Genomic DNA, 71,537 nt, shown 5'->3' with positions numbered 1-71,537 from the left:
TCTCTTCAAAGGACACTTCCTGGAAGTCACGCGCAAACACTCTGGCTCACAGACTGTGGGCAGAATCTGTCACAGGCCCCGCTGGCAGCAAGGAACCTGAGGAATGCAGCCTGGACCCCGGCAGCCACGTGTCCAGATAAAACTGGGTCCTTGTGTTAAGGAAGGACAGGGAGGAGGAGGCAGGGTGTCCTGGGGGCTGATGGGAACAGCGCACTAACCCCAGCAGCGTCTGCCCTCTGACCTGCTGGCCCCGTCAGACCCTGAGGCCCGCCGCCCAGGGGTGGAGCTGGGACGCAGGGACAAAGGCCCTTCTATCAGGAGTGCGTCTGGCAGCGAGCGCTTCCCACGGGCCTGCACTCGGTCTCCGAACCTCTAGAGACGCAGGCGGAACAGAAGCGAGTTAACCATCTTGCTTTTCGGTCAGGTCTCCGGCTGTGGGACATCCACTCCGTGTTTAAAAAGCCGGCGTGGGAAACAGCCGGCCGTGCGATCCCAGGTGTGGCGGCCTTTGAAGGTGGCATTTCCGCCTGGACACGGCCTGGAGGCAGGTGACCAGAGGCCACAGGAGGCCCGCCGTGCCCGGGAGAGGGTGCCGCTGGGAGCCCTTGCCTCCCTTCCCCGGGTTCCCCTGGGCTCTGCTTACCCTCATCAGGACAAAGCAATTCCAGTGACAGGCGCGCATGAGGCTCAGGGGACGGCTTCGCCCTGGGCTGACTTCAGGTTTGGGAGAATCCCTGGGGCCCGACGGCGCCTGTGCAGCTGGAACCCGAACACAGCGGCTCCGGCTCCGGGTCAGGGGAGGCCGTGCAGGGGGCGCCTGGCTGCCAGGCTCTGAGAGCTGACCTTGGGGCTGCTCTCTGTGCCACTGAAACCTCCAGTTAGATGTTCGGGGGGGGGGGGGGGGGGGGGGGAGAGGAGGGCGTTCTCATTCCTCCCTTGCCCAGGAGCCCCGGGCACGCCTGCCGGAAGGACACAGGTGGCCGGGGCAGCCCCATCCTGGGTGTGGGGGTGCGGGATGTGGACGCGTGTGAGAGCCCAGCGAGGCTGAGAACAGGGACTGTGTTCTGGTCCCAGCTCTGGTCACCCCATCAGTCTCCCCATCTGTGCTATGGAAGTTGGGGTGGGGGTAGGCAGTGCAGACTCAGGCTGGCCCAGCCCTGGATTCCGAGTCCCCGGTTTTAGGGACGGATCCACGGGGCAGGTTTGCTCGGCGGCTACTCCCTCCCTTTAATCAGAGGAGCCACCTCTTTGCCCCTCGCCTGGTCCATTTCCTGCTGACCTCTCCCCCACTCGGGCACACTTCCCTCCCGCAGCCAGTTCGGGCTTGGAGCTCCCATGCTCCCCCTGGGCCTCGGGGAGGCGGGAGGCAGGGCCTCGCTGGAGAGTGCTGGGTCGAGGGTCTGGCTGGAGGGGGGGGGGGAGGCAGGGGGGAAAGGGGGGCAGATCACAGGAGACCTGGGGGCAGGGAGGCAGGGCCAGAGCGTGACAATTACAAAAAGCGCCTGCTGGGGTGGCCAGCCCTGTGGGCTCAGTGAGGGGACCGGGCCCATTCTTGAGGTGAGTGTGAGGAGGCACGGCTTGGGGGGGCACCTGCAGCCCCTGTGATGCGGGCTGGCCCGGGCCCAGCACCATAATCTCCAATGAAGGCTTTAGAAAGAGGGAGGTGCGGGCAAAACCCCACCCCAGAGAAATAAGCCGAAGGGCGTGAGCTGGGAGGTGGGGGTGGGGCTCGCTGAAAACAGCACTGGGGAGTAAGGGCCAGCTGATAGCGTCCTGTTCTAGAAGTTCCTAAGCCTCTTTAATATATATATTATTGATTTCAGAGAGGAAGGGAGAGGAAGAGAGAGAGAGAAACATCAATGATGAGAGAGAGTCACTGATCGGCTGCCTCCTGCACACCCCATACAGGGGATCGAGCCTGCAACCCGGGCCTGTGCCCCGACCGGAACCGAACCCTGACCTCCTGGTTCCTAGGCCGACGCTCCCCCTGAGCCGCGCGGCCGGGCTCTAAGCCTCTTTGATCTCCAGTTGGGGTAGAGACGGCCACATCCTCCCAGGTTTGTGAGTAATGTGCCGGCTGGTGAGGGCGGGGCCCAGCTCTGCCCACCCGCCCCTGCCTGTGCGGCCCTCTGCCTCCCTGTCCCCCGCTCCTCCTCTCCCCACCCTCTGTCTCTCCCCCTCAGCCCTTCCCGCTCCCTGTCTCCTCTGTCTCTCAGGCCCTCTCCCCACCATCTATGCTGGTAACAGTAGGTGCTTGCTCTTTCCCTTCTTCCCTGCCCATCCTTCCAGCCGGAATCCTGGGCCACGCCAGGCGCTGCCCTCCTCCGCACATAGTGGCTGCATTGTGCGGCCTCAGCCTGCTCCCTCCTCCCTCCTGCGCAGCCAGGAGCCACCCTCTCAGGTCCCTGCCTCCCACTGCTCTCCCTTTAATTTACTGATGTTCCTGCCAGAATAACTGTCTGTAATCACACCGGCTGGCTGTCTCCCTCAGACCTGGGCCCTCGCCCCTCCCCCTCTCCCCCCCTCCCCCCGCCGTTCCTCTTCCATCATCTTCCCCAGAAGCGTTTCGTTTGTCACAGACACAAACGCGGTGAGACAGCAAGCCGGCGGGGCACACAGGCAGCTCAGAATGGCTCCATGGATATTGGGGGCCTGCTCCTCGGTAAAGGCGGCCCCACAGGAACGAGGGCAGGAACGGCGTGTTATAAAGGGGGTAACGACTGGCTCCTAGGCACACACAGCGGAGCGGGCTCCTCCCGCCGAGCACGCGGGAAAGGCCCTTACCAGCCCCACAGAGGGAAGTGCAGTAAAGGGTCCATTTCCCAGGGGTTGGGAAATGCTTCCTAAACAAGACCCCAAGCACAAGACGTAAGGGGGGAGAATAAGCCCCGGCCCACCACACACCCCCGGCCGTCCCTCCGTCGCTCAGAAACCCGCCAGGCCCTGAGCGCCACGCATTCCCAGTGTTTCTGCACCCACGGCCCATGTCCACCCCTGGACCAGCCTCCAAACCTCTGGGGTGCCCTGACTAAAGCATCTTGCTTTTCATGGGTGTGTGTGTGGGGGGGGTGCAGCCCCACCTGACAGCTCATGCTAACCAGGTGAGCAACACTGGGGCGGGTTTATCATTTTTTTTAAAAAACTTTTTAATCCTCACCCAAGAGTATTTTCCCACTGATTTTTAGAGAGTGGAAGAGAGAGGGAAAGACCGAGAGAAGCATCGATGTGAGAGAAACACATCAATTGTTTGCCTTCTGCATGCGCCCTGACCAGGCAGAGGTCCGGGGAGGAGGCTGCGACCGTGGTACATAACCTTGACTAGAATCGAACCCCGGACCCTTGGGTCTGCAGGCTGACGCTCTATCCACTGAGCCAAATCGGCCAGGGCCAGGTTTATCTTTTGATAGAAAAAGTTTACGAGGCTAAAATGAATTAGATAATGGAACAGAAGATGGAAATACGCCAGGATATACTCCTTAGCCACCAAACAGTATTAGCAATGCCTAGAAAACAGCAGTGAAATGTGATCAATCATGAGAACAAATCACTCAGGGACGCGGCTAAGCAGTTGGGTAACACTGGGGCCACGGTTACCAACTGGGGACATTGTGACCACATTGGGGCGTGGCTACCACACTGGGGACATTGTTACCGACCTGGGGAAGATCTTGTCTCAATAGCGACGGGCACAAAGGACTCCTTTTATTCACGAGTCACTGCAGGACGGACGCGAGGAGGCACTTCCCGACTGGAAACGGCCTCTTGGGAACAATGTGTCATTGAAAAGCTCGGTGAGCTACTGGGGCTGCGTGTTAGTGGAATTCTCTGAAAAAGGAGAAAGAACCGGGATCAGGTTACCAAGATCTTGGCCCAGAGAACTCACTGCTTTCATCGCCGAGGAAGGTGAAGACCAGCCGAGTGCAATGGCCGGAAGTCGCTGGCTTCATAAAAACAAGACCTCGTCTTGGCCATGAGCTGGGAGCGAAGGGAACCTGCTGAGCCACAGGGACCCACAGGGATCGGGTGGCGGACTTAGGGAGCCGGGAGCAGAAGGCAAACAAAACAAGCGTTCCCCATTGTGAGGTTTTCTCTACACCCAGCAGGTACTCCACACACACACACACACACACACACACACACACACACACACACACACTGTCCCTTTAGAAAATAATTCTAACAACATGATTGCTTTTTCTGGTGCCATTGAGCACAAGATATATGTATCTTTATTTTTTAATTTTATTTTTTAATTGATTTCAGAGAGGCAGGGAGAGGGAGAGATAGAAACATCAATGATGAGAGAACTATTGATCAGCTGCCTCCTGCACGCCCCACACTGGGGATCGAGCCTCCAACCCAGGCACGTGCCCTAACTGGCAATCGAACCGTGACCTCCTGGTTCATGCGGTGACAACCATGGAGCCACACTGGTTGAGTGAGTTTTTATCTTTAATCGTTAATGGTTTCTTTTCTAAGAATCTATTTCAAATGTTTCCTCTTAAACGACAGCATTAGGCCAGTAGGCGCTGAGAACTAGAGACAACACGGAGAGGCACAGAAGAGAATGGAAAGCTCCTTCCCCCCAGTCTGCCCAGCAGGCCCCGGGGAAGCTCGGCCGGAAGGAATGGTGCTGTCAGAGCCACTGCTTTTCCACCCACAGGAAGTCGGCCGCGTGGCCCTGACACTGCCCCCTCTCCTGTCGCTGTGTCTCTCCCAGGGGAGGGTGGTGCTGGCAGGCCCAGCCCGCAGTGCTGCAGGCCAGGTGCAGCCACAGCTCTGCCGGGAGGGCTCGCCGCCCGCGGGAGGACCCCAGCCCTTCCTTCCGGAGGCCTTTCCCCTCCTGGGCTCTGACCCGCCCGTGGCCTCCCATCTGGAGGGACCGGCTCTGAGAAGTGGCACAAGCCAGGCCCGTCTCAGCATAACCGGGTCACCAGTGAGCTGGGCATCCCCAGGAGGGAGGGGGAGCCCGCAGCGGCCGCTGGCAGAGGCTGAAGGGCAGTGTCTCTGGAGAGACCGAGGCACCGCCTGAGCAGCGGGATCTGAAAGGGTCGGAGGGAGTCAAACCCAAGACGACGGTGTGCTGGACGCGAAGGGGACTGGAGGCGACACCATGCCTCCCCCTCGAGGAGAATCAAGCCGGGGGTGCCTCTGCCACTTGGCCACACGAGTCACTCTGCTGGCATTCTCGCTCAGCACCGACCTGTCCCGGGAGGTGGCTGCTGGGAGCTGGCCGTGGTGCGGAGCTTCTAGCCGCGGGCAGGAGGCAGGACCTGGGAGGATGTCCAATCTGCTCCGTGAGGAACACACTCCCAGAGGTGGCACGTGTCACTCTGTCACATCCCCTTGTGCAGGACAGAGGCCTGGTCACACGGGCTCCAGGAGGCTGGGAGGTGTCCCCCTGGGAGAGGGCGCGCCTGGCCACCGGGTTCCACAGGGAGGCGGGGAGTCCTGGGGCATCAGCAGCCTGAGGCGCAGGCCCTCCGGTGTGCGGAGGGGGTTGGTGTCAGGGAGTCGTCAGGCCCCGCAATACCGGCCTGCGTGTCCCCGTTAGTTACAGAGACCCCCAGTTGTGGCTGCAAGGCCTTCAGGACACTTGTTCCCGTACCTTCCACCCCGGGTGGGGGTAGCTCTCCTGGGGGCCCCCTCCTGGTGGAACAGACCCTTCGGCAGGCACTCGCCACTGTCCAGGCAGCTGTCGCCTCTCTGACTGGCGTTCCTTCAGTGAACTGTGAACCTGCTCCACCTTCACGCAGGGACAAGTAAAGGCAGCAACGCAGACCGCGGGACACAGACGAGTGAGACTCTCCATGTGCAGCGCGAGCTGAGCTGAGCTGAGCTGAGGGCAGGGGGTGTGCCCGGGGGAGAGAGGGGCAGGGCGCCCCAGGGAAGAGAGCAGGTGAGGGCAGGCGGCTAGGGGGCTGGTTCTTAACACCTCTAGCAATAGAGCCCTCTCCCCAGCCGGTCACCCGAGGGAAAGCTCGGCTCTCTAGGCCCCCACATTGCTGCGGGCAGTGGGGATCCCCATGCCCCTGAAATGACACTACCCTTCTCCTGTGAGGCCCTGTGGGCGGGGCACCCCAATATCCCTGCCAGGAGGAGGGCGGCCAGGGGCAGGGCAGGCCAGGTCCCCCAGGCCTGTCATACCCTGGGGTTAGGCGGCCTGTGGCGCCCGCTGGCTTTTTCCATATTTACTCCCGAGAGCTCTTCAAACAATGAGGAAGCCTCCCAGCCAGCTGTGCAGGATACTCGTCTGCAGCCTTTCCAGGGAGGGGCCGCTCACCGTGGGCAGGAAGCTGCCTGCACCCCAGGAAGCAATAATGCGGCCTCGGCCTCACTGACCTCGCACCGCCTCACCCTCAGGATGAGGCCGCAGGAGAGAGGCCTTGCACGCATCCTCCCTGACATCGGATGCCGCTACGCGGGAGTCTGGGGGCTGCCCCCCCAACACACATTCCTCACCAGCAAAGCAGAGCCCAGAGGGCTGCCCACAACCCTGTGAGACCCCACAGCGCTGACGGCCCTTGAACTGTGCACACAGCCCGCTCAGGCCCACCTTTGGGGGCTCAGGCGCCCTATCAGAAGGGCCCCTCTTTCCCAGCCTATCAGGCCTCAATCCATCAAGACCCTTCCCTCCGCTCTCCCGAGGGCCTGGGGAGAACCACACCCCGCTGAGCCTGAGGGCCTCCCAGCTGAGGCCGCAGGTCTCTCACTGGAGTGGCAGCTGTGCTGACTGGCCAGGGCCGTCCCAACAAAGCCCCGCAAACTGGGCCGGCTGGCCTGGCCGGGGCCCCAGCTCTCAGTCTGGACCGCTGGGCTGTGGGAGGCACAGCACCCTGAGACCCTATCCCGTGTTCCTGAACCCAGATTCCCATGTGGTGCACAGCCCAGCAGGGAAAACAGCAGGGAAGTCGCTCAGATGGTATCAGATGTGGCCGGGAGCCGAGCTCCGCCACAGCTGAGCCGGGTGGCACGCAGGGGCTCTCCCAGGGCCGTTCTGCAAGGTGACGCCCCAGCAACCAGCAAGGGCAGTTAGCAGGTCCTGGCAGCTCAGAGCTGGCTCAGCCCCGTCCTGCCCACACGGCCTCAGACGACAAGGAAAGTGCAACCCCCTGTGGTTAGAGCCCGTCAGCCGATGTGCCCAGCCGCCAAAGGCCCCGGGGCTCTCCTCCCTGTCCTCCCGTGGGGAGGGCCTCCTGCTGCCCGGCCTGGAGCAGGGCCCCGGGGTGCACGGCCGAGCAAGGCCGGTCCAGGCCTGGAGAACTAGTTTGCTCGCATGTGGGGAGACAGGAGCACATAGACCTGTGGCGTGGCCCTCGGTGAACATGGAGGGCGAGCTGGGCTTCGTGGGCCCCTGTCCTCAGCGTCCACCTGAGGCCACACCCAGTGACACCTGCGGTTCAGGAGAACCTGGGGGCCAGCCACACCCAGTCCACGTCTCTTCCTAGACAGGACTCTGCCCTGCGCGTCCAGTGGAGCATGGTGCTAGCACAGCAGACACGGGCACGGTGTGGCCTTGTGGGCAAAGCTGCAAGGACGCCAGCTTGGTAGGGCACGTGATGGCAAGGCTGCGGGCAAAGCTGCAGCAGCGAGAACCGGAAATGCCAGGGGCCTAAGGAACAGCCTTGTTTCTCTCACACAAGGGCCTGAAGGAGGAATCTGAGCGTGGGAGGCCCATGTTCCTTCCACCCAGGGCTCTCCTTGTGGGCATGGGCAGAGCGGGGTGCCCACCGCACTGAGCAATGTGATGTACTTACACACTGAACGGCGCACTTAGAGTGGTTAAAATAGAGTAACTGGCCCAGCCGGTGTGGCTCAGTGGTTGAGTATTGACCTATGAGGCAGGAGATCATGGTTCAATTCCCGGTCAGGGGCTCATGCCCGGTTGCAGGCTTGATCCCCATTAGGGGACATGCAGGAGGCAGGTGATCCATGATTCTCTCTCATCATTGATGTTTCTGTCTCTCCTTCTCCCTTCCTCTCTGAAATCAATAAAAAAATATATTTTAAAAAATTAAAATAAAACAGAGAACCCCCGCCCCCCATGAAGGGTCACTTATCTATCGAATGGCCGTCTCCATTCAGCAGCGGCCGGGTTAGCAGAGCAAAGCCCGCTCAGGGGGGCAGTGTCGGCTCCGGGCAGGCGGTGCTGGGATGGAGCGAGGCTGGCCTGGGCCCCCACGCTGCCACCCCAGCTTCATGTGCGTAATCCCGCGAGACAGGGACGGAGGGAAATCCGACTGAGTCACCGCAGGATGCGAGGATCCGGGCAGGGCCTGCGCACGTGGAAACCGCGAAGGAAACGCTCTTCATGTTTTTGGACTCTCAGTAGCCAGACACTCAGCTGGGACTTGTTTCCTGTTCCAGGACTTTTCCACAGTGGTACTTGCAGGGACCTTCACAAACACGGCGAGCCGAAGGGACCGGAGAAGGCTTCTCGGGCCTGGGCACCTCCCTGGGCTCCCAGCCTCAAATGTCTTCGTAGGAACACTGGCTGGCGGAGGGCGGCCGGGGGCAGGGAGGGAATGGGGACAGGGAGGACGGTGAGGCTCCCAGAAGCTGCTTTCTCAGCGTGCCCTCCAACAGTTACAAACGAGTAAAGAGCCCGGCCAACATGGCTCAGTGGTTGAGCATCAACCTATGAACTAGGAGGTCACAGTTTGATTCCTGGTCAGGGCACATGCCCGGGTTCGGGCTCCATCCCCAGTGTGGGGTGTGCAGGAGGCAGCAGATCAATGATTCTCTCTCATCATTGACATTTCTCTCTCTCCCTCTCTGAAATCAATAAAATCAATCCATCAATCAATTAGGGGTAAAGAGGAATGTGGCAGCTCCAGGTTTTCAGGGTTACCTGAGCCCATGACACCTGGGGCTCTCAGGTGGGAGGTCTGGAGGGTGTGGTCCCCCAGACCAGGATGCTGCTATGGTTACCCATAGATGAAACTCATATTTGATCAAGTTCACGAAGGTGTAGGCCACTCCCACTCCGATGCCTTTTTTAAGGCACTCTCGGCCCCACAAGAATCAGGCCGGTCCCCACCTTGTGCATGTCACCTCTCCCCTGTACCAGAGGCCAGGCCACCGGGCAGACACAGGGGGCACTCTGTCCCACCCTCCCCCTCTATCTGCGTTGGCTGGGACGGGCTTGGTGGCCGACACACCGTGCTCCTGGGACCTGCGGGGCTGGGAGCGGTTCCTTTGAGGGTCAAAGGTCCAGAGGATGATGGCCCTGTGAGCCCAACAGCTAAGAGAAAGTTACATGAGCTGAGCCCCGTGGCTGGTGTGGCCCCGAGGACTCCCCAGGCGAAGGGTGAGCTGGCAGTTTCAGCGCCGAGTTTCTTCATCTAATTGTGTGGGGGGGCCTGCCGTGCAGCTCTCCTCGAAGAAAGGACCGGTGTTTTTCCCGAGGCGGCGTGGGAGCAGGCAGGCTGAGGACGCGGCCTCGGGCTCTGCGCCGGCCTGGAGCCGCGGCGTTCTGGCTGGAACCACACCCTGGGCTCCTGGGCTCCAGCCGCTGCCTGCACATCCCGGGACTTGGCCTCCGTCAGCACGCGTTCAGTTCCTTGTCGGAAACGTCTCTCTCTCTACTGGTCTGCCCTCTGGACAACCCGGACTAATGTAACCAGCGTCCACACAAAAGCGCCCCCTGTCCACAGGGCATACGTTCCAAGGCCCCCAGTGGGTGCCTGAAACCGCGGATGGTACCGAACACTATAGATGCTTTTCCTGCCCAGATAAGCCTCACTCGGGGGAGGTGCGTCAGGGCTCCTCTCTGGCCTGTCCCAGTTGCCGCATCACGGCCCTGGCGCTCTGGGGCCGTCGCCAAGTAACACGAGCCCTGGGAGGGACATGGTGACAGCCGTGGGGATGCTGGTCAAAGGGGTGACTCACGTCCTGGGCGGGACGGAGGGGAAGCACATTTCATCTCGACACTCAGAACGCGCACAATGTAAAACTGATACAGGGTTTATTTCTGGAATTTTCCATTTCATATTTTTGGGCCCCGGTGGACCACAGGTAACTGAACCCGCGGTGAGTGAAAGTGTGGGTGGGGAACAACAGGACTGCGACTATATCTCCATTTTATGCAGAGAAACCACCGCCTGGGCCTGTGGAGTGCCAGGCCCGGTGGGTCCGTTCATTCACAGTCTCGTGTCAAGTGCCGCTCGGCACTGCAAGAACTGGCGCCGCAAGAACCGGCGCCGCAGTCCTGGCGCAGAGGCACGCTGCCCGGAAGTTAATGTCGCCGTAACCACCGGCTGACGGTGTAAGACTATTAGTAAAGGTTCTTAATTACAATAGAAAGAAGCAAAAAACATTTACTGATCATTGATATTTACAGCCACGCCCTTTTTACATGTTTTTTCAAATAAACCTGTTGTCATGGTAACCCTATTAAAACAAGATGCAACCTGATTTAAAGAACCTGAGAACTAATTACAATACCGCGTTACACTTAGCTACACCTTTCTTCTGAGGAGTGTAATGCACCTCACTCATTAGGCTCTATAACCATCCTCTGAAGTCTTTAGGGAACAGAGACTATTAAACCTATTTCGCAGATGGAGACACCGAGGCACGGACGGGTTAAATGGCCTGGCCACTTGCAGCAGCTCAGCCGCCAGCAAGTCTGGGCCAGGCCAGGCCTGCTCCCTTTCCTGCCTCGGTCTCCACTCAGGAGACCCGCTCTGGTTCTGAAAGCCCTCACCCGACAGCCTGTTCCCCACAGTGTGGTCTGGGGCTCCAGGTTCTGCTGCCGTCTGTCTGCAGACAAGGCTGCCAGGCCAGGACGCTGCCGGGATTCGCGAGGGAAGAGAGGCAGCGCCGAAAGGTCCAGAGGGTGGGACCTGTCACTCCCCATGGACTCAGCCTGCAGAGCCCACACCCACGGGCCTTGGCGCCTGCACTCACCCTGATGCTCCCGGAGTGGTGGGGCCGTGGCGGGAACCAGCTGGCACCAACCTGCTCCTGCCTCCACCATAAGAGTCTGACCCTGCCTGTCAGCCACGTGGCCAGCAGGCTGTTCCTTGAACGTCCAGGCAAAACCCCGCCCCAGGCCTCTGCTCTGGCTCAGTGGTCCTCGAAGCGGGGCCCAGGTCAGCAGTGGCGGCTGTGATGACAGAAAGTTCAGGCCCCACCTCCGACCACTGAGTCAGACGGTTTTACAAGCCCTCTGGGGGCTTCTCCAACATCTCTGCCCAGAATGTTCCTCTCCCAGGCATCCCAGCGGACTTCCCTTCCTGCTTCCAAGCCTTTTCTCAATGCCACTGTCCCAGGTCCCCACCTGACACAGCCTGGGGGCCCAGGAGACACGGGGTGTCCTAGGGCGAGTAAGCAACCTACAGCAAACACAGGAAATGAGAGGCTACGGAGCTTGTACATGTTAGAACAGACTTCACAGAAGCCCGAGGCATTTCCACCCTCCCCGCAGGGCCACAGGGGATCCTGCCGCCGTGGCTCCGGCTTCTCCTAAATGTCAGATTCCCAGCAGGCCCTGCGCCTGCCCTTGCAGGAGTCCCTGAACAGAAGCTCTAGACCAGGGGTTCTCAACCTTCCTAGTGCTGCGACCCTTTAATACAGTTCCTCATGTGGTGGTGACCCCCAACCATAAAATTATTTCCGTTGCTACTTCATCACTGTAATGTTGCTACTGTTATGAACCGTCATGTAAATATCTGATATGCAGGATGGATTTTCATTGTTACAAATTGAACATCATTAAAGCATAGTGATTAATCACAAAAACAGTATGTAATTATATGTGTTTTCCGATGGTCTTAGGCGACCCCTGTGAAAGGGTCGTTCGACCCCCAAAGAGGTTGCGACCCACAGGTTGAGAACCGCTGCTCTAGACAAACTTCCACATTAAAGGACAGGGGAGTGGAGAGGGGCATGTGCAGAGGTGGGGGGCTGATGGGAGACGCTGTGTCACGTTCCCGTGAGCCTCAGTCTGTGCCAGGTGCTCCCCTCAAGTGCAACCTCCTTTAGCCCTCGCCAAAGCGCAGTGTTGGGCACACTTCCTGGGAGGAAGTGAGACTCAAGGTAAATAAATTGGCGAAGTACACAGACCGGGTCGGCCCGGGGCCTCCCCGCTGGCCAGGCTGCTTGCTGCCAGCGCCCCGGATGGACGGCCCCCCGGGACCTGGCGGTGCTGAGACCCAGACCTGGGAGGGCCTGGCTCCGGAGCAGATGCAGTCCCCCTGCGGCCTGCGCTCTCTGTGGGCCCAGCACCAGGGCCCACGGGCTCCCACGCCTCCGGGGGCGCCCCAGGAAGGGAAGGGGCCTGGGAGCAGGCCCAGGAGTGGAAGAGCCGAGCCCAGGGAAGCCCCGGCCAGAGTCCTCTCACTGCGAGCCTGAGCCTCGGCCTGAAGGCAGCCGGGGGAGGTGAAGGGAGCCGGGGGCTGAAGCCCGTCCTTTGGGAGAGGAGGTGCATGAGGGGCGGGGAGGGGACAAGAAGCTGAAGGAGGAAAGCAGCCAGCACCAGGCACGGGGTGGGCGGAGGCCGCGGGCACCCCGACACAAGCTGGGACAAGGGTCTTTCTGGTGACCGTCTCTGCGTGTGCACACACAATACACACACACATCCGCAGGCACTGACATACACTTTGTGGAAAAAAATCTATGCCTCAGACCACAGACGTGGACGTGGGAGCCATCTGCACAGAAGAGCAGAGACCGGACCGGAAAGAGAGACGGGAGGTCTGAGCGGGACCAGACGGAGGCGGCAAGAAGGAGGCAGAGACACCGGCGGGGCTGAATGGGGGCCTGGCCTGTCATGCTAACGGACAGCCGGCAGCTTCCCAGTCAGAGGCTATCATCTGCTCCCCAGGTGCCGCTCCAGTGGCACAGAATCACACTACCACCCGACAAACTAAGGAAACCAAAGTCAATTTTCAAATGAGCGCAAGGAAAGGTCTTTTTAAAGAAGCTGTTCAAATACGTGTATTTATTTTTATTTTTATAAATGTTTTCTCCAGCCAGTTTCTCTCTATGCAGGTGAGAAACATAAAAAAGTCTGAATGTAATCTTGAGCTGAGTATAAAAGAACACCCAGTAGCTTTCATTTCTAACATGTTTTAGGTTATTACCATTACTTTATAGTCTCTTGGTATAAAAATATTTTTTTAAAAATCCCAAACTGATATATAGACCAGCAGCACACCAACCAGCATACTTACACACACACATGCACACACACACACACTACACACGAGCTCACTCACACACACACACACACACACACGTACACATGCACACGCACACACACACACAGGAGCGCGCGCGCACACACACACACACACACACACACACGACCAAGGCTGCACAGGAGCTGAGCCACGCGTGCTCCGGGTGGTCCACTGTGAGAGGAAGCTTGGGGACATGCTCAGCCTTCATTGTCAGCACACGACCCCCAGGTCATGGCTCACGTGTCACAAGGTGAAAAACCAACCACCTGGCCCACTTGATGAAAACAGAGAAAAGGACGATCTTCAGGGGGAGGAGCACACCGTTTGCGCCCTGGGGACGCCGCTCTGACCCGGGAAGCGTTGGGACAAGTTGCTCGTCTTGACCCTGGAGGCGCCAGTGGACACCGCGTGCTCCCGATGACCAGCGGAGGACGGAGCTCCCGAGTCCGTGCAGTCCGTCCTCTCAGGGAAAGGGCCGCCCTCGCTTGCGCCTGGACTTGAGATGGCCGGCCGGGCGACGCAGCGCTTTCCTCTCCTGTCGGTGCATTTTCTCAGCCTCCTGCTGCTTCTTCTGCTGCTCAGACTAAAGGAGAAAATTAAATGAGAGGGAAGAGAAAGAAAATGCCCACACCCCCTTGGTCACCACTGGAATGTCCACAACACGGCCACCACTCACATCCCAGCCCAGCCCAGCCCAGCCGCCCCGGCCACATGGTCTGGCACCAGACTCCGCCCTGACAAACGCGGCCCTGGCTGCAGCAGCAGGACAAGGCCCACTGTCCCTGTCACACAGGAAACGCCCCACCCTGGCGGGACAGGCGCCCTGATAGCCCCGAACTACAAAGCATAAGCCTGGCTCTGCAGCCCCGCACAGCGCAGCCAGACGCCCGAAAGGGACGGTCCCTTGGGGAAGAGCCACCTCCAGGAGACAGCACCGCTGGGAGCCCACCGACTGCTCTTCTGTTTACAAGCGGGAACCACCGGCCATTCACACCGTCTTCAAAGCAGAACAAAAAGACTCCTGTGCATACAGCGCATTTAACCCACCCACCACGAAGCACGCCTGCACCAGCACTGGCTCCAAAGGATCTCTGGCTGTTTTCCAAACCGAAACTGCCCTCGAAAGCCAGCGACCTGCTCCCAGGGAACAGCGAAACCTCTGGCAGACAGCCCGCCCCACTGGCCGCTGGAGGCGCCGTCCAACGCTCATCACTCATCCTCCGCTCCAAGCGGCTGCGCTGCTCGCCCCGAGTCCCCACTGCCGTGAGCGCTGAGCGGTTCACAGCCCTGCCCAGGGCGTCACAGGCGCTTTCTGAGCTGGCAGGACTGCAGTGACCGAGAAACACTGCCAGGGACACGAGTTTCTCGAGTTGGGAACACACCTAGGGCGCCAGTTGCCTCTGACCTGTGTTTGCTCTAAAAGGGGCAGCTTGACCTGAACCGCTCTCCCCCCTGGGGGTGCAGGGAGGGGCGCTGGAGTAAGGGGGTCGGTAGGTACAATCAACCTACGCTCACCGCTGCAGGACTGAGCAGGACGTGGGACCGCGGGACGTATATGGGAGTTGTTGGGAGTAAACCCTAGGAGTTCTTGTCATGAGGAAAAAGTTTGCATTTTTTTTTTTTTTTTTTGCTTTTGATTATATGTATGTGAGCTGAGGAATGCCAACTAAAAAACGTTCTTATCATATGCAAGCCTGATGCCTCCAGAGAACCACGAAGAATCAGAGGTAAGTGGGTGGAGGATTTGAACAGACATTTCTTCAAAGAAAATACACAAATGGCCAGTAAGTACATACAGATGCTCTACGCTGACAGCCATTAAAACGACAACAGACACGACTTCCACCCGCCAGGACGACGGCTATGGGAGAGACGACAGCACACGTGCAGGGGAGGGTGAGGAGACCTGGGCCCTCTGTACAAGGCTGCTGGGCGTGGAAACGGGCTGCCACCCTGGAGAACAGCCTGGCGGCTCCCCGGGAAGTTAGGAGATGAGTCCCAATTCCTCTCCTAGGTACACCCGCCAAGGGAAATGAAAACAGGTCCACACAAAGCCTTCTGCCCAGGTCCCACGGCAGCATTATTCCTAACAGCCAGGGCAGGGGAACAGCCTGAATGTCCGTCAACAGACGGGTGAACAAGCCAACGTGTTCTCCGCACGATGAAGTGTTACTCGGCCCTGAAAGGAAAGGAGTTCCGATCCAGCTGCCGCCTGGCTCCCCCCCGAAGGCTGGGGAGTGAGCGCAGCCGGCCAAGAGGAAGCGCCGTGTGACTCCATTTATAGGGAACGTCCGAACAGACAAGTCCACAGGCAGGAATAGACCGGGCTGCCAGGGCCGGGAAAACGGGGGGAAACGAGCTTCCTCTGGGGGGATGAGGATGTGCTAGAATCAGGTAATGGTGGTGATTGCACAGCGTCAACTCGGAACTGCGTACTTTAAAAGGGTGAATGTGAAGGAATCTGAACTACATCTCACTTTTCAAAACCAGAGGTAGAATCCTTGACACTCTTTCCCACTTGATAACAAAATCTATTAAAGGAAATCTACTGAATGAGGAGAAAAAAACGTTGGAAAAATGAAACCATTCCCTCACCACCCTTCCCCATGGCCTCGGGTGCCAGGACTCCTGCTCTACACGGCTACTCTCGGTCTCAGTGGCCAGAAACCAGCAGTGCCAACCTTGGGTCCCTAGGACCCTGGGAAATCGCCCGGCTCTGCCAAAGGCGCGCAGGTGCCCTCAGCCCTCGAGGCCCTGGCCCGGGGAGGACGCCCACAGGCGTGCCCCACAGGAGAGGCGCGGGCACGCTGCACGCCAGGTGTCAGTGCGTCAGGAAGGAGCATTAGAAAAGGACTCACCCTCTTTAACGTGAATGTCAGCTGCTTGCTGCCAACTGTGGTGTCGGATACATTCAACGTCCCATTTTTTGCTTCAAGTTTCAGCCGATCTTCTAGGGTTTTGCTGTGAGAGATTTAAGAGAGTGCATAATAATTAGCACTGTTTAATTTACCATTTGAAACAAATTTTAATTAGGAATGATCACCGAGGGTAAACCTTTTACACATGTGGCAACGACGGAACATGGCACTCATTAGACAGCCAGTGGGAAGAGTGGAGGCCATCCCACATGCTCACCCAACACACGGTAACGGCTGTTAGAGACACCTACTCCTTATCTTACTGAGTCCCGTTTCTGAAGCCTGTAGTGGAGTGTAATGGCCCTTCTGCCTGGGCTAGGATATGAGTATTTAGAGGACTGCACACGCTGACCCTCCGGGTCCCCCGCAGAGCAGCCGAGGAGAGCTCTGCCTGCCCACCCCGCCCCTGCCCCCGAGTTTAGCCGGGGCCACTCACCACCCACAATAGCAACAGCCTGAACCACGAACTGTCCGTTTTCACAGAGAGAAAAGCAAATTTTTTTTTATTGTATCTTCCAGTATTATTATATTATTTTGTTGGCAAGTGAATTCAACCAGTCTCCCTGTGGCTTCTTCAGTGCTCCTTGGACATATTCAGGTCAGCTACACTTCAGGTTTTCCAAGCTGACCGCTCTGTGCTTGCCGGGAGCAGGTGCCGCAGTCTCCAGTGAAGCTGCAGCCACCCCGTATCCCTCAAGCTGCTTCCAAATGTCCTTCAAATGCTTTGCTCCTTCAGGTTCCTTGTTGAGGGCATCCACCACAGAACTTTTCTCTTTTTCTAGTTGCTCTGCTAGTTGGTCAATTTTAATCAGTTCTTTACTGCTCACTGTGGCTCGTTAAAGTGTCTGACTGCTTACCACCTCCTCACTCTCCAGGAGTTTCCTAACATACTCTTCCAAGCCGTGATTTATCTGTTGGAGATCTTCAATCTGTCATTCCAGTGTAGAGATGAGTTTATCCTGATTTCTCACTTCTTGTTCTAGCTGGAGAGTCTTCTGGTGTTTCAGTTTCAGAAACTGGAGTCCCCAGACCAAGCTCATGCTCTCTGTCGGTAACCTGGAGCTCAAGTCCATCCTCGCAGCTCTCCGCCGGCCGTCCTCCTCGCGCTCAGCCCTTACAGACGGCCCCAGGGAGGGAAGATGTTAAGTGGCCTGCCCCAGGCGACACAGGATTCAAGTGTAAGACCCAGACTCCAGGGTGCGGACGTCTGGTTCCCAGGCATGTGGCAGACCACACCTGATTTATCAAGCTTTGTTCAGGAAACGTGTCCAGTAAGGACTCTAGATGACAAGCTCCCACGTGACAAGCGGCATGAGATTACGACTGACTTTAGCTTTTTTGAAAAACAATAATTCTTTACAAAGATGCTCACTGTGGCTCAAAAGAGAAATGCAAGCGGCTCGCCTCGCGTGTGAGCCGTCAGCCTCAGCAGGTTCCTCGACCTGCCGTTTCCTCTGCCCTTCAGAGCCATCAACGCTAACAGGGACGTGAGTAACTGTGGAGCCACTGGGACGAGGTGGCTCACAGAAAACACTAATTTGGGAAGAAAAAGACTTTTCAAGTAAACGGTGGAAATGACTACTCTTTCCAGAATGACCTGGTTCCCCCACGGCAGGCACATGCACTCTGGTCGCCTCCCCACGTGCTTGCGGTGCGCGCCTGCAGGGACTTGTCCTGTCTGGCTGCGTGGAGAGACAGGCGCTGGGAGCCGTGGCAGGAGATCAGACACAGGACCGAGCGAGGGGCCTGCTACATGAAAGCCTTTGCGAGTCAGCGTACAGACAGGGCTGCTGCCTCAGTGTGAGCTCCGTCAGAGACGACGGGAAGCAGACAGACCCGGAAACCGGCTCCTGGAACAGAACGGCGCGCTGAGCGCCCGCCGCCTCCCGCCCTCCTGGCGCTGCTGCTCTCCCACCCAGCCTCCAGTCTGCCGGCTGCGGGCTCCCCTGGAGCTGGTAGCATTTCAGGGGGGAAATCTCACTGTCACAAGATCGACAATCACCCCCCTAAATTTGTGGGGGTTGCCAAGAAGACAGAGATAGGCTTCAGAAAGTTGAAAGTGAGAAGAATTACTCAGGGCAGGATGGGGCAGGCACAGGAGGAAACTGAATTATCAGTAGGGCTGTACTAAAGGAGAAAAGTGGGCACGAATTACAAAGGAAAATCGAATGAGATATTGATCAGAGGCCCAGGACAGCGGAACGACTTACTTGTTGGAGGCTTTACAGCATACATGCACTGACATTCCTTTAATTAAAACTGTGGTTAACAGTAATGCTCAACTGAGAGATTTTAAATCACTTTGCATGAAAATGGACTAGAGGAGTGGAAGACATTCATAAAGGCAGTGCGTCTGGCATTTAGAAAGGCGAAATTAACTCAAAATAAAGGCATCACCCTCCATAGTCTACATCACAGAGAATGGTGAAATGGGATCCACAGATAAACGGTGAATTTTAAGTGTTTTAAAATTTAAGTACTTGTTTTAAATACAGTATAACTATGACAGATACTTACATGTACAGTGGAAGTCACTGAAAACTCTATTTCGATGCTTTCAGCTTGTATGTTGCGTCAGGGCCCCTATCTCATGGACTCTGACTCCTCAGTTCAGTGTGGTAAGTCTGTGAAAGATTCCTAGAATCCACATTGTAGCAAGTGGGGGAAACACTCTAGTGCAAAGTGTCTAAGACTTTTGGGAGGGTGATCTGGTCTTATCATCACACACCCTTTTGTTGACCCAGGAAATTCCATCACTAGGTAATATACTCTAAAGAAATTCTTCAAAAATAAACAAACAAGCCTGGCCAGCATGGCTCAGTGGTTGAATGTCGATCTATGAACCAGAAGGTCAAAGTTCAATTCCTGGTCAGGACACATGCCCGGTTGTGGGCTCGATCCCCAGTGTGGGGTGTGCAGGAGGCAGCTGATCAATGAATCTCTCTGATCATTGATGTTTCTATCTCTCCCTCTCCCTTCCTCTCTCTAAAATCAACAAAAACAAATTAAAAATAAGTAAACAAACAAACAGGCCCCAAATGGAGTCACTTGTGCTAAGCCCCACCAAGACTTAATACTTTTGGCTTTAAGCCTGTTTTTCACTGTGTTATTTATACTGCCAGACACTTCAACATCTGTCCTTCCTCCTTTGACATGAAACTGGTGAACCAAAGAGGATGCGGGTGTGCACGATCTTCCTTGCTCTCAGACGGTGAAGAGTCCGCCCCTGGGTTAGTCTGTTCCTCTCCACCCCGGTTCCGGCGTCATCATTTCCAGCCGGGACTGGCGCATGGCGAGCGGGTCTCAGGTGCCCAGTTTCTCCCTGCACTTTCTCACGGAAGGTTCCGGGAAATGGGGACCTTTAATGCCTCTGTTTTTGTCTTTATTTTCTACAGCAAGCGTGTGCTGCTTTACTCCGTAAGCATTCACGTCGTGGGGAGGGTGGGACAGACCTGATCCCTCACTTTAGCTGACACACCCTCCCTGGCTCTCCAGTGCTGGGCACAGAGGCTACTGGGAATCTCTCTGAGATTTCACCACACTGATGACTGCGGTGTTGGATTCCATGTGACAGGGGCTTTGACACAACTTATGCAACCTACAGGGTAAACAGAACCGAAACCCTAATTTTTTACAATACCTTGTTGTTAAGAGACAAGGAATGTGAGCTCAATGGCCTCTGTACAAAAGACTGTGATCTCGGGGCCCCGATGGGGAGAAACAAGGGCCCCAGGAGTGTGGCTTTGCAGCAGACACACGTCCTGGAATACATTTACCAGCAGGTAGGCTCCCCCTGCCTCTCACCGCATGCGCACTGCCCCTCAGGAAGTTGTGAAACAGGATCATCAAGAGACCAGTGCTCCCCGAGGCCGGTGATGCCCCCCCACCCCGGGACACCCCAAAGCCTGGGATGCCATGCTGAGGCCACGTGCCCTGAGGAAAAGCAAGGCCTGCGGCGCAAGGCGTGCACTCACTTCATCAGCTTCTGCTTGGTGGCAGAATCGCTGAAGCTCCTGAACTCTTCGCCTGCTTTGATCTCATAGAACTGGGGCCTGAGGACCGTCTGCTGGTCCTCCCTGAGCCGCTCCTGCCGCTTCGCCCTCTCCTCCTGCTGCAGCAGCCGGCGCTGCTTCCTGACCTCTTCGACCCAGCCCTTTTCATCATCGGAGCTCTCAGAGCTTTCCGCATCGCTCGGTCTTCCTTCCGGCTCTTCCTCCTCTTCCTGAAAATAAAAATAGTCAGCAGCAGCTCCTCTCCCCAAGCAAACACCGGCCCATTATTTCTGTTAAATAGCATTAGCCCATCGAGTACGTGACAGCGCGCGCATCAGAAAATGCCTGGAATGACCACGATGCACTCCTAAGCCGCAGGTCACACACGTCACACCTCCACCCCACTCGGCCCCTTGGGGTCAGAGACCGTCACCTACAGGGGCAGGGGCAGTGTGATCAACAGCACGGTACCTTGTCAGGATGTTCTTGCTGCTCTAAGAGTCTTAGTTTCTTCTTCCTTTTTTCACTAATTTTTGAAACAAGTGGATTCAAAAGCCTAAATTCTTCACTCTCTTCGTCTACTTGGAAGTCAGGGTTCTCAAACATAACTTTAAACCGATCGTCGGTGAGAATATTAGGAAGGCTCTGTAAAAAGAACGTAAACATTTAAAGTTAAAACCTGAATAAAACCTGACCAGAAAGATGGCTGTAAAACGTTTCACTCAACTATAAATAAGCTGCATAAGGCATAACTTACCAAATTTTATGCAATTTTTTTAGAATTAGTTTTCAGAACTGATTCATAGGTGACATGCATTACTTGGCCATCACACATAAGAGCTAAGAACAAGCCTTTCTGACTAAGTTTATGCTTAATACACTAGAAAGAATTTTCTTCAGTAACATTTTCAAGAAAATCTATGTTTTTGAAACCTGGCTTAAGTATAGCTACTATCCTGAATCAAAAATAGTGAAAAAAAAAGAAAGAAAAAAAAGGAGGAAAATAAAATTAGTGAGTCTTTCAACTTAATCCCAAAACCGGGAGAGGAAGGACATGGGCAGCAGTCAGGAATGAACCGGGGGGAGGGGGGCGGGGTGCTGTGTGCGAGTCACTGCTCCCACTGAGCTCCTGGGAAACAGGGTATTCCCATCCCTTCTAGAAACAGAAACATGTTTAAAAGAACATGGTGCTAGATGATTAAGATTTTTTCTTACTCTAAAACAAATAAATTGCTTTGCCTGTAACAAGCAGGAGTTGGAGGAACAATTATAAAATGAAAACTCTTCCGACCCAGCGGGGAAAATACTTCCCCAGAGACTCTGCCGCGTCTGTTTGTGTTCACAGGATAAGATGCAGTGGGTGATGTTCTACAGCAGTTTCCAAGTGTCTGGCTAGTGGTCGCCTATAAATACTCATGTATGTACACCAAACACTTGCTGTTCACCTTGGAAAACATCTGTAGGTATTGTTTATATCTAAGCCCTACCTCAAAGAAGTAGATCTGCAGATTTGAGTAGAGTGCTCATTAATATTTTTCCCAACATAGTAACACATCTGAGGAATGTTTGACATTTAAAACCAATTAATTATTCCAATGCTATGACAGCGGGAAATTAATGCAGACTTGTGAGAAAAGATGGTGGTTTCAGCACAAGCATCCTCTCGCTAAAACCCTCCCCACTGAACCAGCCCTTCAGGATGCAGAGGCAGCAAAGGAGATTCTGGAAGCAAGAGAGGAAGGCCTAGGCCCTGGGCTCTCCAGCAGACACTTACTTCTCCGGAGGGAGGGAGGGGCTGGGGGGCAGCCTGCAGGCAGGAGAAGCGGTTGGCAGGGAGGGGATGCCACCCGCCCTGCAGCCCTAGACTCTAGTGCTCACTTCTTGGAATGCTGGTGGCTGGGCTGTCATTCTCCAACAGGAGAATCTGACCAAGAGAAAGGCCACAAATAAAGGGTATAAACCAGCCGTGGGCAAACTACGGCCCGTGGGCTGGAGAAATGAATAAAACTATTGAAAAAAAAGACCGCACCCTTTTATGTAATGATGTTTACTTTGAATTTATATGAGTTCACACAAGCACTCCATCCATGCGTTTGTTCCGGCCTCCGGTCCAGTTTAAGAACCCATTGTGGCCCTCGAGTCAGAAAGTTTGCCCACCCCTGGGCTAGACAGTGTCTTGGAGCTTCCCCCATGGAGCAGCTTGGCCAGGCCACCACCCAGAGCCGACGGGCCCGCCACCGCCTGGACGCTTCGTTCCGCTCTTACCCTTCACTCCTGAGTGTGAACACACGACCACGGACCACAGCAGGGAGAAACCACTTCGGTTTTTCCCCAAGAAAACTTCCCAGCGGGAGCACCCAAGTTTCAGGACTGAAAGGGCCACCCAGCAGCCAGCCCTGCGCGTGGCGCGGAGCAGCCCGGGCTTCCCTGCGCCCTTTCCCGCCTCCCTCTTGTTTTGGAGGAGAAAATCCTAAGGAACTTCCTGAGGAAAAGCAGCAGCGAGGGTCCCGTGTTGTTGTCCGGCACCTGCAGGTGTGACATCTCTTCACCCCCGGACTGCCTGACGCACGTCTGGCTGGAAGCCACCCCCCTCAGGGTCCCCGGCCCCCACAGTTCTGCACCCGCCGCGGGGAGTGGGGAGCGGATCCCCAGGACGACAGCGGTGGAGCAGGATTCCCGGATGCCCAGGCCAGATGGAGCAGGGCAGAAAGACGTAGAAGAGGCTGGTCAGGAAAATAAAATTAATCTAACTACTCATCTTCACATAAATATCTTGAGATGCAACTGAGACAATGGGCCAAGAATTGAGGGCTAAGTAGTGATGACAACAGAGAAAACAAACAAGAAGTCCATTATCAAGTCCAGGGAGACAAGGGCTGTGCAGGAAGTGTGGTCAGGAAGTGCACGCCCACTGGATGCGAAGAACATCTGCATGGTCACAACCACAAAAATGCCCAACACCAACTGACCCAAAGCTGCAGAGGGTGTTAGCGGGAGGCAGGTAAGAGAAGACAGCGCCTGGCATTTAACAGTCAAGAAGCAGCACTGCTAAGAGACACAGAGTTTTACACCAAAATAATCAGCTAAAAAGGGTTTATCTCAGGAGAGGTGGAAATGGGGGAGGGGAGAGAAGAGGAGTAGTCAACATTCTTAACAAACCTTGGAGAAATATTGGGTTTTTAAACTATGTGTGTACTACTATAAAAACAACAATTTTTAATTGGTACTAAAAAAGATTTTTAAATAATACTTAGGATGTTGGAACTGATCTGATGCAACCCAGTGCGTATGCACGATTATACCTTTCCCCTAGAGAGATGAACTGTTCAATATAAACTCTTTTTAACGGTACAGAATAACCGCCAAGGCTGTGAGGACGCCTCTCGCATGGTCTCCAGGCCACAGGAGACACTGGCCCAGAGAAGTTGTGCCTGGCAGTACTGACTGAGCTGCTGCAGAACCCAAGAGAAGTATGTCCCTAGAGACCTATTGGCAACAGCAAAAAGCTGGCAAAAAAGGCCAACAGGCAAAAAATGATACCCTAACCCTCACATCCTCACAGAACGAACGGGTCCTGGGTGCCGGGCCTGCCCAGCTCCTGCGTGCGCCGGGAGCTCAGCACACGGCTGCTGCAAGGACAGAGGAACGCGTTTTTAATGGAACTAACGCCAGCACCTCTGAGCTTGGACAGGGTCCAGATGACGCTATGTGGTGGGTCACTTTCCATTGCAGGTCCAACATCAACTGACGGTAAACATCTCGCTAGACTTTATGTTGTTAGTGGGAGCAATATTTGGGAACATATTTCACTGTCTGACTCCATGCAAGTTCGGTTGGAGCCAAAGTGGAACCTAGCTGCACCTCGTGACTTTCAAATCGGAGTTATCAGCGCTGCTACAGCTCTTGAGAGTTTGAAGAGCCGAGTTCAAAGGCAAGACTAATGAACTGCTGATGGATTTAACAATTCTTTCAAGTATTTTTTACAATTATAATGAAGGATTCTGTCTTTAGTTCCGGGATGGTTTTTAAAGTCTTCATTTTAATTAGATAACATTATTAAACAACAAATCATACGAACTGTGTTTAATAGCAGCCTCGGGTTTTGGAAGACTCTAAACACTTCTGAACAGAAACTGAACTCGGACAATAGGGCCTGATCTGGGTCCACAGGCACCAAAAAGCTGGGGCACATTTTACAAACAGTGCTTCCTCGCAGAATTCAGCCAGGCGGCAGCTCCAGAGACAGCTCCAGCGTCCAGCGGCTGGAGAGAAACAGCTGTTTGTGAAGGTAAGAACTCCTAAGTTCTTCCTCACACTCGCAGGGGAAACAGTACACAGCCCGGTGCTGCTTACAGGATGATCCGATTCATATTTTGACAAAAAAAATTTAAAAGCACAGGCAGTCATGATTTTTCCCACCAATCATTCTGCATTTTTCCGATCACTTACTTGTTAAAAACTACATAGAGAACAGAGAAAGAATAAACACGCCAACAAAAACCTGAGCGCTCAATGCAGTTGCCCAAAGTTGCATGGATCAGGCCATTCACCCAGATTCAGGTCCTGCAGACTCCTGAGAAGGAAGCGACCGTCTCAGCTCTTAGCACTAACCATGCTTGGGTGCCTGCCCGCCTGGCTAAGCAGATGAGAAAAGAGTGCTGGGGAGGAAGTCTTCATGCAGCTGCAAAATCAGAAAAGCCCCCGCCCCCCCATCTTAACAATACCGGCTAAAGAAAGCACCCAGTTTTCTGACTGATCCTTGTCTATTTTCACACAGTTAAATGTTAAGCATGCGCATGCCTATATGCCAATTCTAAGTAAAAATTGGTTACTTCTGCAATTATAAATAAATCTAGCTAGTGCAAAAAAACCCAATTAACAATAAAAAGACTAATTATAGCCCAGCTGGCATGGCTCAGTGGTTGAGCATCAACCTACGAACCAGGAGGTCACGGTTTGATTGCTGGTCAAGGCATATGCCCAGGTTGCAGACTTGATCCCCAGTGTGGGGTGTACAGGAGGCAGCCAATCAATGATCTCTCTCATCACTGATGTTTCTCTCTCTCCCTTCTCCCTTCCTCTCTGAAATCAATTAAAAAAAATATATTTTTAAAAAATTAGAATTCATCCACAACATCCTATCTAGTAATAGACAAACAGGGTAATTGACCGTACCTTCGTTACGCCTCCCATTGGCTAATCAGCATGATATGCAAATTAACCACCAACAAAGATGGTGGTTAATTTGCATACGATGTGAAGCAGCAGAGTGAAGATTGAAGGCGGCTCCGGCTGAAGCAGTGAGGGCTTTGAAGGCAGCTCCGGCTGGAGCAGCCAGGGCTGAGAAGGCGGCTCCAGCCGGAGTGAAGGCCTGGGTCCCAGGTGCTGGAGGAAAACCGGTGCCGGCAGCCAGGGGAAGGGAAGGCCTATTGCATGAATCTTTTCGTGCAACAGGCCTCTAGTAGAATATAAAACTCTCAAAAATATTTACAAAGTAATTTTAATAAAATGGGAAGCTATTTGTGTTATTTTATGAAAACAGGATAAATGTTTTATATATAAAGACTGTCTTGCTAGTATGGTTTATAATTTTAAGAGAAGTAAGACAGGAAAGAAATTCACTAAAATATTAATGCTGCTTCCCTCCAGGGGGAGTTATATGGGTGACTCCCTTATATTCTTTTCTATTTTACAAATGTCCCAACTAAGTATATACTATCTTATAAGTCGGGGAAAAAAACTAAGTGTATTTTTAAAGTAAAAAATGAAAATAAAAAAACGTTGTTACTATCAAGAAAATGTAGGAGCAATTTATCAATATTGTCTCTGCCTTATGAAAGCTTACCTTAGCTTTCTTTTTCCACGTAGATTTTTGCTTCTCCTCCTCCTCCTCGATTAATTTAAGTGCCAGCTCTTTGTTAACTTTTGGCAATTTCTAGTAGAGGAAAAGACAAGCTGTGTTCAAATATCTACATTTCAGCTTTGAAGGCTCAAGCAACACCGAACAAAAGCACTCGCCCTCCCAGCCTCTCCTTGCCATGCGCCTCACTCTTCACTCTCAGACACACACTGAACAAGCAGCTGGGAAAGGGAAGAAGCGTCTTCTGCCCTGAAGGTGTGTGTGTGCTTTTAACAGAAATGACTGTACATGTGGGGGATGCGTTCACCAAGAGGGACAGCCAGGGGCCTGGGGGCAGGAGGGGCGGCTTGCTCGTCCCCGTCTGCTTGTTGCTGGGTTGGCATCGCACGAAGACATTTTTCATGGCAGTACCAGGGGGTTGGGGGCAGGGGATCCCAGGAGCGTCCTCGTCCTCCCGGAGGCCCTGAGCCCCAGCGGCCGCCCTCCTCAAAGGTCTGCTGCCCAGCCCTGAGCCTGAGCTCCGTGGGAACTCTTCCTGAAGCCACGGCCTCTCTTCTCAATCCCAGCGTTCCCGTCTTTTCAGTTCTCCACTGCCTGGTTAACTTTGTTCCATCAAGTTCTCTCTGCTAACATGACTAGAGTGGTCTGACTGCTGTCGGGACCCTGACGGGGTCTAATGCCTACTTCCTGTGATCCACACAGCTAGCCTGAGCGCAGCCTACTGTCGGAAGAAGTGGAGATGAGCAAGGCCCCGCCCTCCAGACTCGGAGCAGCCACTGGAAAGCTCCGTCGATTTTCTTAGGGCGACAACACCAGTCCCCCTGGCATTATTTCCCACGATACCACTGCCACAGAGTCCATAATGATAAAACCCTCATGATAAATAAAATATAATACCAAAAAAAATTAGCAAAAGATGGAAAAATTCAGAAATGGATGACGGGCTTCTTTGGAACAATAACATGAAAATTAAGTATTTTTCTCTGGCAAATTCAATGGTGAGCACAATACTTACCTTTAATTGGACCCTCTGTGCCCGTGTTTCTTCTATCTTCTGTCGGATCTTATCTTTCCTATATTCTTCATAAGCGAATGGATTTACCATCAATTTCACCTTTTCAAAGTAAAAAAAATTAAAGAATTGTATTTAGCAACATGTTTCATATTCACCATAACTATTATGTCAGAGAACAGACAGATTTCTGATAAATCATAAGTATGTTTTATGAAAATATAAATCAGTAGAGAAGAAATGTCTATAGATTGCTCATTAGTCACCTAAAATAACTTCACTTCTGTATGTACCTTGTGATAGAGTCTTATGTCCATGAAAAATCCATGCATATATGCCCGGAGAAAAGGTGATCCAATGAGATGCGTGAGCCCTGGGGAAAGTTAACAGAAGAGGGAAGGTCCTTAGGGAAGCTCTTACAATAGTAATTCACATTCACTTTGTATGTTTAGACACTGCTGAGTACTCCTCAGGCACTGTCCGCCTCAGTCACCAAGTACCTGAAGGGAGGTACCATTATTATTGCCCCTTTATGGATGATGAAACCAAGGCATATGAGGTTAAGTACACTGGCCCAAGTCACAGGAGAGGTGGGATGTGGGCCATGTCAGTCTGTCTCCAACCGCGTGACCGTGGCCACAGTGCTCCCCGCCCAGCACTTCCTGCAGACATAGTATTCCACGGAGCACATTTTGGAAAATACCATGTTATAGGATCTGGTAAAGGCCATAGCTGGGAAAACCCAGCACTTGTAAGTATTTAATGTGACTAATCTTAAGAAAAAAGGCAAGTTAGTTAGAAAGCCTTACTTGTACTTTTAATATAAATTATTGAAAAGGCTTTATATATGATGGTAAAATCTGTTGAAAAATGATAACCAATGGCTTATTTAATATTAAACTATATTAATAATGTACATGAAATTATTTCTAGTAGAACTTATTTTGCTGAATATCTATTTGTACAGTTTTAAAAATGGACAGTACAATGACATTTTAACAAAATATATCTCAACCTTTTTAACTACCCTCCTCACCCAAAATAAACTCAGTAAAGAAACTGAAAAAGCAGCCAAAAGTACTAAACATGATAGTTAGGAGACTCCTATTGTCCGAGCTAAGCATGTGGGTGGGTATGACATCAGCCCACGGTGAGAATTATACGGAGACACGTCTGCAGGAAGCTCCTACTTCACCCCATTTCACTCCCAAGTCTCTTTTAAAAAGGCTGAATGCAACTCTTTTCTTTTTAAACATTACAATTTAAAGAGCTATTAGTTAATTATTTTCTTGTAAATTTGCATGAGGCATTAGAAAAAAACCCAACGAAACAAAGGAATAAAAAACAAGAGATAGATCCGTTTTCCTACTTGATGCAATGACTGTGCAATCTACAGTTGAACTTTCAATATAAAAAATATATTTTTTTACATATAAAAATTTTTCAATGTACCTAAACTCCAACTATCAGTTTTTTTCCTTTTAATTTTGAATCCCCAGAAGTTTGGGGGGAAATGTCTTTCTCCCTTTATCCTCTTGCCCCGGGCTTTCTAAGGTTTCTGCGCGAGGCTCCTATCTGATCAGAGGTGAGCTAACACGCCGCTGGGGAGAGGCTGGGGAGAGCCCCGCGGCGTGTCTGGGAGGATTGCCTCCACAGCAGCTCGCTCACACTGTGCGGGAAGCACGGCTGCTCCCGTTTTCCGTGGAAGCTGAAGAGATGAAGATTTCCTTACAGAAGGACAAAACGTGAAGCGCTATTCTGATGGCACTTGGTAGAAGAGATTCTGCCTAGATTAACTGTGCTATGAGATACGGGATAAAAATGAAGTTTAAGAGACTCTATTAATCTGTTTATTGCAGGGTTTTAACATTCAACTGCAGTTGTACATCTGCTTGTTCCGAAGTCAGCTATAGCCAGTTTATCCTAATTTCTTCTCTTACCTAAATTCTCCAGGTCTTTCTTGGTGACGAACTTGTAGTCATCGTACACCGTGCTTTCCGGATTCTCCTCCAATTCCTCCGTCAAGTTGTCTAAGAAGGAACACCACCGGGGAGCGGGACCCAACACCTGGCGGCGACGAAAAGGTCAGCAAACGAACCTGCCCAGTCACCTGCGGGTCAGCGCTTTACACAGCTTCCTCAAACATAACTTCCCACCCTGTTCTACCAGAAGGACTGAACACAACTGCGACATGCAGTCAGCAACTACACCAGGGGAGGGACTGGAAGCAGGAAGGATCCAGGCTTGTAAAGGGGAAATCTCACTTAGGTTGGGATACGAAGATATTCATGAATATTCTTACATCAGAACTATGGAAATATAATAACTCAGGCATGTACAATAAAAGTCATCCATTCACTTATCACCTCATTCATTCAAAACAATGCTGGAATCTACAAGAGTACTCTGGGTATACCAGATTTTTTAAGTTTGCCACTCAGAAAAAACAAGTCTAAAATGAAAATTACCCTTTTTTCAGGGGTTTCAATTAATTACTTGATATTTATATCTGTTCTTATATGGTCCACTTCACTTAATTCATTAAAAATTAAAATTCTGTACAGAAAATTCTTCAGAATGAACCTAAATGGCAACGCCAGGATCCAGGAGTTAGTCCCAGGGAAAGGCTGAGGAACAAAGGACTGAGCAGAATTTACACCCAATTAATGAACAGGCGTGAGTGGCACTTCAGTTTGTGACCCATAAACTGCTGGTTGCTTTTTACTTTCGGGCTCTGATGCAGACGCCCCACAGAGGGAGGCTGCCCCCAGAGGAAACTGGCCCCGTGGGGGCTGTGCTGTTGAAATCCTCTGAAATGGGTGCTCAGGAGAGAACACTGGCCTGACACAATGGAACTTACACCGCCTGCCTGTCTGTGAATTCTGACAGCGATCAGTTACACAGAGAACACAGAAATCCTAACAGAAACGATTCGTTCCAGCATAAACCGTGTGAGAAGGAAGGTGGGAGGAAGAGATATAACAGAGAAAAAGGCCCCGAATGCCCCCTGCAGTAAGAGACATTGGATATAGCCATGTTACTGTTCCTGATTGGAAAGGGTGGCCCGCCCTACAGCTACCGGCGATGGGCTTGTGAACACGAAAAACAACTCTTAGCGAGCACAGGGGTCCCATCGAGAAGTTTCATGTCAGCACAATCTGTACAGTTTTTAAAAACAGAAGATTATATACACCAAGTGGTTTGACTCTAATCCTAGAAAACTAACCTTCAAGAAATGTAAAGCATCTTTTAAAAAGAATTCAATGTATCACACTTTTTAAAGAAACTGCTCAGATTTAAAGTAGCTTTAGGACAGTAGTTGTAGTCAACAAATACGACGCCAAATCCTAGCCCACATGAAGCACGAGAGCACTGCAGCCCGCCTCTGCCCGGGGCCTCCTGCAGCAGCGTCGATCCTGGCCGAGCACAGACGCGCGCACACGGGCACACGAGCAGACACACTCAGTCATTCCAAGCAATGCACTGAGCTTGCAGGGTGCACAGGGAAGACGGGGAGGGCTGCAGGAAACAGGGCCAGCTGGGACATCTGAAAGGACTTCAAGACGGAATGAACACATGAGCAAGCTGGGAAAACCACGGGCCCGTCTGAGAGGGCGGGCTTAGGACCCCAGCCACAGGGTGCCGGCGGCCATCAGCCGTAGTCTCCCAGGCGAAGCTCCCCACACACTGGTGTCCGGCCTCAGACAGCAATCTCTCCTCTCAGGCAGGAAGAAGTACACCGCTATCACTTCTCCAGAGTGTGAGACCCAAGACACGGCCTCTTCGGAGAGCAGGAACTTCATCTGTTTTAAATGATGAATTTCCAGTACCTACAACATTGCCTGCCAATAAATATTTCTTAAATCAATCTGTTCATACATAAAACATGCACTCATGAATTTCATGTGAATAAGGCACTAAGACAATTGTTTCAATTGTCTAGTTGTCCGTATTCAGATAAAAACATTCCAATACCTCACTGTAACACTATTCGGTCCCAGGACACTTTTTGGTGAGGTGAGACCTCTCCCGCCTCCTGTGCGCGCAGGCACCGGTTACTAAAAACCTCACCCTTAAGGGTTTCACCTTCGAACCTTAAATCAGTCATAAACACGGGCTGAAAGTCAAAACAGCAGACCACATCTGAACGTACTCTCACGGTCCTTTTCCATGATGTCCACACAGGCCTTTTGATCAGCTATCCGGATTCCATGGACCTGCTCTAAGCTGCCTCTCGGGGCCAATCTGGTTATGGTAAACAACCTCTGCAATCAGTCATGGTCGTTACGTTTTATAGGAGGAAATATTTCCATCAAAAACAGAATGGGATTTAATGGCTGGTTTTATTAGCCACGTTTCCCTCACTCCCTTTCGGAGGGAAAAAACACATCAGAACAACCATAACAGAGCTGGGATTGCTGCTTTCAGTGGCATCAAGCCTCAGGTCTGTCCACAGAAGAGCTTTCTCAAGGTCTCCCATGAAGGCGCCCCAGCAGCGGCCGCACAGCCAGTGAGAGGGTGAACTCCTGGCACCGCTCTCTGCTGAACACAGAACGGCCAGTGTTAACCAGAGGGTAAAAGTCCCTGCTGTCTTCAGTCATGAACATATTAAACCTTCAACTAATCCTTAACAATATATCAACTTACTTCCTAAATTTCAGGCTTCACAACTTCAAGAAAACATCTTTTAACCTCTGGTATACTATTATTACTACCTCAAAAGTTTCTAGCTTGTCTGTATTGCCATTATGTTGCTACATTATATACTCTGGTCAAGATGGATTACTTGTTTATCTACATTTTTATGCGCCTTAAGAGTTCTGTTTCCGAAAAAGGACTGTTCTACTTTAAACTTCTATTATCTGTTAATGTCCTTCCACTTTTTTTTTTTTTTTTTTTTAATATATTTTTATTGATTTTTTACAGAGAGGAAGGGAGAGAGATAGAGAGTTAGAAACATCGATGAGAGAGAAACATCGATCAGCTGCCTCCTGCACACTCCCCACTGGGGATGTGCCCGCAACCCAGGTACATGCCCTTGACCGGAATCGAACCTGGGACCTTTTAGTCCCCAGGCCGACGCTCTATCCACTGAGCCAAACCGGTTCTGGCCTTCCACTTTTTATTTATAAAAATTTCCTATAGTCACGAGTCAGTAAAGTAGAGAACTGGGAACTGATTCACTAAACTGCTATAAAGGGATATTATGGGTCCCTTTGCAACTTTAATGCCAATCTTGTCAACCAATCTAAACGGAAATACTTGGTCCTCCAAAATAGGAAAGAATCTTTATCAACATGCTATGGGAAGGCCTCCACTCAAATGTAGCCAAGTATTTGCCTGCTCTAATCCATGAGGCAGAACCAGTGTGCAAGTCCATAAAAATACATGCCACGTGCCCAAGATCATTTGCCTCGATGGTTCCAATCTGCCTTTAAAATGTTAATTTTGTGTTTAATTTTAAAACTCCAAATTCTCATGTATCCTGGTGATGGACAGACATGACTGAGGGTGGGAGGAAGGAGGACGAACATTAACATTCTGAGGGAGCTGGCAGAGAAGGGCACCCTCTTCCCCCACCTCACTGTGAAGAACTGCTGTGCCAAACCCAGAGCTGTGCCAGGAGAAACAGAGACTGGGGCTACTGGATGGCCAGTTTAGTTTAACAGATCAACGCGGATAAAATAACAACCACAAAGTAAGGTATTATTAATATTACTGGGGACAAAGGCCCAAACTATACCAATTTAGAGTACATGCCACCATTGTTCAAGTTACTTATAATGCTATGACAAAATAATTGTATTTTCCTACTTTTTTTAGAAATATATTTTTATTCATTTCAGAGAGGAGGGGAGAGGGAGAGCCAGAAACATCAGTGATGAGAGAGAACCACCAATCGGCCGCCTCCTGCATGTCCCCTACTGGGGACTGAGCCCACAACCCGGGCATCTGCCCCCCGACCGGAACCAAACCCGGGACTCCTCAGTCCATAGGCCTACGCTCCATCCACTGAGCCAAACCAGCCAAGGCATTATTTTCCTACTGCTAGTATAAAAGAAAATAATTAATAACATAGAACAGCAATTCAATTTGAAATTATCTTGTATTTTAAACTAATAATTAAAAAACTTTAGCAACTAAGAAAATTCTTAATTACTCCAGTAGAACTGTAATCAACAGACAGTAACTTTGAACGGAAATGAGCTTATGCATGGGAAGTTTACCTGATACATAATTACACTAGGGCAGGGAGAAGTATGTAATACATCCAAGCACATGCAGCTGAGTTTTGAAAATATTCTTTAAAACTTTGTTCAACATGCATCACAGCACCCAGTGTGAAGTGGGGCCTATATGTGAATGATAATCGGAAAGAGAATGATAATAGTGTCGGAGAGCATAACTCACATGGCTGGAGGACTTAAGCATATTATTTTAAGTTCAGACAATAGAAACAGGCGCAGTGTATCTATAAAAGTAGGCAGTGGAATGAAATTCAACAGGACAAGAGTTTCACATACAGCAATATTTGTGTGGAAGGACTAGATGGTTCTTAGTTTTCTTAACTTCATTTACTCAAAAGGTTAAATGAGCATTTACTAAAAGCAGTGCTAGCTGTCAAATAGAAGTAAAACAAGTTTGGAAAACAATCAAGTACAACGTATTGTGACTGGTGCCACAGAAGAGACATTTTTAAATGGTGCTGAGGCAGGAGATCGAGAGAGGGGACACGCTATCGTGAAACACTCGTAGAGGCCATCATTTCATACTCAGTAGAGCCTAACTGCATAGTGAGAAGGTAAGGCCACACGAGATTAATGTTTTGCATTTTAAAAGGCGAGACAGTATGGATGCTGTGTGTCACATAACGTCTTCAGGGGGTCTGGGCCAGTGGTCCGCAAGCAAACACATCCGTGTCGGTGACTGGGGATAAAGAAAGCCGAGGAAAAGCCTCATCAGCACGTGGCGGGTTCGAGTCTGATGCAGCAGCCCAGGTCCGGCTTTGCCAGCAAGGAGTTACAAAGTTTCAGGGCGCTCTGGGTTTCAGAACTGCAGCTCAGAGATGATGAAGGTATATTACACTGTGAATGTCATTGCCCACCATTATGATTAATGATAATTTTCTAATTGCATAGCCTGCAACCTCCAGCAGGATTTTGCCAACTGTGAGGACCGACGCTGCAATATGTGAGCTCAAAACTGCCCTCTATTAACTGAGAGGCACCACCAGCACCGGCATGTAGTGTCAGATTCTGACAGCTGGGCTTAATAATAACTGATCACAGGCCCGAGACGGGAGACAGCTGGGGGAGCCGAGGGAGTGGCCACGCTCTGAGGCATGTAATTGCATTTGCCACATAACGAGCTGCCTGATCGCACGCCCAGCTCTCCGTGCATTTTGTGAGTAATTATGAGTCATTTAAAGGTACTCTACTTGTCGTGCTTTGTTCACTCATTCCTAAAAATCAGATTAGCAAGGAGGCAATTTAATTTCAACATTTTAAAAGAAGAAAAATTATTATCTACTATGATTTCAATTTTGATTTAGCGTCTGAAAAGTAATTTAGGGCACAGAAATGAAATCATTAGGACTGCTTATGCCACTGACTTACCATCACCAGTGGATCAATCTGACAGTTCCTCTATGCAGGGCTCTGTGAGCACCAATAAGCCTAGGATGGCGTGCCTGTGCCCAGGTGGGGAGACAGGATACCCGAAGCAAGCACTTCAATACACAAATGAAGCTGGGTGTAGCAACAACCACAGAGAACTTTCCGTTAATAATGGCACGCTAACTACACATTTTTATCTCCCCTCTGTCCCAAGCCTAGTTAAAATTACAGTGGATATAAAAAAAGTACTAACCTTCAAGGACAAAAAGAACGAGAAAATACAGAGGGTAAGGAATTTAAGTGCTAAGTGCTGGGGTTTCAGAGGTAAAGAGAAAGGAGGGTGAGGTCTTTGAGAGCCGGCACTTCCAGACTCCTGTGTCTGGGAAGATGGCCTGAATAGTGGGGAGCGGGTGGCGCAGATGAGCGCCCAGGTCCCACCGCCCCTAGGGGACTGGAGGACGGCTGCAGAGGGACGGCAAGCTGCTCCACCCAGTGAGACTGGGCAGAGGTCACTTGAGCTGTGGGGCTGAACTCAGCACAATAAATGGCAATTATCAAACTGTGTAGCCCTCGGCTCTTTTTTTAACTAAACTAGTGGCCCAGTGCACGAATTCATACACATTGAAAGGAAATTAATTAGAAGAAATATTTTAATATCACTATTCTCCCATTCCCTATAATAGAAGTGTCAACCAAGTTCACAATCGACAATGACAAATCAAAACACACATGTGCAATTGGCGCCAGCGAGAGCTTTATATGTATTGCGCATGCGCGAGTCAACTTAGCCTTTTATATATAGAATAAACAATTACACCTGCTTTCTGATGTAGCTAAACTTTTCCCAGCCCAGTGAAGCACCCCAACTTCTCTTTCAGGTAATTGTCAGCAACACAGCAGTAAATATCAAAACACAAAGCAGATTATTACTGTAGACCATGCAGGGACAACAAAGGGTAAAATATTTAACTGCAGCAGTGTCTGACTATATTCTGCACAGTGAAAAAACCCGAAGTCATTTTCCAGGTCCACCATTTCTTACTTCTTTTTAGTTGGGTCAAGTTTCTAAGCTTTCTAAATCTCTGTTTTCCAGCTAATGAAAAGAAAATAGGATTCTACCGAGTCTCCTATCTACTTACTCCAGAACTTCTGTGAAGATCAAATGAGATGAGGCACGGGAAAATGCTTCACAGACATTTGGTTAAAGTGTAAAATGTTTGCACCTGGCTATAAAGCAAGTCATGTTCTGGGCTGAAGAAACTGCAAGGCTAGTCACTAGGGAGAAGAAGCGGGGTGCTGCTACATGATGTCATTACCCAGTGCCCACAGGACCGTTTTGGGCTGGCTGGGCTGCAGGCTGCATTTTGTGCCATGGGGTCTTGGCAGCGATGGCTATGATTTGGTGGGGTGTCGCTAAGGGGTGGTGGCCAGGCCTGTGTCCCACTTGGGGGAAGCCGAGTGTTGCTTTGTCGGCACCAGGTCCACGGTGCCATTTCTTTGTAAATGGCCAGTGTGCGTCCCGGTAGCTCCTGCTTTGAGCATCTGCCCCCTGCTGGTCAGTGTGCATCTAGCAACTAGTTAGACGGTTGGAGGGATACTTTGCATATTAGCCTTTTATATGTATAGAAGAAGATAGGAAAAACACATTTCTTTCCAAGTCTCCCATTCATTCTTTCCTGAGAGCTGGCCTTGAACCTCTGCTACAATCCCCATTTGATGTTTATGGTTGTATTACACTTGAAATCCCCTGCAGTTTCCTGAGCTCACACCCAGAGTTTACAGTGACAGTAACTCCAAGCAATGGCAACCTCCTCTACTCGCAGCCCTTTCCTCTCCCAATGTCCCAGCCACACTAAAAGTGCTCAACCTCGACAGCTGTGCCCGCACACAGGCACACACACAATCACCCGGGGGGCTCAAGGCGCTGGGCCAATTTTCTCGTATGAGAAAGCGTTGGTTTTTGATCACGCACTTGATAATGAGCACTCTCAAGACCTTGTTTTGTCATTTTATTCCTGCCAAGAGTCACACAGATGGTTCAGCATGTATCCTGGCTACCCCATCAGCACTTTCCTGGTTCTAACCCACTTCCTTGTAGGCAAAGGAATTTACTAAGAATATTTCAGCATATTCTTATGCCTTCCTATTCTTAATTCTGAAGTTCATGTAAAAACTAAGGGTAGCCTAATACAGTGTTTAAAAATATCTAGAGGTGGAAACTTGGCAGAAACAAAGGAAGAATAAATCGCTTTTAAATTCATGTATACTTTTCCCTTCAGGTTACACACCTCAACAATGCTATTCTAAGAGGATCAAAAGACATTCAGCAGCTACTGTTTATCTACAGGGCACCATGCATGGAACTAGGAAATCCTGAAGGATACATTTTAAATTCAAGCAAAATAAAACTTGCCACAGGTTTCCAAAGAAAGCTGAGGCGAGCATTCCTGGCAGAGCGAAAGAGGGGAAAGGAACCCAGCTCTGACTCACAGTGAATAAATGTGACCAACCATGAACTGTTTAAGTAACTCTCTACAACCCTAAGTGGAATGTCTGTTTCAGAGTTTTCCATCTGTACATCCCACTGGGACGATAGAAAGGACTCTCATATATGACGCTATATTATCCTATTAAGACCTACGATATGTGTGCGTGCAGGGCTGTGGAGGGAAGTAGTGCGCACACAGCATTAATCTATTCTTAGAGACGTCTCAGGATGGATCCCAAAAACTTCATGTAAAGTCTTTAAAAAAGAGAAGAGCTTTACAAGAAAAACCACAAACTTAATGAAATCTTTACATTCAGAATGAACGGGCAGCTGTGTAGTTTGGGGGGGGAATGATGAGAGGTAGCAGACCACCTTTATGGCTGAACCAAAAATTTAACTTAGGGCTCCCTGGCAGCCAAGGTGAAGAGATGTACAATAGGAAGAAAAACATTTACTTGCTAAAGGGACGTACACTGATATGTCTGAAAGAGAAACTCTCCTGGAATTAAACTCAAGAAGAACATCATAGATCTTTCTGTAGGGACTCCAACTCTGGGCAATATTTCTTTAAAGGAGCTTTACAAAAGAAATTTCACATAGCAGTTAAACATCAAAGGCACAGATTAAACTGTAAGCTGTGAAGGCCAGAGTAGCGTGGTCCAAGCAAGCAGCCTGATGACCCAACTTGGCTCTGGCATAGTTTAGAGATGTGCAGTCCAGTACTGTAGACACTAACCACATGAGGTTATTGAAAATTCAGTTCCTTAGGCACGTTTCAAGTGCTCAAGAGCTGTACGTGCCTAGCGGCTACCATGTCGACGAAGCAGATCTAGCACGCCGCCACCATTGCAGAAGGTTCTACTGCGCGCTGGCTCACAGAATTCGAAGAACTGGGTGATACACGCACATGAGGAGGACACCGGGAAGATAAACCCTGACATGTCTGCATAATGAACACTGCGCAACCACACACCACTAGACTCCAAGGCGCAGCACCAAGGCCGCCGAGGACGTGAGCAGGGCACTCCCCTCCCTGCTGGTGGAGCAGCACTTCGGAAGACAGGCCTTTCTCCAGAGCTAAACACTCGTATGGGACCCAGCGCTGTGCTCCTGCTGTTTACCCCAAGGAGTGGAAAGTTTCGTCCACACAAACACCTGCACAGAATGTTTAAGTGCCCAAACCTGAAGCAGTGATTCCACTGGTGAATGAATAAACACACCGTGGTACATCCAGACAGTGGAATAGTATTTAGCAACAAAAAGAAACGAGCTATCAAGCCACAGAAAGACACGAAGGAAACATAAGATAGGTTACTAAGTGCAAGAAGCCAATCTGAGAAGGCTACATGCTGTATCATTCCAAATATATGACATTCTAGAAAAGGCAAAACTGGAAACAATAAAGATCAGTGATCGCTGGGGCTTGGGGGAGGAAGGGAGATGAACAGGTAGGGCACAGAGGATTCTAGGGCAGTGAGACCATCCTGTCCGATACACAGCGGTGGGCCTAGATCACTACACCTTTGTCCAAGCCCACAGAATGCACAGCACCGAGAGTGAGCGCCAATGGCCTTGGGCGATAACCTGTCAATGTAGGCTCACCAAGTGCAACACATGTACCGCCTGGCGCCGCGTGCTGGCGGCAAAGGGGGGGGGGGTGTCTAAGGAATATATGGGAACTGTATGTGCCACTCAGTTTTGCACTGAACCTAAATGTGCTCTAAAACAGCGGTCGCTGACCTTTTGGACCTCACGGACCACCAGTGGTCCGCGGATCCCCGGTTGGCGACCGCTGCTCTAAAATAATAGTCAACTGAATGAATGGATGTGTGATGCAGCCATGTACAGATGAGCCAAAACTACAGACAGGCGGATCTTTCTTCCACCATGCCTCCCCACCGTCATTTACACATTGTTTTCCCAAGCAAGAATAATGCTCTGTTCCTCAAGAAGGTAAATATGTAACTAAAAAAGATCTGTGCCTATGTGAAAATCAAGTACTCATTCCTGTTGAACCGTTTTCAACAACCTTCTAGAGCAATTTAAAATGCTAGTAATACAAGCCAATCCCACCTCCAACCCTCCAAAAACCATGCGGGAAAGCTGATAACATAATACTGAAGGGAAGAGATGGGTAGAAGGGGGTTCATTATATTTCTCTCTACTTTTATGTACACTTGAGGTTTTTCCATAAGTTTTATAAAATGAAGTATCAATCCTATTCATGCTCCCAATCAGCATGTATTGAGTGGGAGCCTCTGAAGTACCTCACTGCCCTGGGCATCAGGGACACAGCACAGTGAGACCAGAGTCCCCCCTCACGGAGCTCTCAGCCGAGAACATGGGCATCAGAAGACAAAGGAACTTTCTCGGGATTTGAGAAAAACGGAATCGAGGTAAAGACAATGCAAGTCCCAGAATTTTCCTATTATTTTCTGTGTAAGTTGGGCCTTTTAAAAGAATGTGGCCCAATTTCTGACCTATTTGTATAACCCGCATCCTGTTTTTTTCCTTTCTCTTTTCTCTTTCCGCATTCTATTTTTAAGAAAAAGACAAAACACAACAACAAACCAGAGTAGATAAGGGGCAGTTATCAAGGAAACTGCCACATGACTCCAGCCGCCAGGCACACGCCGAAACGTCCTGGTTGTGAGCCCTCTGCTCTGTCACCGCCACCTACGTGTCACCATGAGAACCGAACAGCAGATTCACTTCCAAATCAAGACGGTAAAGAGACCGACTGGCAAGCACCACGGTGAAGGGCCGGCCAGAGCTGCGAGGCAAGGCCTTGGTCAATAATGGATCCACGCGGAATAACTAGAACCTGAGTAGAAAGCTGCCGTTTATTTTCAAGAAGATGGGCATGGCAGCCGTGTGACTGTTTCAGCAGAACAAGTATCGCCGGCTGCATCAGATAGGTGTCATGTGCGCCAGGTATTTTCATACGGAAATTACATGTATTTCTAATCTAGGCAGAACTAAAATTACTTTCGAAAATGTGACAGGATGCTCAGAAAATTACTTCCCGAGTGTCACACGTCCATGCTTTCTCTGCGTCTGCTGTTCTTGTGGCCCAATAATTTTTAATGGGAGATGGAGAGGATTTCCTTTGTTGAGAAAAATGCCTCAGATGCTCTGCTCCTGCCTGAAGGTGCTGAGAGGAAAATAGGAAGCCCCGTTTCCCCTCTGTAGACACAAACAACCTGTTTGTATAGAGCAGAACAGTTTATTGCCAGCTGACTTTCGGGCCTCACTTCCCATTTGATAGTTATGAGCACACAACTGACAAACTACAAATAGAACTCCAAGCCTTATAAAGCCAGTTCATGCATAAGATAAAATTAAACTACGACAGATGTGCTAAGCTTGGGTTAGAAAGGAAACCCTCTAAAGGCAACGCATCACCCCTTCGCATCAGCTTCGCGTCACCGCTAGGAAAGGGGGAAGGCAACCTGGAGTTTGGAATCTAACTCTTCACGACCTGCGAGGCTCTGTCTGTGAGTGACTCACACTTTCCTCCCCCATAAAACTGGGCCTTTTCCTTTCACAAGATGCCTTATCTTTCCGGATCTTTCTGAAAGGCTTGATCTTTAAGATGTTTTTCTTGGAGAACAAGATTAAGCACATGTCCCATTTCTTGTGAATCAGGACATCTAAACCACCTGGACCTTTGAGCTCAAAGCTGAACTCAGCGAATTGTGTTTTTCATTCAAATTTGTCTTTTCCTTCCCTTTAGAAGTTCTGAAAGGCCAGTCCTTCCCTCCTGCATCCTCAGCAATGACAGTTTTCTTCAGCCCAATGCCCCAATGTTGTCTTTTCCTCACAGCAGGCATCTTTTTCTCGTGATCTGAGTCTTTTTCTACATCCTAAAATCATGCCTTCTCAGATGGTGCCTGGTAACATGATTCCTGAACTCTTTCCTGAGCTTTCTCCGACCCTCACCCGGTAAAATTTCTCCATGAGCACCAAGAGCCCCAAGGTCACCCTCATCAGACCACCCTGTCCTTCCCCACCCCCACTCACACATGGATCACTGCCAACATTCTGCTTAATATTTATTCCTTGGCTAAATAAAACATCCAGATTTTTTTCCCCAGATGTTGCTTTCTGCTCAGCCCATTCTGAACTTGCTAACTATATTTTTAATATCTTTTCCCTTCCCCTACTCTAGCCATTGCACTGACAATTTCTGAAGTTCAATTTCAATGTTTGAATCTCTTACATAAGATCAGGTTCTAGAGTCAAGCAGATAACTTGAACCCTCAGGGTGTCCTTCAGCGAGCACACATCCCGCAGGGCGGGAACAGGGCCAGATGCAGTGAGTGGCCTGCATCTAGTGGCCTGGTCCTACCCAAACCCCCATGTCTTAACGATCAAAACCACATGCAGTGTGGTGACACTATGAGAGGTGAGGGACCAAACATCTTTTGAAGAAAACAACAGATTCAAGCAGCCATTTTCAAATGGCTCATCTCAACCAGGTAACACAAAAATAACACAGGACTGCTTCCTCTGCTTTCCCAAGGGCGATGAGACAAAGGGAGACGGCAACTGGTCCCATGTGAGGATGCTTTAGGGAGTTGGGCTGAATTCTCTAGGTTGAAAAAGGCTCTTCCTTAAGTTTCGTCTGGGACTTGTGCCCACCAAGTGGAATGGGTGGCTGGGTGGCTACCTAACTGAAACTTCTCCCTCCCTCCCTCCCGTCCTCCGTCCTTCCCTCCCTCTCTTCCCCCACTCTCCAACACCATGATGGACTTAAAAGCGACTACAATAGTCCTAAATGCAAAGAAAGTATAACAAAAATACTAGCAAGAATGTCTCTGACTAGTAAGACTATTGTTTTATCTTATTTCCAATATTTAAACATTTAAAAAAATAACTATATATGACTTTTATATTCATACACAAAACCCACTTTTTAATTATCTCCAAGAGTCATAATAACATGGGGAATATTAATTAACTGGGGGAAAAGCAAGATATGAATGATGTTTCTGATTACAATGATGGAAAAATATAGCAAAGTGTCAGTGTGTTTGCTTTTGGGTGGCGGACAGGTGTTTAAGTTTTCTTCTATTTTCTTTACTTGCCATTTTCTACAAAGTGATGATAATGGGGGAAATAAACTTCACTGTAAAAAATTTCTTATTTTATCAATTAGACTGCATCACTGCTTTCTGCTGCAATAATTAACAGCAGAACCAATGGCATGCAATAGTTTTCTCTGCCTGCATTTTACGATTTGTAACAGATTCACAAGCCCATATTGCATTCCTGAGAGCATTCTCCTTGCTCACAAGGGATTTCTGTCAGAACCTTTCAGTGCATCTTTATTTTGTTCAGAATGACATTCTCTCTAAAAGCTCCATAAAGGCCCCTATCCAGGTAATGCCAGATTCTCTTTGCCACTGGACCCCTGAAGATTGGTTGTTGCAAAAACTGTAGCAGCAATAACCAGATGAAATCTATCATGGACCAGGCACCGTGATCCATGAAGAAGAAGTACATCGGTTGTGCAAACTGCCTTACAACATCACTCCTCTTCTGCAGTTCAAGAAACGAAAGCTCACACAGGGTAAGTAACTCGGTCAAGGTCACGGGATTTGTAAGTGCCAAAGCTGATATTCAAACTCAGATCAGACTAATTCCGAAATCTAAGCTCTTTCCACGATGCAATGTGAAGGAAGACATGTCTTCCAGACCCAGTTCTGCCATGTGCCCTTGAACAAATAATTGATTCCTCAACTAAAAACTAGATGACCTCGAATCTCCCTTCCCGCTCTAATGTTCTGTTCTTTACAGCACACAGAAAACCCTGTGGCGTGAAGACAGTTCAGCAACTGCTCGTTCAGTTTGCGTTCTGTCTTGTGGCAAAGCCCCCGGGGAGTTTTCTTTGCATCTGGCACCGCCTCCCTACGCCAGGAGGATATGTTGCTATTGGCTCTGAAAATGGGAATTTCTAAGAAAATGACTCTGTCACCATGTCTAGCAGCTCTCTGCTTGAACGAGCACTTCAGGTGAAAATGCGATCATCGCTCTTAGGGTTCTACACGGACACTGATCTATTCCGGGTGACCTCAACATACACTCGTGGGCCAAAGAGCTCTCATGTCTGGGGAATTCTCCGAATATCAAGTTAGTAAATGTAAGTGAGCCAGCAGAATTGGCTTTAAACTGAAACGTATCCGCTGGCCCGATCCTGGTCCCAATTGAAACCCGAATCGCAGGAGGAACATCGCCAGTGCTCCCAGCAGCTCCAGCTGAGGAGCACAGGGTCACACAGGAAGGAAAACAAAGGTACTGCTCTCGAAACAGTCTAGTCCAGGGGTGGGCAAACTTTGACTCGAGGGCCACAATGGGTTCTTAAACTGGACCGGAGGGCCGGAACAAAAGCATGGATGGAGTGTTTGTGTGAACTAACATAAATTCAAAGTAAACATCATTACATAAAAGGGTATGGTCTTTTTTTTCAATAGTTTTATTCATTTCAAAAGGGCCGGATCCGGCCCGCGGGACGTAGTTTGCCCACGGCTGGTCTAGTCCTAGATGCACAGCCAACTTTTGGACCAATTTTTAAAATGATCCAAGAAAAGTGAAGTGTCCTTACTTGCAAATTCTCCTTCGTATTTTCTGTTGGCCTCTAACAGAATCACCTTGAAATCTCTGGGACAAGGCACTACTTTGAGAAATCTGCCAGCCCTCCCACACGGGTTGCATCACACCAGGGTCCTCAGTTCTGGCTGAGGAGCTATACTGTCAGAGCAAAGGAACCGACCCTTATCCTAACGGATAAAATGATCTCCTGGCATCCGTGCTACCGGGCCTGCCAGCAGCCAGCTCCCCGGTAACAAGTGCTTCGGGAGCCGGGGCACACAAGGCTCACCTGGGACCGACACTAACCCCTGGCTGGGTTTGGGGTGGGTGCCGAAGGAGACCCGAGTCCCTCGGGAGTCCGCACAGTTGCCAGCAGTGCTAAGTACAAAGAACCAACTAAGATTACATTACATTTCAGGGGAAAACCAAACCTGAAAAACAATTTCTGGCCTTACGTCTCAGGCGTTGCAGGTGAATTAGGCCCTCGAATTTAAAGAGCAGACGAACAAAATAACAGGTCCTGGTCTCTGAGGAGGCAAAGTGAATCACTGAGAAAACGGGAAGACGGAGAAAGTCGGTTTGGTCATAAAAGACTAGCTAGCTGTGGGAGCCTGTAAGTGGCAGAGTGCGTGGATCAGGACTGGCATTTAATCTATAACGAGTTAAGTATTCAGAAGATGGTATCAGACAGAAAGGCAGAAATTAACAAGCTGGAGGAACATTAGGCTGTCTTCCTGCACAGCCCCAAAGGGGAAAAGGTGTCCTGCCTGCCTTATAAGATGCTCATACAAATCGCAGCCCAAGCCTCCTCTGTGCGGCATGAATCACGTCTCCAAATGCTCTGGTCCTGGAGGCCTCAAGGGAGCCCTGTGCCAGCATCAGCTCGGTAAATCTGATGAAATCTGGTGAAAATGGCAGGCGTTCAGGCCCCCGGGCTCGCCTTGCTTTGAAGGAGGATCACAGAGAGCAGCTTCCAGGCGAAGGCCGTGGAACTGAACCCCACGCGGTGCGAGGCAGCAGGCGGAAGTGGGTCAGGAAGGAACACTCAGGACAAGTCCCAGCGCCAGGCAGAGCTGAGCACGAGGAACCTGTGCTCGCACTGTCCCCACACGCACCGTCACCTGGGAGGCGTCTCGGGACTTTTTTCACAGCTTTCTGCTAATCTGAGTCAGAAAGCTGACATTAAGGTCTTGTACGATAAGCTAACACTTGTCAAGAAAGCTGTTTCCACCACCTGGCTAGCATCTGGCCCGCTCACCCAGGCTCATGAGGGTCCTCACTACTTGGGACATAAAACCCACCCTGAGAAATAGCCCCGGAGAGTCGGAAGTGAATAAGGGGCCCCTACAGTTCTCAGATCCTGTAATGGAGACAACTAAAAATGCTCTGAGTCATTTTAAAGCCTTAGAATGTTCCTACGAATACAAATTTGCATGTAAAATCTGACTTTGCACACATAACATTATCAGCATAACCGAAAGACAGTATATCCAAATATTACAGTGCTTATACTATCAAGGGGGAAATAGTGGTTTTTCTTTTCTTATACTTTGTAACACTTGGAATAAATAGGAATATGCATACATGGTTTGCATAAACAAAAACCTCCATGTGTTCGTTCCTTTTAAAGGTCATTTTATAAAATGCAGAACGTGATACAAAAGGGAAAAGAGCTTGCTGCTCCCCTTCCCTTCCTGGACTTGGGAAATGCCCTCCTCATTCACAGATGTACCCACCCAGGAACCGGCTGTCACCTGCGGCCCTGCCTCTTCCTTACTCCCCACATCTGCTCGGTTACCAGGCCTACTTCCAACCTTAACAGTCCTCCCAATTCCACCCACACCGCTGCCACTCAGCACCCGCCGGTAAGATGGCCTCACCACAAGCTTATTCGGGGCTGTCCCCCCCCACACACACACACACAAAAGGGCTCCTCACCTGGTCAGCAGCCCTCCCAGTGCAGCCCTCCACCCCTTCGAGGGCTGTCCCTTCCCACGCTGGCTCCGAGCTCTGACATGGGAAAGGCTCCGCACTGAAGACACGGCTTCCAGGCAGGCGCTGAGCTCTAAGCGCAGTCAGCACTCCCGGAGGAAGACGCAGAGACCTCCCCAGGACAAGTGGGTGTTCCAAGGGCTGACCCGGGAGAAGGCTGTAACGCGGGGAGGGAAGGCCCTTCTCCTCATCTATGCAGGTTCCCCTCGATGACCACCTCCCCCAGGACACGTGCCATCTGGCAGCTCAAGGACAAGGAACCTCTGAAATTACGGCCTGCCAGTCAGACTCCTCTCTCACTGTCCCAGAGCCCCATGAGCTCAACAACCCGAACCCGAACAGGAGGCCTGGCCCAGGTAACACAGGCACCTTCCTCTTCCGAAAGGACGTCGCCGTGGGAAGCCGGCTCTGGTCTAACCCGTCCTCCTGTGGCTCAGCCAAAGTCTCCTCCCACAATGCAAATCGGACCCTGCTCGATCCCCAGTGGGGTGTGTGCGGGAGGCAGCCAATCAATGATTCGCTCTCATCATTGATGTTTCTATTTCTCTCGCCCTCTCCCTTCCTCTCTGAAATCAATAAAAATATGTATTTTTTAAAAGGCCCATCATAAATGTGAGGAATTTTCATAACTGGAGGCTGATGGTGGTTCTAGAGAGCTCGCCACTCTAGTTCTGATCTTCGGCGCCCTCACTCTCCCCTTCCCAAATCTCACAACAGGGAGATGTTTGCCGACCATAATCTAATGCCAGCTTTGTTCTGTTTCAATCATATCCCCACGCTCCTTTCCTACTATAAACTAAAAGGTAAAGGTGGGGACGCCTCCAGGACACGTAAAAGTTCTTTAAGAAACAAACAAAAAAAGGCAGGATTGCAAACTGCATGCCATCACTGCTTATGTCAATATAGTTTCTTTTATATATTTTTTTATTTATTTTTAAAAATATATTTATTGATTTCAGAGAGGAAGGGAGAGTGAGAGAGACAGAAACATCAATGATGAGAATCATTGATCGGCTGCCTCCTGCACGCCCCCTCCTGGGGATCAAGCCCGCAAACCAGGCATGGGCCCTTGACCAGAACTGAACCCGGGACCCTTCAGTCTGCAGGCCGACGCTCTGTCCGCTGAGCCACACCAGCCAGGGCTGCCACTTACTTTTAAAAGAAACAAACTACAGGGAGGTGACCAGAAGGGCACCAGGCTTGTGTCTCAGACTGTGACCTTGACCACTAGTAGCTGGAAGTCTGAGATTATGAAATACCTGAGAACAGAAAAGCAAATGTAAATCTGAGGAAATCTGCCTACTTCGTGATATGAAGTCGTTTCCCATAAAAGAATGGTGACATATGGTTTGTTCCTTTTAAAGGTCATTTTATAAAACGCATTTAAATGGCTCCAGGAAGCAAAGTGAACCACGGTGTGTAATTCACACAGCTGCATGCAGACCCAAAGTCCCTCAATATGTCCAGTTTAGAAATAAAGCACCTTTACCGCTCCTATTTTTATCTGGGCTCCTATCTGTACTACTTACCGGAATGTAATAGATGCCCATCTTGGGGGTTTCGTTGGCGGTAAGAAGCATTCCTAAAAATAAACACAATGAGAAGGTCAACACGGGGGAGAAGAGTCCTCTTCTACTTGTTTTCCAAGTTGAGAAGTCGGAGGTGCTCAGAGCACAGTGCACACGGCACCTAGGAGTCAGGCCGTGGGCTGTCCCTGGCCTCCTCCATGGGGCTCCCCAGGGTCGGGGAGCACCTGCGCTGGCTGGGGAAGGAGCACTCTCCAGGGCGCTCAGGCCCACAGTGTGCCATCATTTTTAAGGGGGCAGTTCAAGCTTCAGACACACCGATAACACGCAGTTTCAACGTGCTCTGGATTATTCATAAAAATGAGAACGTTAAGAAGAAAGGGTTCTTTCTGTCCATCAGGAACCAAAGGACCAAGGTAAAGCATTTCCCACCAAGTGTCACAGCAAAGCAGTTCCTCATGTTTGAATCCAAGTTCACACCTAACTGAACACAAAACCACTTAAAGGGAATGCTATGTGCAGCTACACCTGAAAAGACCAAAACAGAATCGCATAGCTCCTACGATACAAAAATAATTAACTCTCGGGGGAATTCTGACAGATAACCAACAGGGTAGTTAATAATTTAGTCTCCTTGGGCCAGCATTTTAAGAAAGCAAAATTAAAGCAGGGACAACTTCCTGGCATCCAACGCAGGTTTCCCTGGAGCCCAGCAGCAACCTCCGAACCCTCCCTCCTTGGTAAGGAGCCAGGGTGCCCGTGCCTCAGCTCTGCCCTCTGCTCTGCCACACGGAAGGGGCTGCTGCCCACAGTCCCGAAGCTGCTCCCGCCCCACAGCCCCTCTCGGCACATGCGCGTTAACACACTGGACTCGGCAGCATCTGGGAGTCACCAACTCCGAGGTGAGGCCTGCCGTCACCCCTCTTCTACAGATTAAAAAACAAAGCTCCAACTGTGTCCTGTCCCGAGCTGGAGAACTTAGAGCTGAAATGCAAACTCAAGAGCTCTGTTTTTTAAACACTTCTAAAAATCAACCAAATTATAGTTGTTTTAAAAATCCATTTGTAAAACACAGTAGAGGAATCCACAGAGCGAAGATGTTTGGATGATCACACCAATAGTCAAAATTAAATATACCAAATGTCAAGGACAATGACTTGATTCTGTTTTAGAAAGTATCTTTTGTTGCTCTCCTGTGGATACGGAAGTTGTGAAGTGATGTGACGCTGATACAGAACTGGATGTGGGCAGAGCGGAGGTCAGCGACACTCAGCACGCAGGCCTCTCAGCAGAAACCCACCTGGGACGACTCCCAAGTGGGAGCTGGCCCGGAACTGGGACCCACCTCCCCAACCAGATACCCACCATGAAAACACACAAAAGCAGCGGCGAGGCCAAGGAAAGCAGGAATGTGTGTCTAATGTAAAGCAAAACAAAAACCAGAGACATTCTCATAGCTTGTCCTCATGTGGGTGCCTTATCTGGCCCTGGAGACGGACGCTCCCTGAGGTCGTGATGCGCTACCCACGTCCCACTGGCAGCATGGCCAGGGCCTCCGGCCCCCGAGATGTGATTAAAGACGACGGCGTGGGGACTGCAGAGCCATGTCACAACCAATGGAAGGCTCTTGCCGAAGAAATCCCCTCCGCCTGGCCTCCCTGGCAGCCCTGAACATTCCACAGTGAACGTTCCACGAGGAAACACACCACATCTCCCCGACAAACCACAGAAAGGCTCTAATTACACAAAGAATTCAACGCTGAAGTTTCCCACACGGAGCAGGCTCTCCCTTGGCCGTACATGGACAGCCACAAGCGGACCTCCGACCGGGAGGTCAGGCCTGAAACCAGCTGTAAGTGAGAAAGACGACCGCAGGGCCGGGCAGGCAGGCCGGCAGAAATCCAGGTGATGATGGGCGAGAGAAGGGAGTGAGCCCTGTGCCAGGTGCTTCACATCCACGTGCTCAACTCTCCTCTAAGTAGGGGCACGTGATGTTACTGGGCAGGGCCCCCAGGACATTACAGAGGCCCCGAACCCCCCTTTACTCTGTGGGAGGGCACTGACGGAGTGAGAGGCGACTTCGCATTTCACAGCAGAGCAGTCTCCACAGCGCTGTAAGGCAGGAGATCTGCACAACCTTGAAGCCTGAAGGTCTTCCCGAGTGGAAATCTGTTCTCCCCACCAGTGGTTCTGGAACCAGTGCTTCTGACAGCACAGGGCTGGGCGGGGCTCTGCCAGCCGCGAGCTCAGCAAGCACGCAGTGAAGCTGATGCGCACCCAAGTCCAAGGGCAGCACTGCCTCTCGGGCGCCCTGACCCACAGAGCCGGCTGAATGAGCAACAGAGTAGGAGCCAAGAGGAGCAGGAGGGCGGGACCATTTCTCAACATTCTGAGCAGCCTCAGGATCAGAAAACCCTTACAAAACAGTAATCATGATTCGGCTTTAATTACTCCAAAATGAGTAAGAGAGAAGATAAAGAGAGAGAAACATTTCAGCTTTTCTAACATGATTCAACTCAGAATGATTAGGCACAAAACAGCAGCATGGGGGAGAGGCGTGGTGAAGCGAGGGCGAGGTACGGAGCATGTGAATCAACCGCGGGACCCAGCCCAGGGAGCAGGGGTACTTGTCAGACTGTGCTTGCTGTCCCATGAAATCAACTACTGGGCTACTTTTGTGTTTGATTAACCTCTTATCAGTTATTTGACTGTAAGTCAGGGTCTCTGTCCAAAACAGCACTCTTAAAATGTTTGCCTTTCAGAAAAGTGTACTGTTGCAATGAAGAGTGCTGGCCGTCACCTCAACAAAGCGAGCACCCTGCCAGCCAGCTGGCTCGGCGGCTGAGTGCTGACCCGGGCACTAAAGTCGCTGGCACATGCTCGCGTTGTGTGCTCGATACCCCGTGGGGGCCGTGCAGGAGGCAGCGGATGGATGTTTCTCTGTCCATCACCACCGGCCTTCCAACTTCATTCCTCCTGGGACCACCACACCGGGGACGTGGCGCCTCCCCACACCCCATGTCATACTGAATGGTATCATGTCGCAGCCTGGCCTATACTGCCCCAGCCTGGCACGGCCTACCCTACCGTACCCTGCCCTAGTCTCCTGCTCTTCTTACACGGTTCCCTCACCCGGATCGCCTCGCTCCAATGCCACCGACCAAATCTCACTCATCACTCCACTCACACAGCCTCCGCCAGCTGCTGTGGCCGAAGCCCCTCCAGCAGGTCAGAGCGCTGTCTGTACACACGACAGAACTTCCTGCTTCGCCTGTGTCTCTCTATCGAAATCATCTGTGTGTCTATCCTCAGAGCACAACACCGCCTGAATGGGAACTATTCTCACTTTCTCTCAGACCCCCCCAGTCTTCACAGATCTGCCCTGAAGGTATTGTTAGATCCTGAAATCTGCCTTGTAATTTGCGTACAACATGCCAACACCCATGGTTTCACAGCCTGTGTATTATCAGGCAACCTCGGACTTCCCAACCCCTAACCTGGATTCCCACGCACTGTTACTCATCACACCGAGGAGCTGAAGAGCTCACTAACACAGCATCTCACCTGCCACCTGCCTATGCTCTGTCACCAGTTTCTGCCAACAGCGAGGCTGGCCGAGGACTGAGTCACTCCGAGGCCACTTTCTGAATCACCCACACCACTTCCTGCTCTTGACTCTTCAAGTACATACAATATCCAAGAACCGTCCTGACAAAGCCCAACCCTGTCTTCAGAAATAAAATGAGTTTAAAACCAAATAAAGCATAGTTGGGATTTGTCTCACTGAATGCGCCGCGGCCACATACTGCGTACCTGAGTTGGGATAGAGGCAGACATCATTAATGTCATGCTCTGGCTCCAAGGAAGTAAAAATCTTCCCCTGAAAGAGTAAGCAAAAAGGACTCATTAAAATAGTTAAAGGAAGACAGCTTTTGGCAATCTCCTGTAAAGCAAATATACTGGCGATGTAACAACCACACACTGGTATGTGAAGAAATACAATCTTCTAATTTGAATCATAGAATTTAAGTTTTAAAAATATCTTGGAGAATTCAGTTGATCAATTTATCAAATACTTTTCATTTTTGAGACAAAGAAACTGAGGCCCAGGGGGAAAAGGTGACTTATCCAAGAAAATACATACAGTTTTAAAGACAATGTTTACACAAAAGAGTAAAGTTTAACATAAAGTTGTACATCAACTTAAAAAAATTCTCATAATCTGGGAAACACACCCTGGTTAAACTTGGTGCTCAGGGAAACCAGGAAGGTGAGCTGGTCAGCATGGTGAAATGAGGACACTACCTCCCATACCTAAACCACAGGCTCTGGGGAGACCGACTGAGATAATGAACATGAAATAACTTGCAAAATGAAATCCTGTAAGTACATAACGTGATGGTTATTATATAGTTAAGCCTAAGACATTTTTTATTTTAAATGTGAGGGGATATGTGCTCTTTTTTAAAAATTAAGAGAAGGGCCCTAGCCCGTTTGGTTCAGTGAAAAGAGCATCAACCTACAGATTGAAGGGTCCCGGGTTGGATTCCGGTCAAGGGCACATGCCCGAGTTATGGGCTCGATCCCCAGTGGGGGGCATGCAGGAGGCAGCCAATCAATGATTCTCTCTCATCATTGATGTTTCTGTTTCTCTCTCTCTCCCACTTCCCTCTGCTTCTCTGAAATCAATAAAAATATATTTAAAAAAATTAAGAGAAGGAAAGTAAGACAAAAAGACTGAAGAAGATGAGTATGGAAAAAGGTGATAAGAAAGATAAACAAGGAAAGCCAGTCAAGCAAAACCAAGACACCTGGGTGTTGGTCAGGATGGTGTACTTAGTCATAACAACAATGCCAAAATAAATCTTACTGTGGCAACTACAGCACCGTGACTTCAAGAGCTGAGGCGACCAACTCCGCCAGCTCCCGCTGTGTTAACTCGTTAGCAGAGGCTTCCATGGCAAAGGGGCAGGGAGGGGGCGGGGGGGGGGGGGTAAAGTATGGGGAAGGTGGGTATTTTGTGTTCAGTAAAAAACAGCAGCCAAGTTCTAATTCAAGACAATGAAATTCACACAGCCACCTCCCTTTCTTCTCAAATTCCCACTGAAGCAGGAAGGGAAGAGGGAAGAAAAAAGGAAGGGGAAAAAGAACTACAATAGTATGGGACAAAGAAGACGAGTTCCACGTCAGGGAAAACCTCGCCGCAGTTCAGGGCCTGGGAGGCACATCCAAACCGACATCACTCATTACCTTGCACTAGCAGGGAAGCCAGGTCAAGGGTAACTTCTATTTCCCTAATAACTTATGAATTAAAAAAAAAAGTCTCTATTTGTAGTATTAAAAATAGGTATTGTTGTGAGTCCATTCGTTTGGATTACCAGAAAAAGAGCAGAGAAAACCCAGCTACAGCACCACGAAACTTCCCAAGAAAACCCTCCCAGCGCAAAGCCAGCCCATGCGAGCCGCTGAGTCGGTTCCCGGTGGCCATCAGGTGATTCTGCCGAGACGGAGACAAGCTGGAAGCCGTCCCCTCCCCTAGCGTCAGCCGCGGCACCGGGGCCAAGAAGCTCCTGGGGCCGGAGGGGCAGGACACCCCGGAAGGACTCTGATCTCCACCACAGATCCCAGGGGACTAGAGCGGAAGCTCAGGAAAGGTCAATACTTGGAAACCAAAATAGAAGAGAAATGGCCCAAGCAGCCAGAGATGCTGACAAGGAGCCGAGCTGTGATGGGGCTGCTGGCCCCTCTCCCCTGAGCCCAGGCAGCCCCGCGGGAAAGGCTGATGCTCGCTCTGTAGACACCATGTGAGGCCGCTGGACCTTCCGCCCGCTTCATCTCAAAAATGAGTTAAAAGAAAAGAAAAAAGAAAAAGAGTGACACTTTAGGACTAAAGATGTTAAGTTTGTTATTAATTGAATGTAAGAACTCTGAATTAATGTTTTCCTATTTAGTTGCTGAATTAATCTTTTACTTCTCTCAAAATACTTAGGTTTTGAAATGAAAAGCAGAGGCAGATTAAAGCCAGTAATATAGGATTTTGTTACTTATTAATACTTGGAGCTTAGGGGACAGAACATCAAATACGCTTAAGAAAATATTATTTTAATAAAAATTTCAACAAAAACACACGTACTGAGTTCTTATTCCACATTTTGATGATTCGAGAGTCTGCAGACAAAATCAAATCTAAAGAATCCTGGAAATGGACCGACTTAATGGGCAGCCCGTACTGGTGATCCTTAACCAGCAGCGGCTTATCCGAGCGAAGATCATACAATAAGACCTAAAAGAAAAAACAATTTGTTTAAACGTTTTATCTTAAAAAGCAACCTTTAAGGTACAAAGGTGGCTGCCATTTGTTCTACTGCCTTTTTATGAGCACAGTGGACACCCTCACCCAGAGTACAAAGACCCCAGTGAGCCAGCAAAAACGCTCTGAGAAAGCTCTTCAGTTACCCTCAGAGCGCATGGCTGTATGAGTTCAACCCTGAGCAGTTTTAAGCACACTAAGATTGAGAACTACTGAGCTATACTAACTAAGAAAGGAACAAAAAGGAAGCCCAAAAGAATGTGTCATTTGGGAATTCAACAAATACTAGTATACATACTGCGGGCCTACTATGTACCAGGCATGTCACAGCGAGTGACAGAAACCAGCATGACAGACATAAAGAAGACAGTCCTGGGAGATTCTGGACAGGTGGCGGTGGCAAGGCTATGACTGGGGATTGGGGGGGGAGGGGGGGTGTCTCTTCTGAGCCCTGCCATAGAGGCAAGAAACCTGGGGCAGCTCAATCTTCATCCCAGGTGACAAGTCCTCTCCAGACCATGAGGGCAGAGGCAGTACAAGTCCTGGAAGCAGGGTCTCAGACCTGTTCTAGGGGGAGAGCAAACTGACAAATGTATGGGCTCTGCCAGGAAGGGAGGGAGAAAGGGAGGGAGGCAGGGAGGGGAGGGGAGGAGAGGGGAGGGGAAGGGAGGGGAGGGAGGGAGGGAGGGAGGGGAGGGGAGGTGAAAGGGAGGGAGGGAGGGAGAGAAGGAAAGATGGATTGAAACCCCTGCAGCCATTCCACTCGTGCTGAGCTGTGCCCCGATCGCCTGTGGAGGGGATCTGTAAATAGTGCTAGGGGAGAGACAGATGCCTGGGACAAACACATTTTGGAAATATGTAGTCAATACATTTCTTGTCTGCAGGAATTCTCAGAGCATTCCATGTATATTCAAATGCACTAGGAATCCCCAAGAGTGGGAATCTGGCAGATTCCAAACTGTTCGACCACAGAATTCTGTCCCAGGACACTCTGGGAAAAATAGTTCTAAGCCACAGTCAAGAGAACATACCCTCCTGTAGTACCGCTCCAGAGCCTCCCAGACCACACACCGAGCTCAGAGCCAGAGTGTCTCAAGGTGCTGGAAGCACACAGCATCTGGGGGCGCTTCCACTCTGGCCAAAGCGTACAGGGATGGGCAAAGGTCTACAGTCGTCCGTATGGAAATAATACAATAAATACTAATAAGAGAATAAAATGTGCTTCGTGCACTCACACTGTAAACCTCCTCTGCCCCCCCGGCCCAGCAATGCTTCACTTTCTGTCCCCACAGTGAAGAAGTTATGTGGCTGTTTCCCACGACACATACGTGTGTCTGGAACACTACAATGTGCGTTTCCAGCGTAAGCACACTTACCTGCCCTGTGGATGTTCCAACTGCCATGGTCAAGGCACCGTTAAATTTCAAAGCAGAGATGGTCGGTAAACTGTTCACCCTGAAAGGCAAAGCATTCCTGTTCCATGTGGGCACCGCCAAACCTTCTAAGAAACAAATTGATTCTTAATCTTCCCTTCAATTCTCATGGGAAATCACTGTCTCCCCTTCTTTTTAAAAGGCAACTGTATCCAAACTTTCCTAATCAAAATAAAAAATAAGTCTACGCATAAATGTAACCAACCTTTAAAAACCTGTAGGTTATCTTCAAGAATTGTAAGAAATATTCTCAAAGCAGCTACCAACAACAACAAAAACTTCTGAAAATATAAAACCAGGTAACAAGACTCGGTCTGACAACGTCTCTCACCTTAATTAAGCCAGGATGAGGCATTACAGAAGCATCCCCTTCTTTCTTAAGAGGAAACATTTTACACTCAGCATGGATATACCCACTTCCCTTTTTGAAGTTAGCTGTGTCAAGCTAAAATAGAAGACTAGGGAGCACGGGGGCCCTGGGATCTGTGAAAGTCCAGGAATGATGAATGGTTATGGCCATGAGCCTGGAACAGGCTTCCCCCGCAGCAGCCCAGAGCTTCAGCACCAAAGCCGCGCTCTGTGGAAAGGTGCTGGACGACAGGCCAGAGCCAACAGCAGCCCTCCTCTCACGCCTCCTGCTGCGTCCTTCCACCAGGACCTGCAGGCCAGGCCGGGACTGCCAGCATCCTCATGTCTCTAACGCCACCTAGAGCCTCAGCCCCAAACTACAATGAGCATCATTGGAAACTTGCCTCCTCAGCCTTGGAGGGACACCTTCTGCTTCACTGCAGCGGTGGACTCCTGGTTCTATCGCTAGACCCTCCCTTCTGAAGTACTTCAGGGAGGAACGCCATCTGGCTTACCCGCTCAATGAGCTTTCACAGGAGAGGGTTTTTACACAATCACAGAAACTACAACCTCAGACATAAGTCTAGAGGTTCCTCCTTTAGCCATGGACCTTAACTTAGTATTGATACATCAGAAGCAGATGAATATTTAAACTACAAGTTCACATCTACTTACTCCGAATCTGCTGTGACACTACTTAACGCACAGTCCAACAGGCCAACTCTGCTTCGAACCCGTGGGTCCCAGCACTCCACTCGACCCTAAACAAAGAGAAACCAGCAACTTCAAACAATAGCTGCTACTGGAAAATTTTTAGATAAATACCAAAAAAAGCCTTAATGATAAAACATATAAACATACACAAAGATCAAAAAATTATTTACAGTATTAACCATCGTATAAGCAAGACCTCAAATGTGCACATCAAATCCCAAGCCCCACAAGCAAGAAATCTCAGGAAGCCCAGCCTTTGCGCTGGGGGTCTGCTCCCCTCACCAGGTCTCAGGGCTGGGCTGGTAGAAGAGGAGCCTCAATATATAACTCCTTTTTAAAAATATGTATATATATATATATATATATATATATATATATATATATATTTTTTATTGATTTCAGAGAGGAAGGGAGAGGGATAGAGAGAGGGAAACATCAATGATGAGAATCACTGATTGGCTGCCTCCTGCACGCACCCTACTGAGGGGGATTGAGCCAGCAACCAAGGCACGGGCCCTTGCATGGAGTCGAACCACGGAACAGAAGCTGGGACGCTTCAGTCGGCAGGCAGAGGCTCTACCCCCTGAGCCAAACCAGCGAGGGCCATACCCCTCTTTCGGAGCACTTCCTGTTATCTAGCCTATATTGCTCTGTAAGGACTCTATCTAAAAATGATTTTTTTTACAAAAACTATTTTAAAACTTCCCCTTGGTAATCTCAGGAAAAGTAATTACCAAGAGAATGCTTCATTGGCCTGATTAGGCATAACAGTATCATAACACATTCAATATAGTTTTACATATTTCCATTAAATCAACATCATGTGTCCCATTTCAAATCCTCATCTCCTAACATAAAAATAACTTGAGTAAAGGCCTAACTTTCATCCACATGGGATTGATTTAATAAACAAATAATGGAACTCTGCCCATACGTTTACAAAAACTAGTTTTGTATTGTAAGTGATTATAGGTATCAAGGTATAAAAATGCACATTTATATACCCTCACGTTAAAAAAAAAGCAAGTGGAGAGCCATGATTTCTTTTTTGTAAAATCCTTAAAAAAAAGTGATACTAATACATATGCACACCTGCACATCCACAGAAAAACCCAAAGGGCTAACAGTGCAAACTATTCACTCGTCAGCTCTCGGTGTGCAGTCTGGCGGCTGACAGGCACAGAGGACACTTCTAAGTAACATACGTCTGACACACTTCCTCTTTACTTTTCTACGAGAACTTTACATTGTAACTAGAAATGCAAATCTAGACAAACTCCTGACAAGCATGAGGACACTGGTTCAGAGGCACTGTGGTTGGAAAGGCACGTGTTGTGGATTTATTGGATGCTACTGTCCAGGACATGCCAACCACAATCCCATCTGCCTTTACGGCGACAATGTCTGCATCAAGGATGCTTCCCGGGTTCTCACCAGCACCGTGATGAAGCTGGCGAGGTGAGGATTACTACCTCCATTTCATCATGAGGAAACGGCCCCAGGGAAAGCAACTAATGAAACTAGCAAGCAGCAGAGAGCGGGGCTCCATGACTCAGTGCTTCCTGTTAAGAACAAGAATGGCGGCCACACTGCTCCCCAGAGCGAGGCTCCAGCAGTGACCCCCATCCAGCTCCAGAAGGTCAGGGTCAGAGCGCACCTCGTCAGCGGCAGAGCGGGGCAGTCAGCAGCAGCTATAACAGCTTTCCATACGAAGAGCAAGCCAGTGGCTTGCGGCTTCGTTAGCACCCGGCTCCTAGGAGCCGAGCAACTCTGTCTTTAAACGCAATTTCGTTCATTATCAAACGTAAAACAAACACTTTTACACAAGCAAGCCAGTTATGCTCACCTCTACTGTTCCTGTGGCGAACAAGCCGTGCACTGAATTTATGTCACAAACGTTATTCTCCCTAAAACAGTAAAGCAATAGGGAGATCATATTAGTGTCCCCCCAGGGCAGTGGTCGGCAAACTGCGGCTTGCGAGCCACATGGGGCTCTTTGGCCCCTTGAGTGTGGCTCTTCCACAAAATACCGACTTCTGCACATGGGCCATGAAGTTTCAATTGCACTGCACGTGCTTTTTTGCCCCAGGGGGAGGGACACCCAATAAACTTCAATCCACAGTCAACCGAGTACTATGGAGAAAGAAGACATGCGATTCTCACTGATCTACTTGTGAAAACACCAGGCACGAAGGGTAAGTGCCCGGAGCACAGCGGCCAGTGTCTGACCTTAGGGTGACACCCTGTCACCCAGGGGATGAGACAGGAGAGAACTTCCTCCTGAAACACTAGTCCACGGCCATGAGAATAAACATGCGTTCCACTTTCTCAATACATTTTCTCCCCAGGCAGAAACACAGGCTGTGGCTGTGCCGACCTGAGACCTGACTGTTTAAGCTGGGAATCCTGCTCTAGGCCTCATTTTCCTCGCCCGTGGAATGAAGACGTCACTACCTCATTGAGCTGTTGTGATGATTAAATGGAAACACTAGAAAATGTTCAACACAGTGTCTAGAGTTTACAAGACACTCAATCATAATGGCTGTTATTATAGACAGAACACTGTGCAGCTAAAGAGCAGATAACTTGTTATTCAACAATGCATCATAAAGTTACTATCATATTTTAAATAAGAGGATTTCAAGTCAATTGAAAAGAAATAGTGCGAATGTACTTGGTTTTCCCACATGTTCTTTCAACTTTACAAAGCCTTTCAGAGCAATAAGGAAAACCCAACAAGCTCTTTTTTTTTTTTTTTTTTTAAATATATTTTATTGATTTTTCACAGAGAGGAAGGGAGAGAGATAGAAAGCTAGAAACATCGATGAGAGAGAAACATCGATCAGCTGCCTCCTGCACATCTCCCACCGGGGATGTGCCCGCAACCCAGGTACATGCCCTTGACCGGAATCGAACCTGGGACCCTTCAGTCCGCAGGCCGACGCTCTATCCACTGAGCCAAACCGGTTTCGGCCCAACAAGCTCTTTATATACATAGATGAGGAGTAATCCAGCTTCCATCCCACTAGCTGTGTGACTGTTCTTACCCTCTCTGAGCCTCAGCTGCCCTATCTGTAAAACGCAGCTAATAATAGCTCCTACCATAAAAATCTGTTATAAGTTTAAAATGAGTTGATATATATAAAATACTGAATAATGCCTGGCACAGAAAGCCCTTTTACTATTATTGTTGTTATTATTCAACATTATTATTATGATGATGACAGATTCAGATTCATTCCTCAAAGGAATTCTCTTTAAATAAAACAAAAGTTTAGACAATAATGTATAAAAGGAAAATGAAAAAAACCTTAACTTTCTGCTAACAACAACATAAAAGATAATCATTTTTAAATGTTATTCCAAGTTAATTCACAATTTCTTCACAAGAAAACATATCACAAAACAAAATCATGAAGGGAAATTTAAAAAACACTACAAAAAATAATAAACTGAATTTTTTAGTGAGTTTTAAAACTTTCAAGTCTATTTTTTAAAAATTTCAAGAAATCACCAGATCTTTTAATGAATTTTTTGTTTAAGAAAAACTTAATGCTACTCTTTAATTAAATTACCCAGAGTATTGCTTGATAAGAATTTGAGCATCTGGCTCCATCTCCTGGCCCAAATAAACACTGCAGGTTTCTTAAAACAAAATACTCACGCAGCATCAGTTTGTAGAGGATTTAGGTACCGTCCTTGTTCTAAGTTTAACCTATAAACTTCAGAGCTGCAAATATATAAAATTAAAAATATGGTAAACTAAAAAACAATAAAAAATATGGCAAGCTACTATAAACTTTTCTTCAAATAAATATAATTTTTAGAAATATATATATATAAAGGGGTAGGCAAAAGTAGGTTTACAGTTGTGAGTTCATGAAAATTTATTCTTGCATTTATTACTAGAGTCCTGGTGCATGAATTCGTGCATGGGGGGCGTCCAGTCCACCTGTGGGGGCCGGGGGGGACCATGGGAGGTCGGCTGTCCCCACCCCCGACTGGGGTGGGGGGGTAATCAGGGGGCTGGGCAGGCTGGGGGGAGGGGCCGCAGGAGGTTGGCCAGCCTCCTGGTCATTCTGGTCGCTTGGCTTTTATATATAGAGATTATATTCTTTTCCATACAAACATCTGTAAACCTGCTTTTGTCTACCCTTGTGTGTGTGTGTGTGTGTGTGTATATCCCTCATAAGGCATCGCTTCCTTTTGTAAAATACAAAAGTGTACTCTAAACCTAAAAAAGAACCAGCTTGTGTGTAATTTGTTCAAGCATATGTGATTTAAATCACCCATGTGTCAAGGAAATATTATGAAGTCATTAGGTAGACTATTATTTACAACTAGAGGCCCGGTGCATGAAATTCGTGCGGGGGGAGGGGGGGTGTCCCTCAGCCCGACCTGCACCCTCTCCAATCCAGGAGCCCTCAGGGGATGTCCTACTGACAACTTGGGCCCACTCCCCGTGGTTCTCTGCTCTCTGTGGGGCCTGCCTGCTCCACACCACAGCGATGGCCAAGCAGGCCCTGCTGGGTGCTGCCTGCAGGCGCACTTGCCTGCTGGGCTCACATTGCCAGGGTGATGCTGCCAGCATCCTGCCCCGGCCGCTATGGGCACCACCTTCTTTTGCCACAGAGTGACGGTTAATTTGCATACTCCTCTTTTATTAGCTAGGATAACATAGAGAATATAAGATCCAAAATGTACCTATATCTATAATAATAAAAGCGTAATATGCTAATTAGACTGGAAGTCCTTCCAAATGAAGCCGGAGCTGCGAGGGAAGCCTGGATCCCAGGTGCCTGCCAGAGGCCAGAGGGAAGCCAGGGTCCCGGGTGCCAAAGAGAAGCTGGTGCTGGCAGCCAGGGGAAGAAGGGCCTACTCTTGCACAAATTTCGTGCATCGGGCCTCTAGTGTGTATATAAGAAAAGGCTTAAAGGAAATACAATAAAAGATCAATAAGGGTTTCCTCTGGATGAGAGATTTTTTTTTCTTCTTTATGCTTTTTTATATTTTCCAATTTTCTATAGTGGATATGTATTATTTTTATAATCATAAAGAAGGTAATATTTAAGAATAAAAAGCTTTTAAATGCCATGCAATGGGGCTAGGAAATGGACTTCCCCACTCATATGCCCCTCTTCGGTCACCCACGTCTCTAGCTGTAGAGCACCGTGCTACGGAGAGCCAAGGATGTAGTTCCTGACCGGGCCAGTCGCTTTGGAACTACACCCTGTGAGCAACGGAAAGGCAGGCCTCACGGCTTACTCTGCTTTTAGTTCTCCTCGGCGCCGGGGACAGCAGTTGTCTGGGAAATGAGGTGGGAAGGAGGACACAAAGGGCGTCAGGCCCAATACCTTGCGCCAACGAAGTACAAGTCGCAGGACGGATAGTGGTAGGAGAAGTCCCTCCCGAACTTCGGTATTCTGGTTTTGTAGTAAAAGCCCGACTGCGAGTGGAATTCAATGTATCGATCATTATGTAAGAAGACAATCTGAAAACGAAACAGGAAAATTCATTTGCTTAGGTTTCCAGGTAGAGTGTTTATTTCATCATCACTAAAACTAGCTAAGCTAGAAAACCTCTGGCCCCCCTCGCCCTCCTGTCTCTCTGTAAACACACGAAATATCAGCACAGCTCTCCATCGTGATTAAAACTGGGATGAAGAATCAAACCTCTCCAGCAGGTACTCAATGCCTTCTGGCATCTTAGGCAGCTTCTCTGCAAACCGAACCTTCTCACTGAAAGGCTTAAAGCAAATGTCCTCCCTTCCCCCCCCAAAAAAAATAAAAAAAAATAAAAACAAAACAACAAATGGCCCTCCCTTATCTGGCACCACCACTTTATAACACAGAGCACCGCTCAGTAATGTCAATGAGTAATTTCCCATTTTGATAATCTCACAATTATCACACAGGGTTTGATAAATGTGTAAACACTGAACTTTAATATATTACAAAGGCATCTTTAAAATCTCCAGGTGGTATTTAAAAGCAAATTTATCAAAATCTAGATCAAACACATTATAAAATTACATGTCCCAAACACATGACAAATGGCTACCACAGGCAAAAGGATAAACTATATCCACAGTTTCCAGAACTGAACACAATATATAAAGCCATGTCAGCTCAGGAAATTCAATTTCCTCCAAGGTGACATCTGACATTTAAAACTTTCCATTGAAATTGAGTAAGGCAAAGAAAGAAAAGAAAAAAAAATGTATATAATTGGCTGTTTTTTGACCTGTTTCAGAATATGCCATGATTTTTATCTGCAGGGTTAATAAAGTTAAACATACAGCATAGCTATTTTACTTTACACCTATGAATATGAAAGCAACCTGGCAAATAACCCCACATTTAATGCAATGAAAATTACACACCTGGAATCTAAGATGGTCTGAAAAAACATGACTGCTACCAATTCTTAAAAATACGGATAAGGTTTCGTATGTTACATGGAAATTTTATTTTGATATTAAGCTAGAAAAAGCTATCTCTATCAGAGTTTTGTTTATTTTTCTATTTTTTTCCTATCACAGTTTTAAAAGATACTACGTATTATTCATGTGACAAATTAAAATATATTGATAGAAAATGAAAGGTTGTACTACACAGCCATTTTAAGTTAGCAATGGGAACATCAAAAAGATACTTATAAAAATAAATTCCACTTAGTCATGTATTGATAGCCAGTACAGACCAATCAAACGTACCTTTGAATAGTCATCAGACAATGTTTCAAAGGTGACAACTAGAAAATAAGAAACAGTAGGAAAAAACAATCAATTCTCAATTTTTTAATAAAAAGGCAAACTTAATGCAAAGATCCTAATTCAACACAAAAATTATGTACAAATGCTAGGTTTTTCTTGTTTTTGCCCCTACATAAAACAAGAACAAAGTTGCCATGCTATGCTGCTCCCAAAACACCAAATGGAAAATTTAAAGCTTTATAATTTCTCAGTACTGGCCAATTAGATTTTCTGCAGAACTGAAGGCAATTAAATATAAATTCACAAAACATAATGACTTCTAAATTTTGCCCCAATTTTCCTGAAATGTTCAAAATAAAATAGGTATTACAGAACATTTACAAACTGTTGCTTTAAAAAGGATAACAGTAACTTCGTACCCATTCACAGTGTATCTGGTAAACTAACATAAAGAGGGAAACAGGTGTGATCAGCAGCACATGGAGTCTGTATTGGGTGAAACAAGTCAGGCGGAGACGGCTCCCATCCTTTCCCTGACAAAAACACCTGAACGTTCCCGTTTCACTGTCCTCTGTGCTAGACAGAACTAGCATGACCCACTGACCTTCCCGTCCACAGCCCCCTTTTCTGTAGTGAGTGGAACCTGTGAATGCGATGAGACACCACTCCCGTGACTGTCACACTGTATGGCCAGGGGGAGATTTATAATCACACGAGCCCTTTAAAAGCAGAGCTTTCTCCCGCCGGCAGAAGGGGAGGGGCCAATGGGCTGCTGTGGTCTGAAGGCGGAGGCACCAGCTGAGGAGGAATGCCGGCAGCCTCTGGAAGCCGAGCACGGCTGAGGATGAAGGCCAGTGGGAAACAGGACTCAAGTCCTACAACTTCAACCAACTGCATCCTGCCAACCTGGAAGCCTGGCGGCGGATCCCTTCCCAAGCCTCTGGACAGGCGTCCCACCGGGCTGGCCCCTGGAGCGCAGCCTGAGCACAGGACGCGGCAGAGCCTGGATGGGCTTCGCCTACAGACCTGGGAGCTCATCGTGGGTGTTTGCGGTCATTTGTTACCCAGCAAAGAAAACTAATACACAACCCCTTCCCGTTTTAACAGGCAGTAAAGATGCCAAACATAAAAAGCTGGTTTCATGAATTCAAATTTAACCTTTTACTTACCTTCTGAATCTAAACACCTTTCAAACTTCAAGGATAATTGATAGGTGTCATAGCATCGAACCCGAGGTTTATATGTTCCTATAAAAAAATTAATGAGATGTAAAACCTAAAGGGCACACTTCTCATTGTCAGTACCCTGCAGATATGCTGAGTATAGTCTCTGTTCAGAGGTAAGTAGCATTCACTGCAACCATAGCAAAGGAAAAGAATTTAGAAGCAACCCTCCCCAACATCCCCAGGGGAAAACGAGCAAGGATATAAGCAAGCAACTTACAGGAAATGAAATACAAATAATTAACGCACCTCACAAATAATCTAACTAAGCTGATTACAACAGTAAAATCGTTTTTTGTCCATCAGAATGGCTACTATGGTGCTAAGATGAAGGAGCTAAGAAAAGTTCTCTCATACACTATTGGTGATTACTACAAATTGTTACAACTTCTCTGGAGGCCAACCTGGCAATATCTGTAAACTATGTGATGTTTATACACCTTGAACATGTACTTCAACATATACAAATTCATCCTATAGAAACACACCCACAAGTGTACCAAAGACATGAAGAATGTTCACTGCAGCAGTGTTTACAAATGGCCAAGAATGGAAAGCAGTAAAATGTCTGCTGATAGGAAATGGTTACACAGACAAGGGTAAGTCTTCATACAGATCATAAAGAGGATGACACAGACATGGAAAGCTGCCAAAATGTAGTACAAAGTGAGAGAGAGAACAGAGAGCACGAGTGGGCGCTGAGACTGGTGTCTGCAATATGATCCCATTTTTATAAAACTCAACAATGATGATGTTAGCACTTCGTACAGAAAAAAGCTAGAGGAATAAGCAGTGAAATTGTAGGGCCTTTCACATTGTATCTTTACACTTCTGTAAAGTTTGCATTTTATATAAGTTTACCATGTTTGCAATAAGAAAAGACTGATTTTTTAAAACCAATAGATACTTTTAAAAGAAAGGAATGCGGCAGTCCTATGTTTGCTGGCAAGTATCAAAGCCCAAGATGTCTTTTTAAAGCAGTACAGTGTATAGCCCTGGCTGGTGCGGCTCAGTTGGTTGGAGCGTCGTCCTATACACCAAAAGGTGGCAGGTTCTACCCCAGTCAGGGCACATATCCAGATTGTGGGTTCAATCCCCACGAGGGAGGCAACTGATTCATGTTCCTCTCACTCCCTTCCTCGCTCTCTAAAATCCACGGAAACATGACCTCAGGTGAGGATTTAAGAACAAAACAGTATAATATATACACATGCTATACAGTCAAATGCCGATGGGGACACATTCTGAAAAATTAGGCATCATTAAGCGATTTCATCATTGTGCTAATAGTACAGGGTGCACTCACACAGACCTAGGTGTACAGTCCACGACTATAATTGTATGTGCTGTAGTTTTACATGACTGACAGCACCATGGGTTTGTTTACACCAACATCACCACTAACCCGTGAGCAATGTATTGTGCTGACATTACCTGGCTCGGACATCACGAGGTGACAGGAATTTGTTAGCTCCATTGTAAGCCAATGAGACCATTTTTGTATACATAGCCATCATTGACCAAAACGTCATTATGCAGCACAGGACTATATACAGAATACAGATTACATATATGATATGCATAGTGTGTATATTATGTGTAATTATTTACATACTAGAGGCCTGATGCACGAAATCTGTGCAAGGGGCTCAGCGGATCGCCCAGGCTGCCTCACGGCCCCACGGCCCCACCCACTGGTCGTTCTGGAAGGTCGTCAGAAGGTTGTTCCACCATCCAGTCTAATTAGCATATTCGCTCTTTATTATATAGGATATAAAACTGTATCTATCCTAAATATAAAGCTGGAGGCTAGAAACGTAGACAACCACTCACCAAGAACAAAAGAGACTGGCATGTAGATGCACAGAAGTTCTGTCAAATAAGAAAGCGGTTGGAAAAGGGACAAAGGCAGACAACATTAAGCCACCAAAAAATGTCTGTGGACAACACACAGGCCATATGTGCCGAAATCACAGCCAAAAACGGCTGGGTGGTAATGTTTTCAGTGATAATACATTAAATGTCCCCACTGTCGTGGCTCTCTGATACCAATGAACACTGCCAATACAAATCTTAGTGACGTAGAAATATTAAGTATATGACACAGCAAATTATGTTAAAAGACCTTTCTAGGAACTCTCCTTTATTGTTGGTGGGAGTGGAACATGATCTGACCACTGTGGTAAAAAGCCTGGCAGCTGTCTCTCAAACTAAGCATACACCGACCCTGGGGCCTAGCAATGTCCTCCAAACACACTAGTACACGGCGCTTTATGAACAACAGCCAAAGACAGGCCAGGGCAGGCGTCCATGTGATGGAGAAGGATAAATAAAATGTGGTCTATTCCTGCAAGGAAATACCATTTGGTAATTTTAAAAGGACAACATATTGACACATATAACGGCACATAAATCTCAAATATGGAGCCCTAGGTGCATGACCGCATTTATGTAAAGTTCTAAAAGAGGCTAAACCTGTCTGCGGTAAAAAAAAGCAAAAGCAGGGCAGTGGGCGCCTACGCATGGGTGGGAGCAGGGCCGGCTGTGAGGGACGCCACGGAAGCATCTGGTGAAAGGAATGTTCTACACCTTCAGAGTGGTTTGGGCTACACAGGTGTTGCATTTGACAAAACACATCACAGTTAAGATCTGTGCATCTCAACGTATGTAAATTTACGTTAAAAAGCCATAAATAAATACTGGAGTTAATGGTATACACGCTGAGGTCTGTAGGGGTGGAGTATACTGATATCTGCCATTTGCTCTGAAATGTATTAAAACCAGCATGGGCGATGGGTGGACAGACAGACATGTAATGAAGCAAGTACAGCAAACTGCTGAAGAATCAAGGGGATGGGTAATGGACAGTCACTGTACAACTTTTTCAATGTTTCCACAGTTTTAAATTTTTTTATAATGAAGTGATAGGGAAATTTAAAAAGTGACCTATGCCATCATATTTCCTGATATAAAATGTACATAAACCATAACCAAAAAGATGCTTACCAGTTGCTAAAATATACTGTCCATCTTTTGAAACCTTAATAGTGGTACAAACAGTAGGCATTTCAAAATCCTGAATAAGTTCAATTCTCCTCCGGACATCTACAAAGAGAGAAAATGAGCAGCTGATCTATTATAAAAGGCTAACATATTAGCTTTTAATTAGGTAAAATCAAATCCCACACTCACCAGGAACACATCAACCACAACAAGAGATTTCTTAAGAAGAAAGCAGTTTGCTTTCCTGCGTAGTTGTACACCTTCACTTAAGTACGGTAGCCATAAGTGAGTGCAAGGTCTCTAACATGGACCGCCGGGATTCGTTTCCTCCTCACGGGAAGTCATGCTCAACAAGGAGGCAGCTGCCCTAACCGGTTTGGCTCAGTGGATAGAGTGTCGGTCTGTGGACTGAAGGGTCCCAGGTTCGATTCCGGTCAAGGGCATGTACCTTGGTTGCAGGTATATCCCCAGTAGGGGGTGTGCAAGAGGCAGCTGATTGATGTTTCTCTCTCATCAATGTTTCTAACTCTCTATCCCTCTCCCTTCCTCTCTGTAAAAAAATCAATAAAATATATTTTTAAAAAAACAAGGAGGCAGCTGATAGAATAACTGGTCTCACACAGCCTGAGCGAACAAGCTTGAGGCAAAGGCGAGGGACTGAGATTTCCTTCAACGACAGAGCCTGGGACCCTAAAGGGCCAGAAGTCTCTGGCTGCAGTGGGAAAAACAATACTCACCCACATCTTTCTTCTGTAGTGCTCTCTTCTTCCTGTCAGAAAGCCACTAGAGAAAACAAAGAGACTTTATTTTAAAACATGTTTACTTGAATTGTTTTTCTGCTGGCAAAAATAACACATGCTCACATTTAAAAAATGTTAAGCCTTACACAAATACGTAACAGGGAAAGTAAAAATATTCTGTAATCCTAACCCTACTGTTAACATATCCTCTGGATATTTTTCTTGTACATATTTACATATATTAGACAATACATTTTTAGAACTGTACCATATTTTAAACAAGGGAAAATGAATTCATCTAATCAATCTAAGAGAAAGCAGTAAGCTTCAAATATTATGGGTTATAACTAATATATGGAGCTCAGTCTATTTAAGTGAAAATTTAAAAAGCAAGCCATTAAGCCCTAGCCAGTTTGGCTCAGTGGATAGAGTGTTGGCCTGGGGACTAAAAGGTCCCAGGTTCGATTCCAGTCAAGGGCACATGCCCAGGTTGTGGGCTCAATCCCCAGTGTGTGTGTGTTTGGGGGGAGAGGGGGAGGGCCCGTGGGGGTGTGTGCAGGAGGCAGCCGATCAATGATTCTCTCTCATCGTTGATGTTTCTATCTCTCTCTCCTTCTCCCTTCCTCTCTAAAATCAATAAAATAATAATCATTAAAAATAAAAAAAAATAAAAAGCAGGCCATTAAAAGGAGAACATTTCTTAAAAGTATGTTTACAATGAACAAAACTAGATAAATAACTGACTAAATAGCTGATGCTTGGTAAGAAGGCAGTGATACTTTTGAAAGTCATATTTACTGGGTAAACACCGGCATTTGCTCGGTAATTAACGCCCCCGGCCTAGCAGCAGCATAATGACATCCCTGAGAATGATGCAGCATGAATCAATCACGATTGCCCTAAAGCAGCGGCTCTCAACCAAGGGCAACTTGCCCCCCAAAGGGCATTTGGCAATTCCTAAGACACATCTGGTTGTCACAACTGGGGGTGTACTCTTGGCATCCAGTGAGTAGAGGTCAGGGTTGCTGCCAAATACCCTACAATGCCCAGGGCAGCCCCACAGCAAAGAACTGTTCAGCCCAAAATGTCAATAATGATAAACCCTGCCCTAGAGAAATGAAAGAAAAGTAACGGATGTCATTTCTAAAAGCACAGCCCAATGTACAGCCCATGCGAGACACATGACATGTCATCTTTAGGACTCTCTGATATGGCAGACTCACCACCAAAACCTTAAGTACCTAGTATAGCACCTGACGCAGTGACTACATTTGAAAATATATCATACTGCCCTGGCCGGTTTAGCTCAGTGGATAGAGCGTCGGCCTGCACACTGAAGGGTTGTTCAATTCTAGTCAAGGGCACAGGCCCGGGTTGTGGGCTCCATCCCCAGTGGGGGGCGTGCGGGAGGCAGCCGATCAATGATTCTCTCATCACTGATGTTTCTCTCTCTCCTTCACTCTCCCTTCCTCTCTGAAATCAATAAAAGTATATTAAAAAAAGAAAGCAGATAATACTTTGAAGGGCCTGGGTTTGAGTCAGGCTTTCCTCTGAATTTAGTGGTTGTGCTGGTCTCTGATTTTATTTTGGGCAGTAATGTTTCAGTTCATGGTGATGTCACAGTGTATTTCTGGGCACTCAATATACGCTTTCCTATCACCTAAGGCAAGCGGAACAGGCACGCGACAGGCTTCCCCCCACAGGGGGCCCGCTTCCCCCTCACAGGCAGCCATGCTCCACAGGGCGGCGGCTGACAGTAACCGGTCTCACACGGCCTGAGCGGAACGCTCGGAGCGAAGGAAAGGAGCCTGCGATGCCCGTCCATCCGCGCCGGGAGCCTGAGGGCCAGAGCCGCCAGCAGTGCTGACCGGAAGTTCCCTTCAGGAGCGTCTGTGCAGACAGACAGGCAGCGCTAGGCAGAGCAAACGAGGCTCAGACCGCACAGGTGGCATCAACAGTGAGTCTAAAGTTAAAAAAAAAAAGTTCGCCAAAGAACTGAAAATTGTCACTCACGTCAGCCGTCCCCGCTGCAGAGACGGGCACGTGGCCACTGCACGCCACCGCGGCAGACGCCAGCACGGGCTCTGGAAACGCGGGGCCCCAGGCCTCGCTGCTGCGGAGAAGGAGCAAGACCCTCTGTACCTCACCTCTGAAGCAGGTAAAGGAAAACGAGCCGCTTACGTCAGAATTACCTTAAACGAAGACAAGCGAGAGCGCCATGCTAACAGACACACAGCTGTTTACTCAACGTTTCCGCTGATGTTACTAGGGCTTCACACCTTAAGCAGCAAAAATAAAACTCCTGATACCTTCTGCTCGTTAGCTCCCCGTCCCCATCACGTAGCCCGGTGCTCAGATCCAAAACCCAGGAGTTCTCTCCTGACTCCTTCCTTCCCTTCACCTGAGGCCTCCTCGCCACCACCCAATCCGTCAGCAAGTCCCATCAGCCCACCTCCCGAGCCCCTCCGCGTCTGAGCGCAGCGGTTCTCAACCTGTGGGCCGCGACCCCTTTGGCGGTCGAACGGCCCTTTCACAGGGGTCGCCTAAGACCATCCTGCATCTCAGATATTTACATGACGATTCATCACAGTAGCAACATGACAGTTATGAAGTAGCAACGAGAATAATGTTATGATTGGGTCACGACATGAGGAACTGTATTTGAAGGCCAGAAGGTTGAGAACCACTGAGTTAGAGCTACTCCTGTGGCCTGGGGAAGCGGCCTCCCAGATCTGCCGGAACGTAACCGTGAGATGAGGAGAGAACCGCTCATTTCCCAGCCCCTGCCACTCTCTGCCCTAAGATGCCGGGAAATCACTACGGCCCGAAGGTTCAAGCGCCCTGCCCGGCCGGCCTGGCTCAGGGGCTGGGCATCAACCCGTGAACCAGGAGGTCGGGGCACATGCCGGGTTGCGGGCTCGATCCTGGAGGGTGGGGGTGCAGGAGGCAGCCCATCCATGATCCTCTCTCATCACTGATACGTCTCCCTCTCCTTCTCCCTTTCTCGCTAAAATCAATACAAAGTACATTTGAACGGGCGTTAAAATGAGGGGGAGACCTGTCAGCCACCCCGTCAGGTCTCCTCCTCGTGTGACAGCGGCTGCGAACAGCCCTAGACGCGCAGAGGGACGCGCCCTCCGTCCTACAAGTTCCCTTAGAGCTCACGGACCGGCTCGCCCCCGGTGCTCGTCTCCCGGCGCCCACGGCTCCCCGGCACCGGCTCTGGCCCCGGACCTTCCCGGGTCGGGGCGGATGAGGGCCCAGCTACGACAGGCCGGGAGCCGGGCGGAAGGGACGGCGCCCCGAGGAGGCCCCGGGGCACTCACCTCGGGAAGGGACTTGCCGCAGCTGAGACTGTAGATCTTCACCTCGTTGAGGCTGGAGACCTGCATGGCGGCGTGGAGGCGCGGCACGGGATCCTGTCAGCGCCGCGGTCCCGGCGGCGCACGCGAGCCTCGCCTCCCCCGGCTTCCGCGGCGCGGGCGCGCGGTGATGACGCACTTCCGGCTTTGGAAGCGCATGTTCCCGGAAGCGGGAAGCGGCGGCTGAGGGCAGAGGGCGGCTGCTGGTTGCGGCTGCGGGGCTGCCCGCGACCCTGATCCGGCGGCAGCCGCTCTCCTTCCCCACAGCGTCCTGAGCGGTAGGAAGCCCTCGGGGCCGCTGCCCAGGCCGAAGGGTCGCGGTCCCGGGCGGGGAGGCGGGCGGTGTGGGCCGACCCCAGGCCTTGCGGGCTTTGTGGAGGGAATTCGGAGTGGAAGCGTGTTTTCCCTGCGGTGTTTCTGCAACATTACGTTACCAATAAATGCTCCTCCACATCGCGTGTTGAAAGTGTTATTTTGTGCCCGGCCAGTGGCTCCGTGGTTGCG

The 71,537-nt window shown here is 49.2% G+C and overlaps 1 protein-coding gene across 4 annotated transcripts; it reads right to left on the bottom strand.

Moving 5' to 3' along the window:
• Positions 1-12,929: 12,929 nt before the first annotated feature.
• NOL10 (nucleolar protein 10) lies at positions 12,930-71,164 on the bottom strand. Of its 4 annotated transcripts, XM_036335355.1 has the most exons (22): positions 70,998-71,143; positions 69,685-69,784; positions 67,669-67,714; positions 66,935-67,033; positions 63,875-63,952; positions 62,706-62,743; positions 61,345-61,481; positions 59,655-59,720; positions 57,837-57,897; positions 55,952-56,037; positions 54,872-54,950; positions 53,319-53,468; positions 50,999-51,065; positions 47,189-47,241; positions 28,910-29,036; positions 27,263-27,342; positions 26,973-27,071; positions 25,943-26,032; positions 20,569-20,742; positions 20,080-20,327; positions 16,046-16,148; positions 12,930-13,770 (listed from the first exon to the last, which is right to left on the bottom strand). In XM_036335355.1, the coding sequence occupies exons 4-22, from the start codon at positions 66,993-66,995 to the stop codon at positions 13,651-13,653; spliced, it is 1,917 nt and encodes a 638-aa protein (XP_036191248.1). In that variant the 5' UTR covers positions 66,996-67,033; positions 67,669-67,714; positions 69,685-69,784; positions 70,998-71,143; the 3' UTR covers positions 12,930-13,650. The 4 variants fall into 4 exon arrangements, with proteins under 4 accessions (XP_036191248.1, XP_036191247.1, XP_036191245.1 ...); XM_036335354.1 differs by lacking the exon at positions 69,685-69,784 and having other exon boundaries at positions 70,998-71,164; XM_036335352.1 differs by lacking the exons at positions 69,685-69,784; positions 70,998-71,143 and adding an exon at positions 69,395-69,520.
• Positions 71,165-71,537: the final 373 nt, after the last annotated feature.

The sequence above is a fragment of the Myotis myotis genome, unplaced genomic scaffold, assembly GCF_014108235.1.
Source record: "Myotis myotis isolate mMyoMyo1 unplaced genomic scaffold, mMyoMyo1.p scaffold_m19_p_14, whole genome shotgun sequence".
Taxonomy (NCBI): Eukaryota; Metazoa; Chordata; class Mammalia; order Chiroptera; family Vespertilionidae; genus Myotis; species Myotis myotis.
The sequence above is the reverse complement of the archived record's forward strand: the minus strand, read 5'-3'. Positions and strand labels throughout refer to the sequence as shown.

Bases quoted from the DNA above. Each gene is read 5' to 3' on its own strand.
- NOL10 (XM_036335352.1), bottom strand. From the start codon at position 69,496: ATGGACGGGCATCGCAGGCTCCTTTCCTTCGCTCCGAGCGTTCCGCTC. The intron at 57,898-59,654 runs GTGAGTATTTTG...TTACTGTTTTAG, and splicing joins CCTCTACAAACTGATGCTGC to GGAGAATAACGTTTGTGACA. The intron at 56,038-57,836 runs GTGAGCATAACT...CTCTTTGTTTAG, and splicing joins TCGCCACAGGAACAGTAGAG to GGTCGAGTGGAGTGCTGGGA.